Genomic DNA, 70,852 nt, shown 5'->3' on the forward strand with positions numbered 1-70,852 from the left:
AATCGCCAAGGTAAGATTGAGAGATGGTAAAGGCAATAAGAAACAAAAGCACAACAAAGGATGAGGTTACAAACTCGCAAGCCAAAGAAGAGGATACGACCAAGAGAAGGAAGGTATGAGACGGAAGAGGGGCGATTTTAAAGGGCAGGTATGAGACAAACATCAATGTAGGATATAGAGGTATCAAGGGTGCATATGATAATAATTAAAAGCATGACAAAGGATATAGTTAAGGCAAGACTCGCGAAACGACAAGGTGGAGAAATAATCAAGGGTAAGATAGGTAAGGTTCCAACAGAAGGGTTGAAGTAACAAAAATTATTACCGAGGGAAGTTATGAGGAAACGGTGAGATCATCAAGGATGTGTGAAATAGAATGGTCGCTCATGGACCATCAAGAATCAAGGGTGATCAAGGGCATATTAACCGAAAGGTTTTGAACAATCATTGGGATATGAAGGTAAGCATATATAAAAATATTAGTATGCAAGATTCCAATGGTACGAGCGTACCAAGACCAAGGGAATAGGAAAAGCTAAAAGATAACGACTTCACAATGGAATAGAAAGGGGGTCTCAGGAGACAAGAAGTTCACGGACATATAAACTGAAATGTCTAAGTAGGCAGTAGAAATTCAGATGTAAGTATTTGAAACAAGAGTATTGAAGAATCTATGAGTACGAGCATGTTAATATTAAGAGAACAAAGATAGTCAAAGGGTAGCAATTTAATGACGGAAGAGGGAAGAATCCCAACAGACAAAAAGGTTATGGTCAGGGGGCATCTACAAAGATGTCGCAAGCACAAGAGTGAGACCAGATCTAATAGATTGAGAGAAGTATATACCATACTAGAATAAAATACTTTTGGCAAGGGGGCATATAGGAGCACAACATAGAATTAGTCGATATGACTGAAATTTTGAAGCAGAATCAAGGATGAGGTGAAGTAACAGTCAAGAAGTCCTTAAAATGGCCAATGCTACTCTAGGTCAGCGGTCCTACAGTCAGCACGGCTTTGATACCACTTATGTCACACCCGGTTTTGAAGGTAAACCGAATGTGAACTATGTACGTGCCAGATCAGTAATTCACGTACACATCGATTACATAAATGACTCATCATAGCACAATGCTTCGAATTATAGTAAAGAGTGAGTAATAATATTATAGACTAGAGCCATTTACATAATATAAATCAAAGTACACAGAATCGAAACGTAGCCAACGTAAACAACCCACCACATGCAGCTGACTGGGGGAAGTCGCTAGCCTAATCCTCGAACTCGTCGAAGTCCTAGAACTCCTGGAGATCTGCCTCGACGCCTTCTTCTTTACTTGAGCATAGATTGCACCAAAGGCAAACTGGTGTTTTGTGAAAGCAAGGGTTGAAAGGGAAATGTGCCCTTGGGCCATTTCTAAGTATTTTGGTGGTTTAGTGTCCAACACAAGTGTCTAAGTGTAAAATGGTGGACAAAGTACAAATCAAGGATAAAGGTATGTTTCTCAGACTTAGTACATTGTTTTAGAGACTAATGTATTGTGTCTAAGTGCTGGAAACAGGAAAAGACCAACTGGAAATGCCTTGGCTCGAGCAGCCAAGACTTTGCTCAGTCTGGAGCACCGGACTGTCCGGTGGTGCACCGGACAGTGTCCGGTGCGCCAGGATGACTCGAGCAAAGTGGCTGGTCTCGGGACTTCGACGGCGGTGTACGGCTATAATTCACCGGACTGTCCGGTGGTGCACCGGACTGTCCGGTGGGCCGTTCACAGGCGAACTCGTCGCTCTCGGAATTCATCGTCGACGTACGGCTATAATTCACCGGACTGTCCGGTGTGCACCGGACTGTCCGGTGAGCCAACGGTCGGCCGCGCGATCTGCGCGGGACACGTGGCCGGGCCAACGGCTAGTAGGATGCACCGGACTGTCCGGTGTGCACCGGACATGTCCGGTGCGCCAACGGCTCTCAGGCTGTCAACGGTCGACTGCACCATTTATGGAAGGAAATCGGGCACCGGACAGTGTCCGGTGTGCACCGGACTGTCCGGTGCACCAGTCGACAGAAGGCAAGATCAGCCTTCCTTGATTGCTCTCAACGGCTCCTAGCTGCCTTGGGGCTATAAAAGGGACCCCTAGGCGCATGGAGGAGCACACCAAGCATTCCTACAACATTTCTAAGCACCAAGACATCGATTTCGCGCATTCGTTTCATTGTGATAGCATATAGAGCTCTAGTGGAGTTGTGAACTCATTGAGTTGTGTTGCGAGCTCTTGTTGCGACTTGTGTGCGTGTTGACACTCTGATTCTTGTGTCTTGTGTGCGTTGCTAATCCCTCCCTTGCTCCGTGTTCTTTGTGAATTTCAAGTGTAAGGGCGAGAGGCTCCAAGTTGTGGAGATTCCTCGCAAACGGGATTGAGAAAAAGTAAGCAAAACACAGTGGTATTCAAGTGGGTCTTTGGACCGCTTGAGAGGGGTTGATTGCAACCCTCATCCGTTGGGACGCCACAACGTGGAGTAGGCAAGCATTGGTCTTGGCCGAACCACGGGATAACCACCATGCCATCTCTGTGATTGATCCTTGTTGGTTATTGTGTTTTGTTGAGAATTCCTCTCTAGCCACTTGGCAATTATTGTGCTAACGATTAACCAAGTTTTGTGGCTTAAGTTTTCAAGTTTAACAGGATCACCTATTCACCCCCCCTCTAGGTGCTCTCAATTGGTATCAGAGCCATTCTCTTCACAAAGGGACTAACCGCCCAGTGGCGGATCCAGGATTGATTCAAGAGGGGGGCTGCAAGCATAGGTCCTAATTATTTTAGAAATAGAAGCATCTTTTTTCTAGTTCTTGATGAGAAATTTATCATCTTATTTCTATAATTAAACATGAGATTACTATCAAATAAATAATCAAATTCAAATTAAAACTTCAAATCAAACTCGGACAGAAACAGAAGGGCTCACCGCTCTGTTCGCCTGCTCGGGCTATCGGGCACTCGGTCGGCGGCTGTCCGGCTCAGCCTCGGCGGGCGTGCCGCGTGCGGCAGCGGCAGCCAAGCCAGCAGCGGGCAGCGGGCAGCGCCGCAGTGGGTGGCGGCGTGGCGCAGAAGACTCGCGCCTGGCGGCCTGGGCGCTGGCCTGGGTGCTGGCCACGGCTTGGGTGCCCAACTGCCCAAAAGACTTGCGCCTGGGCTGGGCGGTGGCCGGTGGCGGCGTGGCGCAGTCGCGCACCGCGCGGCGTGCAGCGTGCCGCGGAGGCGTGGACCGCGGTGGCCGGTAGCGGTAGGCGGTGGCCCGTGGCCGTGTGCGCCCAGCGGCCAGTGCCCGTGCGTGCCTGCTGGCTGCTGCGGCTGCGGCTCTGGCGTCTCCGCGTCTGGATGTCCTCGGCGCGGCAGCGGCTGGACGCCTGGACTAGGGTAGCGCCGTAGCGACTAGGGAAGCTGCTGGGCTGGCGGCTGAAAACCTGCTCCTCTTGTTATTGGGCCGCGACCGGGGCTGCAGCCCAGGCAGCCCCGTTCGTAAATCCGCCCCTGTAACCGCCCGAAGAGATGGATCCTAAGGGGAAGGGTATCGTGATCAACGATAAAGAGAAGGAATCTTTCGTCAACGAGCCGAAGGATGACAAGCCTACCGACTCGGGCTCGGGCCATAGACAGAAAGATGGGAAGAAAAAGAAGACGAGGCGCATCAAGGAGATCGTCTACTACGACGACAGCGATGAGTCTACTTCTTCCCAAAAGGACGACGACCACAACGACTACGAGAGAAGGAAACCGGTCAATTCGAACTTTTCTTTTGATTACTCTCGTATTCCTCAAAGTACAAATGCTCATCTATTATCTATTCCACTTGGTAAACCTCCTCATTTTGATGGAGATGACTACGGATTTTGGAGTCACAAAATGCGTAGTCACTTGTTCTCTCTCCATCCTAGTATATGAGAGATTGTAGAGAGTGGAATGCACTTTGATAGTTCGGATAGTCCCATGTTCATTAATGAGCAAATTCATAAGAATGCACAAGCTACTACTGTTCTTCTAGCTTCATTGTGCAGGGAAGAATACCACAAAGTGAGCGGCTTGGATAACGCCAAGCAGATCTGGGACACCCTCAAGATTTCACATGAGGGGAACGACGTCACCTTACTCACCAAGATGGAGCTAGTGGAGGGCGAGCTTGGACGATTCGCGATGATAAGGGGCGAGGAGCCGACACAAATATACAACCGGCTCAAGACCCTTATCAACAAAATAAGGAGCTACGGAAGCACGCGATGGACGGACCACGACGTCGTCCGACTGATGCTAAGGTCCTTTACCGTTCTTGATCCTCATTTGGTAAATAATATTCGTGAGAATCCCAGGTACACCAAAATGTCGCCCGAAGAAGTCCTTGGAAAATTCGTAAGCGGGCGAATGATGATCAAGGAGGCGAGGTACGTGGACGACGCATTGAATGGTCCAATCAACGAGCCTCAACCCCTTGCTCTCAAGGCAACAAGAAGCAAGGAGGCGCTACCTAGCAAGGTGGCACAAATTGAGGCGGCCGGACTTAATGATGAAGAGATGGCCCTCATCATCAAGAGATTCAAGACGGCACTTAAGGGTCGCAAGGGACAGCCAAGCAAGACCAAAGCCAAGGGGAAGCGCTCATGCTTCAAATGCGGTAAGATTGGTCATTTTATTGCTAACTGTCCCGACAATGATAGTGATCAGGATCAAGGGAACAAGAGGGAGAAGAAGAAGAACTATAAGAAGGCAAAGGGTGAGGCACATCTTGGCAAAGAGTGGGATTCAGATTGCTCCTCATCCGACTCCGACAATGAAGGACTCACCGCCACCGCCTTCAACAAGTCATCCCTCTTCCCCAATGAGCGTCACACATGCCTTATGGCAAGGGAGAAGAAGGTATGTACTCGAAACTCTACTTATGCTTCTTCAAGTGAGGACAAATCTAGTGATGAGGATGAAATAGATTATTCATGTTTATTTAAGGGCCTAGATAGAACCAAGGTAGATAAAATTAATGAATTGATTGATGCCTTGAATGATAAGAATAGGCTTTTAGAAAAGCAAGAGGATTTGTTGTATGATGAACATGATAAATTTGTAGAGGCACAAAAATCCTATGCTTTAGAAGTTAAAAGAAATGAAATGCTTTCTTATGAACTATCTACTTGTCATGAAACCATTTCTACTTTACAAGGTGTTAACAATGATTTAAATGCTAAATTAGAAGTAGCAAATAAATCTAATTCTTGTGTAGAACATGTTATGATTTGCACTAGGTGTAAGGATTTTGATATTGATGCTTGTAGTGAGCACCTAGTTTCAATTTCTAGATTAAATGATGAAATAGCTAGTCTTAATGACCAACTTAAGACTAGCAAAAGCGATTTCGATAAGCTAAAATTTGCAAGGGATGCCTACACGATTGGTAGACACCCCTCAATCAAGGATGGACTTGGCTTCAAGAGGGAAGCCAAGGACTTAACAAGCCATAAGGCTCCCATCTCCACCAAGGAGAAAGGGAAGGCCCCTATGGCTAGTAGTGCTAAAAGGAAACATGCCTTTATGTATCATGACAAGAGACAATATAGAAATGCTTATAGGAGTTATAATGCATATAATGCTTTTGATTCTCATACCATGTTTGCTTCTAGTTCTTCCTATGTGCATGATAGAAATGTTGGTAGGAAAAATGTTGTTCATAATATGCCTAGGAGAAATGTTGCTAATGTTCCTAGGAAAGTTAATGAACCATCTACAATTTATCATGCTTTAAATGCTTCCTTTACTATTTGTAGAAAAGATAGGAAGATAGTTGCTAGGAAATTAGGGGCAAAATGCAAGGGTGATAAAACTTGCATTTGGGTCCCTAAGACAATTGTGACTAACCTTGTAGGACCCAACAAGAGTTGGGTACCTAAGACCCAAGCCTAAATTTGCCTTGCAGGTTTATGCATCCGGGGTTTCAAGCTGGATTATCGACAGCGGATGCACAAACCATATGACGGGGGAGAAGAAGATGTTCACCTCCTACGTCAAGAATAAGGATTCCCAAGATTCAATCATATTCGGTGATGGGAACCAAGGCAAGGTGAAAGGTTTAGGCAAGATTGCAATATCAAATGAGCATTCTATCTCTAATGTGTTTTTAGTTAAGAGTCTTGGATATAATTTACTATCTGTTAGTCAATTATGTAATATGGGATATAATTGTTTATTTACAAATGTAGATGTGTCTGTCTTTAGAAGAAGTGATGGTTCACTAGCTTTTAAGGGTGTACTAGACGGCAAACTTTACTTAGTTGATTTTGCAAAAGAAGAGGCCGGTCTAGATGCATGCTTAATGGCTAAGACTTGCATGGGCTGGTTGTGGCATCGCCGCTTAGCACATGTGGGGATGAAGAACCTCCACAAGCTTCTAAAGGGAGAACACGTGATAGGTCTAACCAATGTTCATTTCGAAAAAGATAGACCTTGTGCAGCTTGTCAAGCAGGTAAACAAGTGGGAGGAGCACATCACAGCAAGAATGTGATGACCACGTCAAGACCTCTGGAGCTGCTGCATATGGACCTCTTCGGACCCGTCACCTATCTGAGCATAGGAGGAAGTAAGTATGGTCTAGTTATTGTTGATGACTTTTCCCGCTTCACTTGGGTGTTCTTTTTGCAGGATAAGTCTGAAACCCAAGGGACCCTCAAGCGCTTCCTCAGGAGAGCTCAAAATGAGTTTGAGCTCAAAGTGAAGAAGATAAGGAGCGACAACAGGTCCGAATTCAAGAATCTTCAAGTGGAGGAGTTCCTTGAGGAGGAGGGGATCAAGCACGAGTTCTTCGCTCCCTACACACCTCAGCAAAATGGTGTGGTAGAGAGGAAGAACAGGACACTCATAGATATGGCGAGGACTATGCTTGGAGAGTTTAAGACCCCCGAGTGCTTTTGGTCGGAAGCCGTGAACACGGCTTGCCACGCCATCAACAGGGTCTACCTTCACCGCCTCCTCAAGAAGACTTCATATGAGCTGCTGACTGGTAACAAACCCAATGTATCGTACTTTCGTGTATTTGGGAGTAAATGCTACATTCTAGTGAAGAAGGGTAGGAATTCCAAATTTGCTCCCAAAGCCGTAGAAGGGTTTTTATTAGGTTATGATTCAAATACAAAGGCGTATAGGGTCTTCAACAAATCATCGGGTTTGGTTGAAGTCTCTAGCGACGTTGTATTTGATGAGACTAATGGCTCTCCAAGAGAGCAAGTTGTTGATCTTGATGATGTAGAAGACGTTCCAACGGCCGCGATACGCACCATGGCGTTTGGAGATGTACGGCCTCAGGAACAATTGGAGCAAGATCAACCATCTTCCTCAACTATGGTGCATCCCCCAACTCAAGATGACGAACAGGTACCTCAAGTGGAGGCGCATGATCAAGGGGGAGCACAGGATGATCAAGTTGAAGAGGAAGAAGCACATCAGGCACCTCCAACCCAAGTTCGAGCAACGATCCAAAGGGATCATCCCGTCGACCAAATATTGGGTGATATTAGCAAGGGAGTAACTACTCGTTCAAGATTAGTTAATTTTTGTGAGCATTACTCTTTTGTCTCTTCTATTGAGCCTTTCAGGGTAGAAGAGGCCTTGCTAGATCCGGACTGGGTGTTGGCCATGCAGGAGGAACTCAACAACTTCAAGCGCAATGAAGTTTGGACGCTGGTGCCTCGTCCCAAGCAAAATGTTGTGGGAACCAAGTGGGTGTTCCGCAACAAACAGGACGAGCACGGGGTGGTGACAAGGAACAAGGCTCGACTTGTGGCAAAAGGTTATGCCCAAGTCGCAGGTTTGGACTTTGAGGAGACTTTTGCTCCTGTGGCTAGGCTAGAATCAATTCGTATCTTGCTAGCATATGCCGCTCACCATTCTTTCAGATTGTACCAAATGGATGTGAAGAGCGCTTTCCTCAATGGGCCAATCAAGGAGGAGGTGTACGTGGAGCAACCCCCTGGCTTCGAGGATGAACGGTACCCCGACCACGTGTGTAAGCTCTCTAAGGCGCTCTATGGACTTAAGCAAGCCCCAAGAGCATGGTATGAATGCCTTAGAGACTTTTTAATTGCTAATGCTTTCAAGGTCGGGAAAGCCGATCCAACTCTTTTTACTAAGACTTGCGATGGTGATCTTTTCGTATGCCAAATTTATGTCGATGACATAATATTTGGTTCTACTAATCAAAAGTCTTGTGAAGAATTTAGCAGGGTGATGACGCAGAAATTCGAGATGTCGATGATGGGCGAGTTGAACTACTTCCTTGGGTTCCAAGTGAAGCAACTCAAGGACGGCACTTTCATCTCCCAAACGAAGTACACGCAAGACTTGCTAAAGCGGTTTGGGATGAAGGACGCCAAGCCCGCAAAGACGCCGATGGGAACTGACGGACACACCGACCTCAACAAAGGAGGTAAGTCCGTTGATCAAAAAGCATACCGGTCCATGATAGGTTCTTTGCTTTATTTATGTGCTAGTAGACCGGATATTATGCCTAGCGTATGCATGTGTGCTAGATTTCAATCTGATCCTAAGGAGTGTCACTTAGTGGCTGTGAAGCGAATTCTTCGATATTTAGTCGCTACGCCTTGCTTCGGGATCTGGTATCCAAAGGGGTCTAACTTTGACTTGATTGGGTACTCAGATTCCGACTATGCTAGATGTAAGGTCGATAGGAAGAGTACATCGGGGACGTGCCAATTCTTAGGAAGGTCCCTGGTGTCATGGAATTCTAAGAAACAAACTTCGGTTGCCCTATCCACCGCTGAGGCCGAGTACGTTGCCGCAGGACAGTGTTGCGCGCAACTACTTTGGATGAGGCAAACCCTCCGGGACTTTGGCTACAATCTGAGCAAAGTCCCACTCCTATGTGATAATGAGAGTGCTATCCGAATAGCGGAAAATCCTGTTGAGCACAGCCGCACAAAGCACATTGACATCCGACATCACTTTTTGAGAGACCACCAGCAAAAGGGAGATATCGAAGTGTTTCATGTTAGCACCGAGAACCAGCTAGTCGATATCTTCACTAAGCCTTTAGATGAAAAGACCTTTTGCAGGCTGCGTAGTGAGCTAAATGTCCTAGATTCGCAGAACTTGGATTGAATTGTAGCATACATGTGTTTATGCCTTTGATCATGTTCATTCTGCATTATGTTGCTTATTGTGGTGCTCAAGTTGTACAAACACTCCCTGGACCTCACAAGTTCGTGTTGCAAGTGATGCACATATTTAGGGGGAGCTGTGCTACAACTTGACCCTTTGAGACTAACCATGTACTTGAGTTTGGTTGTTTTAGTCTCCAAGGAGAATTGAAAGGGAAAAGGTGGACTTGGACCATGCAAGACTTCCACTGCACTCCGATTGAAAAGAGTAACTTTTCAAGTTCATCTTTATACTCTTATTGCCTTTGTGTTCTCATTTGAAGATTTTAGTGAAGCAATGGGGTTAAAGGGCTAAGATTGATCTCGTTTTGGTGCTTGATGCCAAAGGGGGAGAAAATAAAGGCCAAAGTGATAGATGGATCAACTACCACTTGAGAAATTTTGAAAATCTAGTAGATTAGAGCTTTTGGTTTTGTCAAAACTCTGTTATTGTCTCCTGTGTCAAAAGTTGGCCCCTTGTGGGGAGAAGTGTTGATTATGGGAAAAAGGGGGAGTTTTTGAAATCCTTGATCAAATTTCTTTGGAAAACCTCTCTTTATGTCTCTACAAGTGGATTTGACTTAGAGATAGGAATTTGAGTTTGATTTGCAAAAACAAACCAAGTGGTGGCATAGAATGATCCATATATGTCAAATTTGAATCAAAACAATTTGAGTTTTTATTTGAAGTGATTTTGTACTTGTTCTACTTGCTTTATGTTGTGTTGGCATAAATCACCAAAAAGGGGGAGATTGAAAGAGAAATGTGCCCTTGGGCCATTTCTAAGTATTTTGGTGGTTTAGTGTCCAACACAAGTGTCTAAGTGTAAAATGGTGGACAAAGTACAAATCAAGGATAAAGGTATGTTTCTCAGACTTAGTACATTGTTTTAGAGACTAATGTATTGTGTCTAAGTGCTGGAAACAGGAAAAGACCAACTGGAAATGCCTTGGCTCGAGCAGCCAAGACTTTGCTCAGTCTGGAGCACCGGACTGTCCGGTGGTGCACCGGACAGTGTCCGGTGCGCCAGGCTGACTCGAGCAAAGTGGCTGGTCTCAGGACTTCGACGGCGGTGTACGGCTATAATTCACCGGACTGTCCGGTGATGCACCGGACTGTCCGGTGGGCCGTTCACAGGCAAACTCGTCGCTCTCGGGAATTCATCGTCGACGTACGACTATAATTCACCGGACTGTCTGGTGTGCACCGGACTGTCCGGTGAGCCAACGGTCGGCAGGGCCAACGGTCGGCCGCGCGATCTGCGCGAGACACGTGGCCGGGCCAACGGCTAGCAGGAGGCACCGGACTGTCCGGTGGGCACCGGACATGTCCGGTGCGCCAACGGCTCTCAGGCTGTCAACGGTCGACTGCGCCATTTATGGAAGGAAATCGGGCACCGGACAGTGTCCGGTGTGCACCGGACTGTCCGGTGCACCAGTCGACAGAAGGCAAGATCAGCCTTCCTTGATTGCTCTCAACGGCTCCTAGCTGCCTTGGGGCTATAAAAGGGACCCCTAGGCGCATGGAGGAGCATACCAAGCATTCCTACAACATTTCTAAGCACCAAGACATCGATTTCGCGCATTCGTTTCATTGTGATAGCATATAGAGCTCTAGTGGAGTTGTGAACTTATTGAGTTGTGTTGCGAGCTCTTGTTGCGACTTGTGTGCGTGTTGACACTCTGATTCTTGTGTCTTGTGTGCGTTGCTAATCCCTCCCTTGCTCCGTGTTCTTTGTGAATTTCAAGTGTAAGGGCGAGAGGCTCCAAGTTGTGGAGATTCCTCGCAAACGGGATTGAGAAAAAGTAAGCAAAACACTGTGGTATTCAAGTGGGTCTTTGGACCGCTTGAGAGGGGTTGATTGCAACCCTCGTCCGTTGGGACGCCACAACGTGGAGTAGGCAAGCGTTGGTCTTGGCCTAACCACGGGATAACCACCGTGCCATCTCTGTGATTGATCCTTGTTGGTTATTGTGTTTTGTTGAGAATTCCTCTCTAGCCACTTGGCAATTATTGTGCTAACGATTAACCAAGTTTTGTGGCTTAAGTTTTCAAGTTTAACAGGATCACCTATTCACCCCCCCCCCTCTAGGTGCTCTCAAGGGTGAGTACACATCAACGTACTCAGCAAATGTCTTATTTGGCTGAGGTGGACTAGCTTTATGTGGAGTTAAGTCAAGCATTTGCTTTTAGTTGGTCAGGTTATTATTACAAGTAGAAATCCAGGTTTTAGGATTAACCCAAGTTATTAACCCAAAGTACCCTTTCCAAACGGAAAGAATATCACTTACCATTACCATAGTCAAAACCATCATCCTTGTCACCACCTGTAAACCAACCATCTCTGATCAAGTATCTCTAACCAATGAAGCTCCCTTGGCCGCTCATAACCGCGAGCACGGCTGATATATCAGTTTCATAACACTCTGCAGAGGTTGCGCACTTTACCCACAAGCCGTGATTCCCTCTTGCCTCGGGCCGATCAAACCCTTAAACACTACCAAGGTGAATAGGTAGGGTCTCACTACGTAACCTTTACAAAGATTCCCTGGGGCTGTAGTCGCCCGTTAGGTTTCCTAAATGCACCGCACTCCTCCCCAAGGGGTAAACCAACCTTGGCAGAGCGAGACGCATACACCAAGCCCATTAACGGCGCAACGACAAAGCGAACTACACCCCAGTTCCTCTAATTATTCAGCTAAGGGCGTCCCATTCCACCCTTATGGTTGCACTGTTTTCCCGGACGGTCATCCAACGAACAGGTCCTTACGGAGAGGCACTCGAGAAACCGCTCGAGCCCCCTAAAGTATCACCAGTCCAACATCATAATCATAATGACAACATCGTATCATAAGTGTTCACATCATTTTCATTGATTAAAGTAAAGCAATAGCATGAATCTAACCATAGTAGCCCAAAAGGTAATCAAGGACCAGGTAAATAGAAAGTTAGTCAATCCTTAGGTTGTTCATAGTATGTGGGACAATGAATTGTAAAGTAAATGAGATATAATGGGTCAGAGGACACTTGCCTTCACCAAACAGATGCTCAGGGTCTTTGATCTCATAGAACTCGAAGAACTTGATCACATGGTCGTCGAAGCTTGATCTTCAATTCCTCGAGCTCGGAAACGGATCGCATTCTATTCGCGTCACACAGCGAATACCAACAGGCACAAATAAACAGAGATATGTATATGCATAAGGACATTACACCATTCAAATAAAAACATAATAAAATATACAAAACGAAATAGAGTGTGTTACTACAGTCACACAAGGAAAAAGAAATGCGATAGTCGAAGCTACGGTCGAGAAGTTAACGGGTTTAGGCTAAACAAATATTAACTATCACATTTAATTCGACATTATCAAATATAAATAGTATCTATCATTTAGTTCAATTAATCCGCTATACTAACAATTGTCTGTTAAGTAAGTAATTTAATTAAAACGAGAGAGTCTAAGCGAGACGAATTTACAACGCGCGCAACAGCACGACAGCGTGCGAACGACACACGGACACGCGTGACACTCGCGAACGACACGCGAGGCAGCACACGCGACACGCGCGAACGACACGCGGCAACGCGTGTGAACGGCACGCGCGACACATGCAAAACAACGTGCACGACAGTGCGCGACACACGAGCCAACGCGACTACGCGAACGACGTCGCGCGAATAGCTTGACAACGCGCAAACGATGCCGCACGCGAACAATAGAACTACGAACACAACAAACAATTAATTAAACAAAAGTACTTAAACTAGTATTAAATAAGTTAATTAACATTTATATTTATAAAAGCACGAGTTAAAATTATAGACCCGTTCTAATTAAATTGTCATTATAAATAATCCCGATAACTAAACAAGAATGGATCAGTTAGCGCGAGCGACTATAACGAAAATAATTGAATAACGTGTGGACAACACAAAAAAAATAACGCACGAGGGCGACAGCTACAACGGCGCGCGACAGCTCGCTCGACCGAGCGAGGGCACCCGGCAAACACAGCACGACGACATAGCGCGCGCAGAGCGGGCAACAGCGAGGCGAGCGACGCGAATGCGCGCACGCAGGGGGTAGACGAACGAGTTCTAGGGGTGTAGACGGGGTGGACGGAGGGGTAGATGGACGTCGTCAGAGTCCCGACGACGTGCCGCGCATAGGCGAAAGCGAGTGCGCGCTAGCTACGAGGATGCGTTTGGGGCTGCAACGCGCGTGGTTCGGCGAATCGCGTCGTGCAGGGGCCGTGCGTAGGGTAGACGCGTACTGTCCAACTCGACGAGCGAGGATACGTGTATGGCTAGACGACGAACAACAAACGATGTGCACAAGGGTTGGATCGAGGGCGCGCAGGTTGCGCAACGACCACTCAGAACCGACGACGACTCATGGAGCTTCGGCGATCGACGCGACGCGAGCTCCGGATGTGTCGGCGAGGGTCAACCGCGACGCTGCTGCGCTGGGCAGCGAGCCGCGCCGCGCAGGGGCTGCAGGTGGGCCTCGTGCGCGGCTGCTGGGCCGGGGAACGCTGGGCCGCCATGGAGGGTTGGGCCTTTTTTATTTTCCTTTTTATTTTGTTCTCCTCTTCTTTCATCTATTTCTATTCGAATTTAGATATAGCTTTTGAATCCAAAATTCAAATATACTCCCTGAGTTTGAATTGATGCACAACCACAACAATTCAACATACAATAAAATGTCTCGACATGCTATGCAATAATCAAGGACTCTTTTAGGGTTCTCTTTTTTTACTAGGTTTACATATATAAAACAAAATAACTCTCCACTATTTGGAAAAAGAGTAGAAAAGAAGGAAAGAAAGAGGGTAACACCTGAATTTGGTGGATATCAGAAAAGAAATTTTATACCCCCAGATTCAGGGTGTTACATAGGGGAGCTCAGCTTGTTGCCTCTGGATGGCGTAGTGAAACTTGGCCTCATGCCCCTCAACCAGACATTTACCCAGAACTTAGTGGATTTGCCATCCCCCACCGAGGTTGACGTGATCGCATCAAAATGCCGTGTGTCTATCACAATGCAAGATAGATCCTTCTTCATTCTCTCACTAGCTAACACCTTGGAATCCTGCCACAACCATATGAGGCCAAGGCCTATGAGAATTTTCCCAGATGTAGAATGAATATACCTCCAAGTTGCTTTGGCCTTGCTGTACAACACATATCTTAAATCTACATAACAACCTACACAGAAATGGCTCAGTGTTTTATTACTTTAAAATTGGTGGGTCGTGAATCCAAAGCACAACCACTTATCTACATTCGGTTCTAGGGATTTGTTCACTTAGGCAGACTTGTTTGGATGGGAGCCTCACAGGTAGCTGCCTGGTAGGCAAACGATCCTGGCTCTAGGCATTGGAAATCCAATGCCTGGCGTTGATGCCTAGACCAGGCAAGCTCTCGCCACCACCATCCAAACAACCCCCTAATGTCTCAGTACATGGTCCATGGTACATGGTACATGGTACATGGCCGAGTTATAGAGTACATCATTCATCAGTAATTTGTTGTAGTGGATGGGGGAAGTGATGGCACTATAGTCGGTAGTAGGGATGGCAACGAGAAATTGCTAGTCAGGGAACAACTCCCTATATCCATTCCTGCGACGATTTTTTCACAGAGATCCTCACGAACGCTCGTGGAAGACATTTCTTCCATATCTCCATTCCCCGCTGGGATAATCCTCGATGTAGATCCCCGTCTCGCTTAAATTATAATTAGAGCGTAGGACCTTTGTTATTAATACTAAATATTGTCACTAATACATATTTTCAAATGTAAGAAATTATTATATGTACATTAAAATGAACACATTTATACAATGACTGATCTCTTGACAAGGTAACTATTTATTTTTATCATTAACTATTGCACGAAAACATCGTCATGTGTAAATTTAATGGGTCCCTATGGGAAACGAGGATGAGGAATATTTCCCCGTATTAATGATATCTAGGGGGACTGTTAGTTGGTGCTCTTGCAGACTTCCTTCGGATTTGGGATATTGTTCCACGGGTTGAGTTTCAGCAGAACAAAGAAGACAACCATATCTTTTGGTTGTCTGCTAATGGCAAATACTCGGCTAAAGCTACGTATGAGGGGTTTTTTCTTGGATTTGTGCAATTTGAACCTTATGAGAGGATTTAGATAACTTGGACACCACTAAAATGTTGTTTCTTCATGTAGTTGGCTACCCTTAAGAAGTGTTGGACGATTGATAGGCTTAAAAAGCGTGGGCTTGATCATCCAGAAAGATGTCCTTTCTGTGACCAGTAAGGGGAGTCAATTGATCATCTTCTTGTGGCTTGTGTCTTCTCTAAACAATGTTGGTTCCACATGCTTAGACAATTTAAGTTCCAAGGTTGGGCTACACAACCAAACAATCAAACTTTCATGGACCGGTGGAAAGATGTCAGTGAAACTGTTGTTGGTCCTATCAGAGAAAGTCTCAATTCCCTGATTATTTTGAGAGCTTGGATGTTGTGGAACCATAGAAACAGATGTGTTTTTATGGCCAATCTCCTAATATAAATGCAGTTTTATCTCATGTTTGAGGAGAGGGTCGAGTGTGGGAATGTTCTGGAGCCAAGGGGCTGAGCTTTCTTGCAGCTGCCCCTGCCCCCAGGGGCGGATCTACACCCGGGCCACCCGGTCCGTGGTCCGGGGCTTGATCCATGTAACTCTATATAAGTCTCTATTTACACGGTATAAAATTGTTAAGATAAAATGAAGAGAAGGAAATTTAGTAGATTTGGCCGGGTCATAAAAAAATTCTGGATTCGGCCCTGCCTGCCCCTGCCCCTGCCACACCCTATGGTGGTTTATAATATTAGTTTGATAGATGGATCTTTTTATGTATAAAAGATCTTGGCCGCCGTAAGGCGGTTCTCTGTATCTCGGTCTATGTTAACACTATAATTTCTTCTTTTTATTAATATAATGATACAACTCTTCTGCGTGTTCGAAAAAAGAATATTTCCTCATCAGAAGAATTTTTTTCTCCGTTTACATTCCGGTGAAAAAAACTAACTTTTCCATCACTGTTCTCTAATAAAAGAATTCCCAATGGGGGATGCCATCTCTAGTTGGTTACGACTTGTGAGGCTCACCTGGTGGCGAGCCCATGCTGACTATGGAGAGGCGGCACCGGGCCGGTGAAGACGATGGAGGATATTGAGCATTCATCGTGGTCTGCCTTCAGCGTGAGGCTTTTGGGCAACCTCTCTTGCCACCAGGCAACAAGCCCCATTGCCCCATTGGCCTTGGATTCCAGTGGGCTACTTCAATTCTATCCGTAAAAGAAAATCCTGTCCAAGACGGGGTCAGCAATCTTACGTACCTACAGATGCAGAACTGAAATTGTCGGGGTCGATGTCAACGACAACGACAGTGCTGAAGTGCTGATGCTGGCTCCTCTGCTCATGATTCATCAGAACGGAGCAGAGTTCGACTGGTGCTCGCGAGCATGGAGAACAGGAGAAGTGGAGAACGGGATATTCGTTGGAGGGGTGGGCTAGCCTAATGATGGCCCAGTAAGAGCTAGGCGGCCTCGTGAGCATAAACAGGCCTGCGATGTCATGCCGTGCGTGAACTGTCCGTTTGATGTGGAACGTGTGCGGGCCAGAAAATCGTTCACCAGGCCCAAAGTAGTATGCCAGTGAGACCAGCGAAATTTACGAGTGGCCCATTGTTTGAGGCTGCAGTTGCAGAGCAGTTTCTGCTACTGACAAGGAAGTTTCTGTCTCTGAGAACACTGAGAAGTTTCAAATTTCAATTACCCTTCAATCTTCGTCGATGCAAGTTGTATGTCTACGTACAACAACCTTTTACCAGTTCAATAGCATCTTCAAGTAACTCTCTATTTTTTACTCTCTATTTACCTTTTCATAGAGATTACGCTTTATACGTAGCATCTCATTATAAGTTAGTTTGGCTAGTCAAAGCATCTCCAAGAGACTATCTAAATAGCTTGTCAAACTAAATTGTACTTACTTAATAGCAAATAGCTCTGCAACAGACTAACCATTTAACTTGCCAATAAATTAACTCCCTCACTAGCCAAATTTGGCTAGCAACTCTCGCTAGCCAAGCTAATTATATGTTGGAACAAGATGTTATATATAGAGTTTAATCTTTATGGAGAGACAAATAAATAGTTAAATCGAGAGTAAAAAATAAAGAGTCTCTTGGATCAGAGTGGCTAGCCAAATTTGACTACAGTTAGAGCATCTCCAAGAGATTAGTCAAATGGTTCAGCAAGCCAAATTTGGCTACTCAACAGCAAAATAACTCTCCAACAGACTAGTCATCCAACTCGTTAAGCTATCCGGCTATTCAAATTGGCCCCGCTCTAGTCAATTTTGGCTAGCCGCAAATTAGCCAAACTAAATAGATAATCTATTGGAGTGAGATGCTATATATAGAATGTAATCTATATGTAGAGTGTCATATAGAGAGTCAAAAATAGAGTGTCTCTAGAAGATGCTTAGGTCATGTTCCAAATCTCTAGAGCTAATTGTTAGTCAGCTAACAAGTTATTAGCTAGGATAGAGCAGCTAACAACTAATAGCTATTTGAGAGACATGACTAACAATTAGCTGGTTTATTAGCTAACCTGTTCTAAACTTGTCAACTAATTTTAGTTGACAACTATTAGTTTTAGAGATTTTTGAACATAGTCTTTTTTGCTATTAAGATTATCTCTAGCCGTCTATCTATCCCCATAACTATATTCAGGACTAACCGAATTTACTGATTTAGCCACTCTCTAGATTAGATTTTACAGAAAAAAGTGCAGTCTAATCTAACAGACTCGGTAAACCACAAACTAAGGTTACCCAAAAATAAAGAGCGAAGTTGGAGGGATAAAGTGCCACTAAATTTAAAGTCATTTAGAGAGTCTATTGAAGACGCTTTTTCTAACATTAGCTGAATTTACTTTGACCAAACATATTACTAATCTATTGGAGTTGCTCTAAGTAACTTAAAATTAGCTTTACAAGTCATTTTGCTGGTCTCTTTATTGTTAATAACCAACGGTAAAAGAAAGATACAAGGAAAGCAACGGCGAATCCAATCCACGTCCAAACGAACTTTGACAGAAGTGTTCAGGTTTACACGCGCGAGTTGACCGGAGCTTCCTTCCGCATTTGCTTCAGCGGCTAACTCGGCGTCATTACGACGCCGTTTCGCTATCGCGTTCCCATCTCCAGTTCGTTTCATAGCCGGCGAAGAATTTCTTCGTTACTTTACTTCCAAGCGGAGTCCAGGGCAAAATTTCACAGTAGTGCGCAGCTTCAGTTCAATATACCCTAGCGCCTCTCTTCCCCCACAGGGCTCTTTCCCGTATGAACGGGGCCCATATCGCCGCCGCCTCGCCGGAGGCCGGCGGGTCGTCCTCGTCGGCCTCGTCTTCCGGCGTCTCGGCGTCCGGGCGCTCCTGGCTGCTCAAGGGGGTGCACCTGCGGCGGCGGCGCCGGTGGCGGCGGCAGGTGGCCGTTAGGGGAGGGGTGAGAGCCGATGGCGGCGATGTGCAGGATCTTGCGCTGCCTCTCGGGATGTCCTTCGCGGCGGTGCTTGCCCAGGTGAGCGGGATGTATCTTGCCTCTTTCTCTTCTTGTCTACGCCGCGGTAACCCAAAAATTCAATCTTTACCCTTCGTGCGGTCTAGCTTCTATTGCCATGTTTGGATGGTTTTACACTTTTGTGCGAGATCATACCGTGTACATATGTTCTGATGGAATATGCAATAACCAAACATGAGGCGTTGCTCAAACCACTGAAGATTTCTATTTGATTCAGTGCAAAATCTTGAGTTCTGTCGAACTTGGGATAATGCTGTTTGATGTTAAAGCCTTACCTGGGGAAAGAAGGCCTCAATTCAAATTGACAGAATTTACAAGAATTTTGAAATATTCAGTTCCGACTGGGGGAAAAGAATCGGAACTGTATACTTTTATATACTTGCTATAAAAGCCGAGTTACATCTGTTCTTGCTTGGCTCATGTTTTTTTGGCTGTTCAGTTCAGAACTTGCCATATGAATGCACCACATTGTTAAAGGGCTGGGGACGAGGTACTTTGATTTTTAATGCTATCTTGATTATAGTTGTTTGACTTGTGTTCTGTTGTTAACACTTATTTTTTGTTTTTAAAATAAATTCCGAGTTTGAATATTAAGCACTGCATGCTTGTTTATATCAAAGTGTAAAGGTATGAGCATCTCATCCTAATATTCTAACTGATAGTGCATGTTGGAATGTTTGCTACTTATATTTTGGGCCTAATAGGAGGAAGTAAATTCTATCAGTAACTCAAATTGTACAATAAGTGAAATGATTTAGGTGGATGTACTTGGGGCAACACCAATCAGCTTCAGAAACTAACACCTCCTTCTCTTACAGGTTGTAAATAGATGCGCTGGTTCTGAAGGGGGATTACGACCTGATGTCCTCTCAAAGGTACAGATGCGGCTTCTCATAAATGATTAGGCCTGCAAATGGGGTGGTTATAAATGGGTATTTTGGGTGGGTTTTAGAAATAGGTTTGATTTAGATGGGCTGTGATGGGTTTTAATTAACTATGAAGTGGTTTGGTTGGGTTTATTTCATATTGTGGGTGGAAACGGTTTATACCCATGGGTGTATATGGGTTCTCCACAGGCCGTCGGCCCCATGGGTCCTCACCCACCCGACACAGACCATGTCACCGACTGCCCCCACCCCCGCGCTTGTCCGCTCGCCAGTCGACTTGACGCGAGCGCCTCCCCATCGTCCCCTGTCCATCTTCTTCAGTCTGGTTCGTCGCCGTCCTGCCCCCAGGCAGCTTGTGCCTGCGGCTGCGTGCTAGCTTTATCAATCTCTGTCAGGGACGGGGTGCTGATGTGATGAGGGTTTAGCGAAGTTGACGGGCGCCAAGAGCCGGTCTCCTGGATCCCAACTGGCCCGGGGTTTGCTCTGGGGAGACACACCGGTCACCGGTGTGTGGACGGACCAGACCCCATTGCTGGGTCGATCTTCCTTGGCACGGTTCAGCTTTGGAGTTTCAGCTCAGAGTCAGAGACGACTTGATCGAAGGAGTGCCAGACAACAGGTCGCCATCAGAGCTGAAGAAATCTGTCCTGGTTAAAAAAAACCCTACTACATATGAAGGAGAATCATGTTCATGAATGCGATCAAGCTAGTACCAATTGCTGTTGCAATTTGCAAACCCTGTTTTGCAGGAATGAGCAGCGAAGGTTGCGCAGCAGAGGGCATCTTTGTCAACGTCGCCTCTGCATGCACATGTTTAGGGCCAGTTTGCAAATATTTCTTTTCTGATTTATGAGCTTTACTTCTTGATCTTCCCTTCCAAGAGTGTTTCTGACGAGAGAGCCTATAAGAATTAATTTGTCAAATATATATATACACCATAAGTTAGTAGAGGTTGGCCGTTGGCGGCTTGGCGTAGTTGTAGATCTTTTTTTAAAAAAAATAAATATTTTTTATAGCTGTACGTTGTTGTAATCTGTATGAATTTTGATGATGGCTATGCTGTATGCGAAGAGCAATTCCTAGAAATTAGTGCTGTTGGGCATGTTCTTTAATCTTTCATCCCTGGAAAGGATGAAACCCTAAACAATAGTGCTGCTGCAGATGTAGCATCAGCATCGAATCTTGATGCTTTAATGGAACCATAAAAATCTGGAGTAGATGCTGGTGGCAGCAGGGTTAAGTAACTCTGATAATGGACGGAGTAAACCCTCTACTCGAAGTATCTGAGTGACAGTGCAGCAGTCTTGGTTGCTGTTATGGTTAAGCAAGCTCTACGACTGTACCCATGGGTTTTCCATGGTTTTCCACCCATTTGCGGTTTGGTTTGGGGTCAATAAAATTATTGGATGGATTGGGTTTAATTTACTTATGTTTTTCAGTGGGTGTGGAATGGATATCAAGGTTACTATATGTGGGTATGGATTGGGTGTGGTTTGGGTTTGTTGCCATTAGGCATTAGCAGGCCTAAAATGATTACTATTTGGAACAAACCATGGATGTCCTGACACCAATTCTGGATGCAGATGTGTACCTCGGCAGTGAAGGAGTCCTTAACAAATGTATGTGCTGGCCAGTTTCTTTTTCACTACTCTGTTTCTGCTTCTCATAAGCTTATTATATTCCTTTTTTGCGGTGTAGATTTATGGTGACAGATTTCATAGCTTCATGAGTAACTTTGAGAAAGCTTTTGGTAGTACATTGAGAACCATTCACCTTATCAATGAAACGCCTGTTTTTGAGCAAGATGTGGAGCAATGTTCTTACAAAGATGATGATTCTGTACCTCAAATCAAGTTGGGTGGTGCTGATTCATTACCTGAAATAAAGGTTGGTGGTGCTGATTCACAAAGTCAGATACATGATGTCCAGACTGACATGCCCTCGAGTTCAATGAATAGCCAGATTGTTCTTCATACAGGCATCAATGATCAGTTGGTTCATCTTACTTGTAGCAGGTCTAATCCAGAAATTGGTCAGCACATCCTTAGTGTATTTGAGAGATCGCTGAATGAGCAAGCTCGTTCAAATGAGCTCAAAGAGCTTGAAATAGGACTTACTATGAGAAAATTGCAATTGAGTCGATCTCAGTTAGCTCTGAGCTCTGAATCACAAATGTTAGAGAAGATCAAAGTTCATATGGGATTTCAGAAAGCCTCATTCAAAGAGAAGAAATTCAAGACTGAAATGGAGGATACAAAGCATGCAGAACTTTTCAGGAAACTTATAGATATGCTCCTTACTGCAGTGGTACTCATGTCTGTCTGTTTTGGATATGGAACATATATTTATTCGTACCAGCGGATAACTGCTGCTACTTCAGCTTGTGCAGCAATTTCAAGGGTATGTACCAGATTTTTCCAATGCAAATTAGTTGTTTCCAGTGCCATGAAAAGCTCATATCATGTGCTCCCTTTTGTTGCAGGAGTATACATCTTGGTGGATGCCAAGTTCAGTGTCAGCAATCAACTCCGGTTTGCTGCTTTTCAAATGCCATGTGATAGCCGCAACAAGGATATTCTTTGGAATTTTGATGCTCCTACTAATCGGTTGGTTGATATTCCAGCGTTCTGCAATGACTGGACCAAACATGCCAGTAACATTCAATGTTATGATATTGGGAGTTCTTTGTGGTTATTTTGGAAGCTGCTGTGTTGACACACTGGGCGGGGATGGAAATGTATGGCTTATATACTGGGAGGCCCTTTGCTCCATCCATTTACTTGGAAATATTTGGCCATCTCTTTTACATCACATGCTGTATGGTCCTATTTCTGTGACTCACAGGACCAAGGCTGGTCATTTGCCATATTGGGCCCGCCGATACACATTTTACATTTTGGTGTCACTTATTCTGCCATGCTTGGCTGGTTTGCTGCCATTTGCATCTCTGTCAGACTGGAAAGAGCTTGCTGTTCAATATTTGAAGTCCAGATTCAGTGGAATTAATATTGAGGATTGATTATTGAGAGATTGGTTGTGGTTACCGGTGTAATCTCAATCCCATTTTGCGAAGGTGTAAAGGTTTTTTCTGTTTGTCACATATGAATTGTATATCATTGTAGCGAAGGAGGGAAGATTTTTTTGTTTGGCTTCCTTTCATCCTCGGACTGAAGATATGTAAACAAAGTTGTTGGAATGACAACAAAATATCTCCTTTCCTTGGTAGTGGAATATCAGATGGGCTAGGTTCTGATAGTTGTGCTCCTATGCGCACTGCTACAGATATCAAGAGCAAGGCACTTCATATCGGGAAGCTTAGAAATATAATACAGTGTGCAATTTCATTGCAGATTTTTTGTGACCCTTTTTGTGCAAGGACATTGTCCACAGTGATTGTTATCTGATGATTTCTCTTCCCCTCTCTTCTCAATCATCTAGGTTGCAGTTCTTCTCTTCAGTGGGAATCCACTCTACATTGAAAGTTTTGCTTGCATATAGTCCTTCAGATGCATGTATGTTGTAAAAGGATGCTCAGAAGCGCAATGTATCATTTCTATTTAGTTGTACACATTATTTAGTTCCTGCAGCATCGATTATGTGTATCAGTTCTTCAACAGAACTTGCTTATGTTTGTCCAATGCTTTCGTTCAGAATAAGTGGAGTTAAAAACGAGTGGTCAAATTATTTCTACTGTGGCCTAAATAGTTTTATAGATGCTTAAACCACCCATGTGAAATGGCACGTGCAAGTTTCTGTTGAATTTTGAAGATATTTTGTCGAAATGCAAGTTTGTCGAGGCACGAGAGGATGAGGATGTCATGGAAGCTAGGAGCCTGGAGGCGGCGGGGACCCGGACAGACAGAACTGAAGGAGACAGGCGGCGAAGCGAGCGCATCAGTAAGCACTTTCGTGGAGAGATAAAACTACCCCGGTGTTATGGCTGCGGCCGCTCCTCCGTCTCTCGCCCACCCCGCACCTCCGCGCTCCACGAAAGAATTCCAACGCGCACCGCGCCATGCGCCGCGGGACGTCGTCTCCTGGACGTCTACCATCTCGCGCGCGGCGCGACAGGGTGACCTGCATGCGGCGGCAGCATCTCTCTGCGCTATGGTCTCCTCCCCCGCCGCGCCCGCCCCCAACGACGTCACGCTACTTACCGTTCTCTCCGCCTGCGCCGACTCCCCATCCTCGCCGCTAGCCAGCCCCCTCGCCCTCACCCTCCACGCCCGCGCGCTCAAGCTATTCCCCTCCCACCTCCTCCTCTCCACCTGCCTCGCGCGGTTCTACCTCGCGTCCCGCCTCCCGCATCTGGCGCTCCAGCTGTTCGACTCAATGCCGGTCCGCTCCGTCGTCACCTACAACACCATGATCTCCGGGCTTATGCGCAACGGCCTCGTCGACGCCGCGTTCGAGGTGTTCGACGGGATGCCCGGCCCGGACAAGGTCTCATGGACGGCGCTCATCGACGGGTTCGTCAAGAACGGGCGCCACGACGAGGCCATCGACTGCTTCCGCGCCATGCTGCTGGACGGCGTCGAGACGGACTACATCACGTTGGTCGCCGTCGTGTCTGCGTGCGCGGAGGTAGGCGCGCTCGGGCTCGGGATGTGGGTGCACCGGCTCGTGCTCAGGCAGCGGCTGGAGCGCAATGTCCGCGTCGCCAACTCGCTGATCGACATGTATGCGCGGTGCGGACAGGTGAACCTCGCGGCGCAGGTGTTCCGCTCCATTAGGAAGCGGACGGTGGTCTCTTGGAACTCGATGATCGTCGGGTTCGCAGCCAATGGCCGGTGCACAGACGCGATCGAGCTCTTCGAGGAGATGCGGAGGCAGGGGTTCAAGCCGGACGCGGTGACGCTCACCGGCGTCCTCACGGCTTGCAGCCACGCCGGTCTCACGGAGCACGGCCTGAGGTACTACGACCTCATGACGACAGAGTACGGTGTCGCCGCGCGGATGGAGCACTACGGGTGCGTGGTCGACCTGCTCGGCCGGGCCGGGCGCCTGGACGAGGCGATGCACGTGGTGGAGACGATGCCGATGCGGCCCAACGAAGTGGTGCTCGGGGCACTCCTCGCAGGCTGCCGGACGCACGGGAACCTGGACATGGCCGAGCAGATGATGCAGCACCTCTTCGAGCTGGATCCCCAGGGCGACGCCAACTACGTGCTGCTTTCCAACATCTACGCAGCCGTCGGGAAGTGGGACGGCGCGGGGAAGGTCCGAAGCCTGATGAAAGCGCGCGGGGTGAAGAAACGGCCGGGGCACAGCACCGTGGAGATCGACGGCGACGTGCACGAGTTCGTGTCGGGAGATCAGTCCCATCCGCTGGCCGGGGAGATCGGACAGATGCTTGGGCTGCTCTGGCACGAGATGACGAGGTATGGTTGTGATGTGCATGGAGGCAGCAGCTTTGATGGGGATTGAGTTGCTGATACTGCGTTAACGTAGAAGATGCCATGCCTGCAGGCTGCAATCTGGGTTCAGCGTTTTGCCTTTGCCTATGGATTTAGGAATGGTGATGGAATAAGTCTTGAGCATCTAGATGACAGCCTGCTTTTGACTGTCCTCTGTAGTCCTTTAGCATTTAGAGGACAGCTTGACTGTCCTCTGTAGTCTCTTTAGCATCTAGAGGACATCAGTCATTTTTTGACTGTCCTCTGTAGTCGCTTTAGCATCTAGAGGACAATCCTGTTGTGTAGTGTGTGTGAGAAGGTGTGGTAGTGCAGCCCCTAGGGCTATAAATATGTGTTCCCAACCCCTCTAAGGGTATGACATTGTGTAGTGTTTGAGGAAATAAACAGAAAATTGCCCCAACTCATAGTGTCATCCTCTTGATGAGAGTTAGAGTCCCTCTACTTACAATTGGTATCAGAGCCAAACTATCCTGCAGTCTAAACATCTCGTGCTCATCTCATTCCCGCGCCTCTCCCCACACTCAGTCGGCAGCAAGAGCTCCAACTGTTCCTTCCTCCCTTGCTCAGACGAGCAGCCTTTCGTCTGAGACAGCCTCTTCCACACGCAGCGACCCCTCACTAGCCCACCATGTCCCTACGCTCGGCCACTTCGAATGCGCGGCGCCAGCAGGAGGCCGAGGTCGCCGCGACACAAGAACGCGAGCGAGCAGCAGCAGCGGCTGCAGCGACACCGGCGAGGGCAGCACAGTTGGCGGCGGCGGAACTGGCAGCGGCAAGAGCGGAAGTAGAAGCAGCGGAGGCGGCGGATGCTGCACGTGCGGTGGCAACAGAGCTCGAGGTTCTGCGCGGCAGTAGAGCTGGCAGCTCTGCTTCTGTCGACGACAACACCGACGAAGAGCTCAGGCTGGCGAGGGAAGCAGCGCGAGAGCAGGCGGCACAGTGGGCAGCCGCGCATCCCCGTGGGGGCGCGCGTGGTGGCAGCCCGGATAGGCGTCGACGCGCTGATGGCGCTCCAGGCGGGGGCGCACGCGGCGGTAGCCCAGACGGGCGTAGACGCGCCGGCGGTGCTCCCGGCGGCTGCGACCGAGTCGATGGAGATCGCGGCCTCTACAGGCGGCGCGGTTCTCCCTCCCCAGATCGGTACCATGGTCGCCGCATGGCCCAGGCCATTGTCAGGGACATCGGTCCCGGCGGTGGGTGGCCTACCCTCACCAAGACCAACTACGTCGAGTGGGCCGCGGTGATGAGGGTACGGCTCCAGGTTCGCCACATGTGGGAAGCAGTTCGTTACGACGACGTCGACTACCACGAGGATCGGCGGGCGCTGGATGCCCTCATTGCTGCAGTCCCGCCCGAGATGCAGTTTTTGCTTTCCCAGAAGCGGACTGCCAAGGAGGCCTGAGACGCCATCGCTGCGACCCGCATCGGCAGCGATCATGCCCGCAAGACCACACTGCAGGCACTTCGCAAGGAGTGGGAGAACCTGACCTTCAAGCCAGGTGAGGATGTTGATGACTTTGCTCTCCGCCTCAACACTCTGTTGCAGAAGATGGTGCAGTTCGGCGATGACACCTACGATGAGGAGAGAGCTGTTGAGAAGCTCTTCCGTTGCATCCCCGAGAAGTACAGGCAGATTGCTCGCTCGATCGAGTCTCTGCTAGACCTCTCCACGATGATGATCGAAGAGGCGATTGGTCGCCTCAAGGTGGTCGACGGCGACGAACCACAGGCTCTCTCTGGGCCTATCACTATCGGCGGGAAGCTACATCTCACTCGGGAGCAGTGGGAGGCCTGCCAGGGTGACAAGAAGAAGGGGAAGTCCTCCTCGACATGAGGCCGCAAACGCGGCAAGCCGCGCAAGGCGCGTGGAGGCGCCCAGGCCGGGGCGCGAGGACATGCTGAGGGTGGTGCACGTGGAGGTGCCCAAGGCGGCGCTGTCGGCAACAAGAAGCCGGCACGAGACGACGACTGCCACAACTGCGGCAAGCTTGGCCACTGGGCCAGGGATTGTCGGCAGCCACGACGTGGTCAGGCCAACGTCGCACAGGCGGAGGCGGAGGAGGAGGCCCTGCTCCTGGCACATGCAAGCATCGAGCCATCTCCAGCGGCACCGGCCGCAGTGGCACTCCTCCACCTTGATGAGTCGAAAGCACGCGCTTTCCTCGGCGACGGCTCCAACAAGGACATGATCGAAGGATGGTGCCTCGACACCGACGCCACTCATCACATGACCGGCCGACGGGAGTTCTTCACCGAGCTTGACTCTAGCGTCCGAGGCTCCGTCAAGTTTGGGGATGCCTCCGGCGTAGAGATCAAGGGCGCCGGCTCAGTCGTCTTCACCACCGCGTCTGGTGAGCACAGGCTGCTCACCGGAGTCTACTACATCCCCGCGTTGAGGAACTCTATCATCAGCTTGGGACAGCTGGATGAGAACGGTTCGCGCGTGGAGGTCGAGCATGGAGTCATGAGGATCTGGGATCCCTCTCGTCGCCTTCTTGCCAAGGTACGCAGGAGTCCAAATCGGTTATACATCCTCAATGTGAAGGTGGCACAACCTTGCTGCCTTGCTGCTCGTCGAGACGACGGGGCGTGGCAGTGGCACGAGCGCTTCGGGCACCTTAACTTCGAGGCCCTGAAGCGGCTCAGTGCCAAGGAAATGGTACGAGGCCTGCCGTGCCTTGACCATGTGGAGCAATTCTGCGATGTCTGCGTGCTGACAAAGCAGAGACGACTCTCCTTTCCCCAGCAGTCGAGCTTCCGAGCCAAGGAGAGGCTCGAGCTCGTGCATGGGGACTTGTGTGGCCTGGTGACACCAGCCACACCGGGAGGACGACGCTACTTCTTGCTGCTCGTCGACGATCTCTCCCGCTACATGTGGGTGATGATCCTTGGCAGCAAGGGAGAGGCTGCGAACGCCATCAGGCGTGTGCAGGTCGCTGCGGAGGCGGAGTGCGGCCGCAAGCTGCGCGTGCTGCGCACCAACAACGGCGGCGAATTCACGGCGGCTGAGTTCGCGTCGTACTGCGCGGATGAGGGCGTTCAGCGCCACTACTCCGCGCTGTACAACCCGCAGCAGAACGGCGTCGTCGAGCGGCGCAACCAGACGGTTGTGGGGATGGCTCGGGCTCTCCTCAAGCAGAGAGGAATGCCAGCTGTCTTCTGGAGAGAGGCGGTGGTGACAGCGGTTTACATCCTTAACCGCTCGCCCACCAAGGCTCTCAACGGGATGACACCGTACGAGGCTTGGCATGGGCGCAAGCCGGCGGTCTCTCACCTACGGGTCTTCGGCTGCCTCGCGTTCACCAAGGAGCTTGGCCACATCAGCAAGCTCGACGATAGGAGCACCCCGGAGTGTTCATTGGCTACGCGGAGGGCTCGAAGGCCTACCACATCCTTGACCCAAGAACACAGCGTGTGCGCACGACGCGCGACGTAGTGTTCGACGAAGGGCGAGGATGGGCGTGGGACAAGGCGGTGGACGACGACACGACTTCGACGTACGACTTCACCATCGAGTACGTCCACTTTGAGGTAGCTGGGGGAGTAGGCAACTCTTCTCCGAGCAGATCTACCCCAGCCCTCAAGTCTCCACCGACTCCAGCGCCAAACTCTCCAGCTCCTGCTACAACGAGCTCTTCACCACCACGCACTCCAGCCACGACTCCGGCTACAGCGAGCTCTTCGCCACCACGTACTCCAGCACCGACGGTACCCTCTCCGGGAACGTCCTCTCCGACACCAGCTCGTGTCGAGCACGACTCAGTGGAGCTCGTGACCCATCTGTCCCGCGACGAGGAGCGCGTCGACGCGTGCTACGACGGAGAGCCGTTGCGGTATCGAAGGGTGGAGGGCCTTCTCATCGACCCGTTGGTGCCGGGCCCTGCGTCTCGCATTCTGGCAGGAGAGTTGCACCTTGCATGCGACGATGGTGAGCCTCGGTCTTTCGCGGAGGCCGAGAAACATGCGGCTTGGCGTGCCGCGATGCAGTCGGAGATGGACGCAGTTGAGACGAACCGCACTTGGGAGCTCGCTGATCTCCCTCATGGTCATCGCGCGATCACCCTTAAGTGGGTGTTCAAACTAAAGAGGGATGAAGCCGGCGCCATCGTCAAGCATAAGGCTCGCTTGGTGGCACGCGGTTTCTTGCAGCAAGAGGGGATCGACTTCGACGATGCCTTCGCCCCTGTAGCACGGATGGAATCCGTGCGACTTCTCCTCGCGCTGGCAGCCCTAAAGGGCTGGCATGTTCATCACATGGATGTCAAGTCGGCGTTTCTTAACGGCGACTTAAAGGAGGAGGTCTATGTACACCAGCCACCAGGTTTTGCGATCCCTGGCAAGGAGGGCGAGGTGTTGCGCCTGCGCAAGGCTCTCTACGGCTTGCGACAGGCACCAAGGGCGTGGAATGCCAAGCTGGATTCCACGCTCAAGAGGATGGGCTTCATGCCAAGCCCGCACGAGGCGGCCATCTATCGGCGGGGCAATGGAGAAATGCCCTGCTGGTGGGTGTCTACGTCGACGACTTGGTGATCACCGGCGCCAAGGATGTAGAGGTGGCAGCGTTCAAGGAAGAGATGAAGGCCACCTTCCAAATGAGTGACCTGGGGCATCTCTCCTTCTACCTGGGGATTGAGGTGCACCAGGGAGACTCCGGGATCACACTTCGCCAGACCGCCTATGTCAGGCGCATTGTTGAGCTGGCTGGGCTCACCGACTGCAACCCAGCTCTCACTCCGATGGAGGAGAGGCTGAAGCTGAGTCGCGACATCACGACGGAGGAGGTGGATGCTATTCAGTATCGGCGTCTTGTGGGGAGCCTTCGCTACCTCGTCCACACACGGTCTGACTTGGCATACTCCGTCGGCAACGTTAGTCGGTTCTTGCAGCGACCGACGACGGAGCATGAGCAGGCTGTGAAGAGGATCATCTGCTATGTTGCGGGGACTCTCGACCACGGTCTCTACTACCCGAGGTGCCCTGGGGAGGCACACCTTGTCGGGTACAGCGATAGCGACCACGCCGACGACATCGACACCAGCAAGAGCACAAGCGGGATCCTCTTCTTCCTCGGCAAGTGCCCCATCAGCTGGCAGTCGGTCAAGCAGCAGGTGGTGGCCATGTCCAGCTGCGAGGCCGAGTACATAGCGGCGTCCACTGCTTCGACTCAGGCTCTTTGGCTGGCTCGACTGCTCAGTGATCTCCTCGGGAGAGACACTGGAGCGGTGGAACTCAGGGTGGACAGCCAGTCCGCTCTGGCATTGGCCAAGAACCTCGTGTTCCATGAACGGAGCAAGCACATCTGGCTGAGATACCACTTCATCCGAGACTGCTTGGCAGAAGGGAGCATCAAGGCGCGCTACATCAACACCAAGGATCAGCTTGCAGACCTGCTCACCAAGCCCCTTGGGAAGATCAAGTTTGTTGAGCTTTGCTCCAGGTCCGGGATGGCCCAACTTTCTCACAAGACGATGCCCAAGACTTAGGGGGAGAATGATGGAATAAGTCTTGAGCATCTAGAGGACAGCCTGCTTTTGACTGTCCTCTGTAGTCCTTTAGCATCTAGAGGACAGCTTGACTGTCCTCTGTAGTCTCTTTAGCATCTAGAGGACATCAGTCGCTTTTTGACTGTCCTCTGTAGTCGCTTTAGCATCTAGAGGACAATCCTGTTGTGTAGTGTGTGTGAGAAGGTGTGGTAGTGCAGCCCCTAGGGCTATAAATATGTGTTCCCAACCCCTCTAAGGGTATGACATTGTGTAGTGTTTGAGGAAATAAACAGAAAATTGCCCCAACTCATAGTGTCATCCTCTTGATGAGAGTTAGAGTCCCTCTACTTACAAATGGTTTTTTGCCGGTCCAACGGTGTCCGTGTCTGTATTGTCTTTTTGTAGCTTTGCTAGTGCATACAGCTGTTACTACTTACTACTGCTAGGACATGATTATTGACCATCGTCACTTGAGTCATAAATTAGGGATTCTAACATATACAGCAGATGTGTAGACGATTTCAGCATGTTTCATCAGAATTTGATGAAGTCGAGCAACATAGACAATCCATGTTGCTTTTATGTGGCGATTAGGCATATTACTAATATCATGTTCATCCACTACGACGACATACAAGAATAAATATTACAATTTATCTTAGCCAAAAAATTTAGAAAAGTATGAGTTCAAAAGAAGCCCGATCTCTTTTTAATAGCTCACTTGGTGGCTTGTCCTCTTTAGTTAAATGAGCGTGCGGCTTTCTCTGGTGTTAGACTTGGGCGGTCGCGACTCATCTCTAGGGTAATGACCCACAATAGAGGTCTAGGTGGTTTTCACGACATATCTATAAATAACAGCCCATTGCTAGAGGAGGAAAATAAACTTGTATGTTTGGCACTTGACATAGGATAACTATTAAAATTGTTGCTTTATAGTACTACCACTGTTTTCGAATATTTATCATTTCGAATATTTATCGTCCGTTAGTTTATTTTTGAACTAAAATGCGACAAATAAAAAAGAACCGAGAGAATAATAGAGAAGAGATATATGATCAGATATAGAGTACATACACTAGAATTTTGGCCCCACGGTTAACATCAACAAAAATGGAATTTGGCTTGTACAGGTACGGAGACACCAGGTCACAGTGGTGAGAAGTCCGTGATTAAAAGTCATGGGTTCAAAGCACTCTAAGGGCTAGTTTGACAACCCTATTTTTTCTAAGGAATTTTTATTTTTTAAAGAAAAATTAGTTCATTTTCTCTTGTGAAAATGGAAATCCCTTAAAAAAATAAAGTTACTAAATTAGCCTTAAAAGTTGGTTTGATGACCACAAAATTAGAGTGGATTAAGAGACGAGAAATCCCTTGCTAATGATTGAGGGGGAGAGAATTCGTAACTATCCATTTTAAATAAAAGGATTTCGGGCCTTATTTAGTTACTCCTGAGGTGAATAGTCATAGCTAGTTTGAGAGAAGGGAATTGAAGAAGATTAAGGAGACTAAAATTTCCTTCTCAATTTTGAATAGAAAAGAGATTTTAGTTTCCTCAATTCTTTTCACTTTTTTTCTTCCAAACTAGCTCTCAATCCGCTCTAATTCCCTAGTCACTCATTTAGCCCTAAGGGCTGGTTTGATGACCAGAGAATTAGAGTGGATCTATGGAGGAAGAATCTCCTTCATATTCAATCCCCATGAATCCTTTTCATTTCTGTCGTCACCAAGTTAGCCTTAAAGCAATCCCTTTATCCGGGTTCAAAGGAGTCTCTTTATCCTTCTTCAGACCTCTCATGTAGTGTAGAGCCTTCGGCATTCAGGCCTCGCATATGGAAGTCTTTGGTATTGGGTCGCCCACAGACGTAGAAATATTAGAACATCGACCAGTACTGCCAGTATACGTATCTTTCATCATGCAACATTTCGGGCAAAATGTCAAACACTAGTAAACACTGGATCAGCCAGGCACACATAAGAGCCACTCTGTTGACATATGGTATTTCAAAAGGTGCCAATAGTCATCGTTTTAAACATGTGGTATTTCAAAAGGCGCCAATAAACATCATTTTAAACCATTTCCCTTGTTTATCATTATGCATATCATGCTGAGACAGTCGTTAGAGCATGGTGTAAAAAGTGGACAAGCTCGAAAAGAACCACTTATACAAGTCATCCCACATCAAAGCAAACATTGTTGCTTCTAAGTGTCTGGGTGTGCTTACCAGATTGAAAGCAATTTTAGACCCCATAAACTACAAATCATGAAAATGGTACAGTGAGCAAGGGATGACCTACCCCTAAACCTAAACTACAAAGCATGAAAATGGAACATTGAGCAACGGATGCCTTCAGATTGAGGGTTCACTCTCGGAACTCGGGCCAAGGGATCATTCTCATAATATCAACAGCTTAGGCATGTAAGTTAAATCTATAAAATAATAAAAAAGATCATTAGTAATGGCAACATTCAGCTAAATAATTCCTTTAGTAATAAAATGGAGGTGATCAAAGCAGCTGTTTGTTTAATAAGAGTCTTACCAGCTTATGTACAATCAAATGTGTTAGCAGCCAAGGAGAACATCACACGCCATATTGTTGCAGTGGCCGCTGCACAAATGGGTGCTCGAATAACTGAGCAGCACATGGCCGGTCATTTGGATTTGCTTGGACACACTTCTTTATGAAATCACGCGCATCTTCTGATAATGTATTAGGAATTTCTGGTGGTATTCCCCTACCAATTTTGAGCAAAGCCTGCGTCTACAAAACAGGAGAAATATGATATCATTCATCATGAAAGTATAGCCTTGTATCAAGAGAATACCAGATGATAACAAAATATGAAAATTCTAAAACACAGAATAGAGAGTGCTACCTGTGTGCGCGCGCGCATCTATGATATTTCTCGTGAAAATAACGGAATCATCTTGACCAAGACTACTGCTATTTTAGGTCCACTATACTATATGACATTTGCACACACAAACATAGATAAACAGCAAATCTATCAGTCAGGAAATGACACAGATCTTCTTTCTGTCTAAATTTATTCACATTCATGATTCTTGTATTCAAAGTTTAAACTTTAAATTGCATTGTATATATACATTATAGAAATGTTACTGTTACAGAAGATATCAAGGAGGCACAGTCACTTACCCATTCCATATCAGGATACGGCACTTCGCCTGTCAGCATCTCCAAAACTGTGCAGCCAAGACTCCATATGTCCGCTGGAGGTCCATGTGGCTTAGCCTTAGCAACCTAACAAAAATATGCCATCAGGAAATGCCCACAACATGGGCCACACCTTGCCAGACCAAATTTTATCAACTCCTTTTTTGTGGAAAAGTAAAGTAACAGCTTGAGGTCATATCACACTTTTGTTTGCAACAATGCTTACTATTTAGATTGTTTTCAGTTACAACTAGTTGGCTTGATTTCAAAAGCTGCCTCATTAAGTATCAAACTTGCCATTGTCAAGTAACTAAATTACCAAAAGGCATATCATTAAAGTTGAAACTGCAAGGATATTTTTAGGCGATCTCCACTTGAGATACTTAGAACTATATCCTGGATTATTTTAAGAATTCAACATAGTACTGTAAGATCACTGAGATAGAAACAGCACAGACTAACCTCAGGGGCCATCCAGTAGACAGTTCCCTTGCTAGATTTTGCCTGGCTCAAAATTGACATCTGCAAATGCAAATTAGAAAGAGTCAGCACGCCATGTAAATGTAGAACCTAAGATGAATCTTACAGTGTTTAGAATGTCGCAGTGACTACCTCCTTTGCAAGTCCAAAATCTGCCAATTTGACCAGTCCGCTTGCATCAACTAGGATATTGGCACATTTTATATCTCTAGTAACACAGGGAATGAGCATGTTCAATATACAGATAAAACAAACATGACGAAATACTTGAGAATGGAAAAGAATCTGATGTAGAAAATCAAATTGATATATCATTATTGTTGGCACCCGGAGAAGGCCATATTCCCGGCTGTCGCCAAGACACATTGTCATGTACGGCCACACATACGCCAGGCGTAGGAGAGCCCGCGATGTGCGCCGAGCTGAGCAGGCAGCAAAGGCACATGCGCAGCAGGTGAGTGGCTAGGATGGAAAGTAGCCATCTAATTGATTGCGCATGCAGCAAACATAGAAGGCGACCGCCTGATTGATTGTGCATGCAGCAAACATAGAAGGAGATTGGCTAGGAGAGAAAGTAGCTAGCTGATTAGTATCCTTCCTATTTTGATTAGATCTTCAATCAAGGAGAACCTTCTCCATTTGTGTAAGCCACCAGCTATATATAGCCATGTATGGTGGCACTTGGGAATCAATCAAGAATTACCTATCAAGTCTCTTCCTCTCTTCTCTAAACCGGCGACCAGGAGAACTTCTCCTGTCGACGGGTAGCTCGGCGTGGGGGCATAACCCTGCCGGCAACCACGAGTCAAGGCTACGATCTACGTAGCCGAGGTCCTCCTACCTTGGGCAATACCGCCCTTGACAACCTGGTATCACGAAGCCGACGATCCTCGTCTTCACAACCATCAACTTCCACCACCGCAGCCACTAGACAGATTGCAACCCCACCCTCGCCCTCAGCCTCCACCACTTCCACCGGTCACTCCAACACCATGTCGGAGCCCTTCATGGCCGACCTCATGGAGATGATGAAATCCTGGCATTCGGAGCTCAAGATGGAGATCAAGGAGATGAAGATCGAGATGGCTTCCTTGAAGGACAAGGCATCCTCGTCATCTGGCGTTGGTGGCGGCAATCGCATGGAGCCTCCTCGTGAACCAGATCGGCCCCCCAGGTTCCAGAAGTGGGATTTTCCCCGTTTTGACGGGAAGTCGGACCCGCGCCTCTTCCTCAACAAATGTGAGTCATATTTTCGTCAGCAGCGTACCATGGCCGAGGAGCGCGTCGGGATGGCGTCATACAACCTCGACGACGTCGCCCAGGAATGGTTCATGCAACTTCAGGAGGACGAAGGCACGCCGTCGTGGGGGACGTTTCAAAGATCTCATTGATCTGCGATTCGGACCAGCGCTGCGCTCGGCGCCCCTCTTCGAGCTGACGGAGTGCCGACGCACCGGGACGGTGGAGGAATACTCCAACCGCTTCCAGAGCCTGCTCTTCCGCGTTGGGCGGCTCGATGAAGCCCAGCGAGTCCAGCTCTTCACAGGAGGTCTGCTTCCACCCCTCAGCCACGCCGTCCGGCTTCACAACCCGGAGACGCTGACTGCGGCCATGAGCCTCGCTCGGCAAGTGGAGCTGATGGAGCTCGACAAGATGGCAGCAGCCCCGGCCAAGCCGGCGCATCGCGCTCTACCGGCCGCCATTAAACCTCAGCAGGCGCCCCCACTCCTTGCGCTACCGGCACCACCGGCGGGTGCTGCGCCAGCCGCACGCGAGCGACAACCGGGCCGTCGTCTCTCCGTAGAAGAACAGCAGGAACGCCGTCGGCTCGGGTTGTGCTTCAACTGCGATGAGCAGTACTCCCGCGGCCACAACCGCACCTGTCGCCGCCTCTTCTACATTGAAGGCATTGAACTGGAGATGGCAGTCGACGCCGCGGGCGATGTTGTCCCCGCGGAGGAGGGCCCCATCTACTCCCTACATGCTGTGGCCGGAGTGCCAACCTTCGACACGCTACAGGTCCGAGCGTTCCTCGGGACCGCAGTGCTGGTCGCCCTCCTCGACACGGGATCCACGCACAACTTCATCGGCGAGCGTGCAGCGTACCGCTCCGGGATGCACATCCAACCGCGCCCAAGGCTCACCGCCACCGTGGCTAACGGCGAGCGCGTCACTTGCCCGGGGGTCATCCGCGACGCGCCGATCAGGGTGCATGGCGACACGTTCCACGTCGACCTCTTCGTCATGCCCTTGGCAGGTTTCGACCTCGTCCTCGGCACACAGTGGTTGGGAACCCTCGGGCCCATCGTCTGGGACGTCGCCGCGCGGACTATGCAGTTCCAGCACGAGGGACGCGCTGTCTGCTGGACCGGCCTCGCATCCTCGGACAAGCCGGCCGTCCGCGCAGTCACGGCGCCACCAACGCCGACACTACAGCTCCAGCCAGCCCAGGAGCCCCTCCTCGACGCCCTCCTTCACTCCCTCAACCACGTCTTCACCGAGCCACGCGGTCTTCCACCCAAGCGCTCCCGTGACCACCGCATCATCCTCAAACCGGGAGCGCTGCCTGTGGCGGTCCGCCCGTACCGATACCCGGCGGCACACAAAGACGAGCTCGAGCGGCAGTGCGCCGCCATGATCGAGCAAGGCATTGTCCGACGCAGCGACTCGGCGTTCTCCTCACCAGTACTTCTCGTCAAGAAGCCGGACGGCTCCTGGCGGTTCTGCGTCGACTACAGGGCGCTGAACGCGCTCACCGTCAAGGATGCGTTTCCGATTCCGGTGGTGGACGAGTTGCTGGACGAACTCCACGGCGCGAAGTTCTTCACCAAGCTCGACCTACGCTCGGGCTACCACCAGGTCCGGATGCGCCCGGGGGACGTCCACATGACGGCCTTCCGCACCCACGACGGCCTCTACGAGTTCCTGGTGATGCCGTTCGGGCTGTGCAACGCCCCAGCGACGTTCCAGGCTTCGATGAATGACGTGTTGCGACCGTTTCTTCGTTGGTTTGTTCTGGTGTTCTTTGACGACATTTTGATCTACAGTAAGAGCTGGGGAGAACACCTTCGACACCTCCGCGCCGTCCTCGAGGAGCTCCAACGCCACCAGCTGTTCCTAAAACGCACCAAGTGTGCGTTCGGCGCGGCGAAGGTCGGCTACCTTGGCCACGTCATCTCCGAGGCGGGCGTCGCCATGGATTCGGCCAAAGTCCAGGCCATCCGGGACTGGCCCACGCCGCGATCAGCACGGGCGGTACGGGGTTTCCTCGGACTGACGGGCTATTACCGGAAGTTCGTCCACCACTACGGTACCGTGGCAGCACCATTGACGGCCTTGTTGAAGAAGGATGGATTCTCTTGGAGCGCAGGAGCCGCGGAGGCGTTTGTCGCCCTCAAGGACGCGGTCACCTCGGCCCCCGTCCTCACCATGCCGGACTTCTCCAAGCCATTCGTCGTTGAGTGCGACGCATCGTCCCATGGTTTCGGCGCGGTGATGGTCCAGGGGGGCCATCCCATCGCGTTCTTTAGTCGGGCTGTCGCACCCCGTCATCAAGCGCTGGCGGCTTACGAACGTGAGCTCATCGGCCTCGTCCTAGCGGTCCGACATTGGAGGCTGTACCTTTGGGGACGCCGGTTCATCGTCAAAACCGACCACTACAGCCTCAAGTACCTGCTGGACCAGCGGCTCGCGACGCTTCCGCAGCATCATTGGGTCGGCAAGCTCCTGGGCTTCGATTTCTCCGTCGAATATAAGCCGGAGTCAACCAATGTGGTGGCGGATGCCCTCTCCCGCCGCGACACGCCAGACGATGGGGCGCTGCTGGCCCTCTCGGCACCGCGTTTCGACGTCCTGGACCGTCTTCGTCAGGCACAACTCACCGATCCAGCACTCACTGCCATTCGTGACGAGGTGCAGGCCGGCACCAAGCGCGCGCCGTGGGAGGTGGTTGACGGGATGGTCCAGTACGCGGGCCGGCTCTACCTACCCCCTTCTTCACCCCTGCTCCGTGAACTGCTCGCAGCTGTGCATGCCGAGGGCCACGAAGGGGTCCAGCGCACGCTACACCGCCTTCGACATGACTTCCATTTCCCTAACATGAAGCAGGTGGTCCAAGATTATGTCCGGGAGTGCCCTACCTGCCAGCGCCACAAGTCAGAGCACCTACACCCGGCCGGACTCCTCCTTCCCCTACCAATTCCGCAGGGAGTCTGGACGGATGTGGCGCTGGACTTCGTCGAAGCCCTGCCCCGAGTGCGCGGCAAGTCCGTCATCTTGACGGTGGTGGACAGATTCAGCAAGTACTGCCACTTTATTCCACTGGCACACCCCTACTCAGCAGAGTCCGTGGCTCAGGCATTCTTCACAGAGATTGTATGCCTTCATGGGGTGCCGCAGTCCTTGGTGTCGGACCGCGACGTCGTATTCACCTCCAAGTTCTGGAAGGAGATCATGCGGTTGATGGGGACCAGTCTCCACATGACGTCGGCTTTCCATCCCCAGTCGGACGGCCAGTCCGAGTCGGCGAACAGGGTAATCATCATGTACCTGCGGTGCCTAACGAGCGATCGGCCTCGCCAGTGGCTCCAATGGCTCCCATGGGCGGAGTACGTCTTCAACACCGCCTACCAGAGCTCTCTCTGCGACACGCCTTTCAAGATCGTCTACGAGCGTGAGCCTCGGTCCATCCGGTCCTATGAACCGGGGGACACACGTGTTGCGGCAGTGGCTCGAACCATGGAGGAGCGCGAAGAGTTCCTCGCTGATGTCCGCCATCGGCTGGAACAGGCACAGGCTGTCCAGAAGAAGTATTATGACCAGGGCCACCGCGCCGTCACGTATCAGGTGGGCGAATGGGTGCTGCTCCGTCTCCGACACCGCTCCCCTGCCTCCCTCGCCACTGACTCCACCGGCAAGCTGAAGCCCCGGTTCTATGGGCCCTACCGTGTGCTGGAACTCATCAACGAGGTCGCTGTCCGCCTCGAGCTTCCAGCCCGCGCTTGCATCCACGACGTGTTTCATGTGGGCGTCCTCAAAAAGTATCACGACACACCACCGCAGGTTACACCGCCACTACCCCCACTTCACCATGGGGCAGTCACCTTGGAGCCAGCTAGGGCCATCCGAACCCGGCTCAACCGCGGTGTACGCCAGGTGCTGGTGCAGTGGAAAGATCAGTCGCCTGCATCTGCGACTTGGGAGGACATGGACACTTTCACCGACAAATTCCCAACCTTTCAGCTCGAGGACGAGCTGCTTCTCGAGGAGCGGAGAGATGTCATGTACGGCCACACATACGCCAGGCGTAGGAGAGCCCGCGATGTGCGCCGAGCTGAGCAGGCAGCAAAGGCACATGCGCAGCAGGTGAGTGGCTAGGATGGAAAGTAGCCATCTGATTGATTGTGCATGCAGCAAAAATAGAAGGCGACCGCCTGATTGATTGTGCATGCAGCAAACATAGAAGGAGATTGGCTAGGAGAGAAAGTAGCTAGCTGATTAGTATCCTTCCTATTTTGATTAGATCTTCAATCAAGGAGAACCTTCTCCATTTGTGTAAGCCGCCGGCTATATATAGCCATGTATGGTGGCACTTGGGAATCAATCAAGAATTACCTATCAAGTCTCTTCCTCTCTTCTCTAAACCGGCGACCAGGAGAACTTCTCCTGTCGACGGGTAGCTCGGCGTGGGGGCATAACCCTGCCGGCAACCACGGGTCAAGGCTACGATCTACGTAGCCAAGGTCCTCCTACCTTGGGCAATACCGCCCTTGACACACATTCAAGGATCTAGCTCAGGAGACTGACGACGGGGTCGACTATAACGAGACCACTGCTCCTGGGGCCTCGACACCTAGGAACCTCCCCTGGCCCTAGCCAAGGAAGAGGTCCGACACTAGATATTATAGAAGTGTCTAGATGGAATGACTCCTCAGCTGCCATAAGGCTCAAGCCTTTCAGGCCACCTAGGTGCTATGAGGCCCGAGCCTCTAGCGTCTTAGAACCTCCAAGGGTAAATTATTCTAAGTCCCTGAGACACCGTGTGTCGCAGGGCACTGATCAGAGATTAAGTCATTAAGCCATCTCCAGCAGATTATGCATATGGTCGTGTGAAACACTGTTTTGCAATGTAGAGCACACTGGTTACAGATTAGAGTTTAAAACTGAAGATGGGATGGGAAAGCTGCTGGAGACAGCATTAGGCTCGTCATATCCCCAGGAACTTATAGGCCCAAGTCATCAGACTCTTCGTTTCTCGGGCCACTGATAGGCTTAAGTCCCTAGGGCCCGCTATGTCCTAGGATAATATGGTAACGTTTGTTCGGGGCAGTCCGTCCCCCGAGCACTAGATCAGGCTCTCCATTAGGCCTAGGATCCCCAAAGAGTCCTCGACCTCGTACTCCGAGGACGGTCGGGCCTCCGGCACTCTAAAGTCCTAGGTCCCGAGGGAGCTAAGGACTTAGAAAAGCTAAGTGTAATCCTATCAAAAATATAAAATGTGATCAAGGCCCATCGAGGATGGCACAACCCCAGGAAAAGGGTACCACATCTAAGGGCCTGCATACTACTCCTCAGAGATAGCTTAATGGATAAGTCTTGGGTACAACACATTAAATGTGTGATAAGTGACATTACAAGCCCGATAAGCATGATGTAGCACGAGTTAGGCTGCAGGATAATCAAGACCACTATATGGTATGTGTGTTGATCCAGTAGCCACGCGTGCGCACACAAAGTATACCATGAAGTACAAAAGGCTACAACGACTACCAACCACATCATACTAAACGGCCCAGGGCACGGGGCCCGTAGACATGACATACCTGTCGCAGGTATGACAACCGAAAAAAAGGATATCTCTATTACGTCTACACCACGACCAAAAGATGGGCACTAAATAAGATAAGAGTAGGGTAGTTGTGTCTTAGCTGATGGGGTACAAGGTTCATGTAATCTCTTCCTCCCCTTGGAGGCCTAGACTATAAAAGAGAGGGGTGGGCAACATTTAAGGGGATTAGATTCCAACCAGGGGCATTCAATTAGATCCGACCATAGAAGTTCCAATTAGAGGTAACCAAGCTAACTATGGCCACTCTTCATCTAGAAGGCACGTATAAAGGTGGATTGAGACCATGAGGCCATGCTCAGCAGACCGTGCATATGGTCATGCAAATTATTGTTTTGCACTGTAGACCGCACTGTTTATAGAGTAGGGTTTGAAATAGGAGGTGAGATAGATGGTGGAATAGGGAGACTGCTGGAGACAGCCTTAGGCTAGAACTCCCACCATAGCCATGAGATGAGGGAGTTAGGTCTTGATGCTCTCTGTTGTTTGAGCTTGTAATATTTTCCTCCTTTGTACTCATCAATACCACACTGCAACCCAAACCTCTCTACCTGCTTGTGTGCTTGCTATCAATCATGCTCAAGTCCAACACGACCACTGATCTATGCCATGCTCCCTCCAACCCCCCCCCTTCTGGTATTCTGTGTATTCTAATTCTCCCAACTGACCTGTGCAGAACATTCCGGCGATGTAGATAGTGCAAACCGTTCAGAATCTGTCGTGTATATGCTGAGACTTGTGAATCTTGCAAATGATATTTTTGATATAAAGCTGCCAAAGATCCTTGACTAACAAGTTCAAGAAAAATATATAGTTTCCCACCTTCCTGCAAAGAATTCATCCCACAAATTTAACATTAAAAAGATGTTCATGGTGGACAGCAGCTGGCATATACTTGGAGATAACATGTAATATGAACAAAAGGAGAGCGTAAAACAGAATACAACAAATCAATCACCACATGGAGCAAATTTTATTATGGAAAATGAATGTATGCTTATCACTGTTTTATTCTGAAAATGAAGTTCATGACTATAGAAATGAGCTCAGTACCTTATGTGTTCCAAAATATTGAACTATATTTTCATGCTCCAAACGACTCAAGAGAGATATCTCCTGAAACAATGAAACAAAATATTTACCTATTATCAGTGAAACTCAAGAAAAATAATTGGATGATTGAGAAACATGTTGTTCGAAGCAGCATAATCAGCATAATTCTCAAGCATGCATAATTCATTACTCACATGTTCAAGCTGCAGAATGCGTTGTTTTCCATTGAGTCCTTGATCCACTAATGATACTTCCTTGACAGCAAAGAAAAATCCATCACTGTAAAAGACATGTTAGAAGTCAGTCTTTGAAATATTGTGTTGCAGAAGATGTATGTGTTCATCGAAACTGCCTGAATGTTTTCCCACCAAATAGCCAGTTGACTGCATTTGATAATAGCAAATTTGTGAACCCTGGAGTTCCTATGAAAATGATAAATTGATCTCATATAATGCTAGCCAACATCAAGAAATTACATCACACATGCATTCAATCTTATAATTATTATATATAACTAAACATTCTTTCTGGCTAGCACAAAGAATCCTAATGAAGTGAAAGCTCAGATGGGACATTCCCTCAAACAAAAAATCCAGGATAGACTAAAATCCAGAGAATAAGACTTGACTTTGGGTCAACTGAAAACTGATGTCCAATATATTCTTTTGAAAGTCAGGCAATAGTTAAGAGCGCCAAAATGAGAAGGATTACATCGATTGCAATATATGTAAAAACTGCTAGTAGCACCATAAGATCTCAATTAAACACACTAAGATCAGTGAACTCGATAGCTGGTCATAAACACAGTTTCAGCAATACTATGTATATTCTGCAGAGCAAAACTATAGCTGTGCTTCCGTTGTCCTCTCCGTCCTAGTTAATTATGACGCAAACAAATAAACAATAATGTGAATATGATAATTATCATGAAGTAGGAAGATCCAAACTTACTCGCTGATCGCCTCGTACACAGAACCAAAAGATCCACTGCCGAGATGGTGTCCCTTGGTCCAAGACGTGATAGTTCTCTTAAACCGCCTATTTGGCGACGGCGAGATCAAATACTCGGTGCTCTGAGAAGGGGACTCCGCTACAGCTTGAACCACGGCAGCGGTAGTCTCTCTTGGCGCCTCGACAACCACCGCTTTTGTTCTTTCCACTCGTAGCTGATCCACCTTGACCACATCGCCCTTTCCCTTCACTCCGTGTGCAGTCCCCTCCTTCACCGCGGCAGCAATCACTCGTCTAGAAGATTCCCCTGTCTCCAATTGGACTGCTCTGTTGCTCGATTCGGTTCCAGACCCCTTGTATGATCGTGCAGAAACTTGAGCGACCTCCGGTTCCGGTTGGACTACTTTGGCGGCCAACACAGCTTGCTCTTCACCTTGGACGGCTGCATCCAGCCTCGCTGCGAGTGCAGCGTCCCGTGCAGAAACATCTGGAGGTCCCTGTGGTGCTGGTGCCATCCCGTCAGCGCCCGCAGCCGGCAGCAGCGGTGCCTGCAGCGACTGGCGGCGGCTGCGGGAAGGGTTGGGGATGTGCGCCATGCCGGCGGCGTAGATGGCCGGGGGGATGGTGAAGTCCTCGGGGCCCTTGAGGCCGAGCTTCCGGAAGAGGTCGGCGACCTCCGCGCCCCCGCGGCGGATGCGGAAGCTGGTCTGCGACGCGAACTCGGAGCCGAGGTCGACCGGCGCGAGGTCGTCGTCGCCTTCGTCCTCGGCGGGGTACGAGGAGTGCTTCATCGCGTTGATGCGCGCGAGCTGCGGCCGCTGGCGCGGCCTGGGCCGCTGCGGCGCCTCCATGGGATGGGATGGGCTCCGGCGCGCGGTGGCCCTTGCGTGGGGAGCAGGGCAGAGCAGAGCAGAAGGAGGGAGGGGCACAGGCGCGAGGCGGAACGCGTCCGCGCTTTGCGAGTGGGGTTTGACGAGGAGGGAGGATATGGTTTGCGTTTGCCTTCTGGGTGTGCAAGAGCGGAGCGGAGCCGCGACCTGGAGGCGCCGTGCGCGCGCGCTCTTGACTCGGCGCGGCTGTGGTCGCTGCTTTGGGGAATAGCGAGACCGAATGCGGCGGCCGGGTCGGCGCCTTGCGCGCGTGTTCTTGTCACGGCGTATCGCGTCGCGTCGCGAGCGGCGGAACGGGGCAAGAGGACGACCGGGCTGCGGCCGCCGAGCGGAGCAGGCAGAGGGTCGCGGTCACATCACACGTTGACGTGGCCTACGCCCTACGCGTCAGGGCTGAGGAGTACGCATCCAGCCAGCGCACCTGCCACCAGCTCATTTGAACTGGAGCCGACGGGCCGCTGGTCTCGCCGGTTAGCCTCCGTCTCGGGGTTCCACCACAACGGCGAAGCGACTGGTCGTCGAAGGACGAAGGCCGCGAATTGGGGATAAGTTGGAGCCTTGGAGGTCAGAGCGGTAGCATCGTTGATCGCTGCACCCAAGTCATGGTCAAACATGGATGTGTACGATGTACCGTCGAAGCCATCAAAAATAGTCAATGATGGATGCCCAGTCACGTGTGCCCGTCCGTATATATGTTAACAAACTAATATACACCTGGCTAAAAATGCTATATAAATAAAGCAAGGCATGTACAAAGTACTCATGTATTGGAACAATGGAACCTTTGGTTTTAATCTATACCGACTTCAGCAGTATAAATAACCAGTTTTAATCCGAAGCGAATAGCTCGGTAGCTTCTTTCACAGTCCATATACAACAAATGATCTGTATTTCCACTGTAATGACAAAGATATTACAAATCTATCTATGTATTTAACTTTCATCTATTCTTTGTATCATGTTGTCTGATAAGGGAAACAAAGACCATACCATGTTTGTTTACTATCGAGATTATATAATCAAGCTTAAATAAGTTAAGTAGCAAATAAACAACACATATTATTAGGTGAATTATATAATCTACTTCCTTCATCCCAAAATATATTTATCGTTCCCGCTTTCGAGGAGTCAACTATTTTTAACTTTGACCAAATAAAAATGTTAATATTTATAGTATATAATTAGTATTATTAGATAGATATTTAAATCTATTTTATGGTAAAATTATTTGAAGATACAAATGTTGCTAATATTTTCTATAAATTTATTCAAACTTGATAAAATTTGGTTGACACGAATACCATAGCAACACATTTTGGGACGGAGTGAGTAGATATCTAGATTATGATAATCCATAAACAGGTCATTATATGCTTATATAATCTATAAGCTAGATTATATAATCGGAAACAAACAGGAAAATCTCTATATTTTCTACCTTGACCGAAAGGAATGGTGCTAAATCAGAGATGTGATGTATAGCTATTTTTTAACATGGTATTAGTACGCTATGTCATCACTTAAATCTACTAGATGTCATCTCTTCGTTATGTCAACGGTTCATAGGTCTCGTCGAACAGTCTACTACATTAGACTTCATTTTTTTCTTAGATCATCTACAACAATCGACTATGGTATAGATTGATTGCAGATGACCTAAGGTCTATTTCATTTAGCTTTTTTGATGAGCTTTTCTAAAAACCTGGATTCTTAGAGGATCTAGTTGTGGGTAGAATCTAAATATCGTGACACTTATATGCTAATAAAGATGATGGAGTCCATAAGGTTTAGGATATAGAAAGTGATGAATTTCTCCCATCACGACGACTCAGCGGATTCTATGTTCACGTTGATTTGAACGATTTTTACCAAAGCGATTTCCATATAAGTGGAATGAGAAGCGAAACAATTGGCTACCAGAAGCTGATTCTGACAACCATAATTCGGTTTTAAGCTGAAACAAACACTCCCTAGTATAGTAGATGGTTTGCACTAGATTGATTTTATAACACGAAATATATATGTTATTTTTCTTGTATGATTATTGATACTATAATATTTAGATCTATTATGTTTATATGCGCTTGCTACAGTTACATTTTTTACTTTTGATATGCAAGATGTCGATATATCGTTGAACATTGTGTGCACTGCCGCTACAAGCTACCATTGTCACCGTGCGTCGAGGTCGCTATCACTATATGATGCCCCATCGCGGGCCAGAAGGCATCGTCGTCGCAAACCCTAAACATGTGCCCTACTGCTGGCACTCGCACCCCTATGGGCTACACCTTATTATGGGTTGAGGTGTGTTGCTTCCCTTCTATTCCTACCACTTAATCTTAATTTATTGTATCGGAGTTCCCTCTCCGGGTTAAATCGATCATCAGAAGAAGAATTATGCCAAAAATTAGGGGGGTTTTGGGGTTGATAGTGAAAAAGTCGACAGATAAGTCATCGTTGACGATATGTCTACGCTGGTTCAAATCCAGCTCGGCCAAAAATTTAGGGCTTCATGAATATGAACTAAATCTATTTTTTATGGAAGAAAAAAGAGAGATTTATACCACTTTAGACCGTTGTGCCCCCATCGCGAACCGCTGTAGGTCTCTATAATTCCATGATGTGTGTTATTTTTATATAATTTATCTCATTTTTTGGTTTCTTCTAGTATTTAATCTTCTATAATAATTAATTGTTTTCAGTAATAGAATTCATATATTGTGTTTTGAAATGTAGAGATATTTGTTTCTAGTAATAATGATTTTTTCATATATTATAATTAAATTTTAGGTATTGTTATTATGACCCATTTCTTAGTGCAATGAAACATAAAGTGTTTAACTAATCTGAAGTTAATTTTGTATGATAGATCATGAATATGGTTAACAAGATGGAGTTCAAACCCTTGCATTTAATGGCAATAATTACCATGAGTGAGCGGTGGACTATGAGTTTCATCTATAGCCCATGAAGTTTACCAATATCATTACTAGGTTTGGTGTTGTTTTTGTTGTCCTACTAGCTTTCAATAAGGCAAAGGCATGCATCTTCCTAAGGCACCATGTACATCCGGACCAAAAGATGGAGTATCTAGAGGTGAAAGACACATTAGCGATGTCGGGTACCGTAATTTGGGGTACCCCCAATGCTCCTTAACCTGGCTGGGAAACATCTTTAGAACAAACCGTAAAGACTGATAAGCACGGTTTAAGTCAAGGCCTCGTCTACCAAGGGACGCGATCTCGTCTCACCCGAGCCCGGCCTCGGGCGGGAACAGTAGTCCCAGACAGATTCACACCTCGCCCGAGGGCCTCCTCAGGCAGAGGGCGCACCCTCGGCTCGCCCGAAGCCAAGCTCGGGCAGACTTTGTCGTACAGCGACCTTAGCCAAATCGCCTCACCAACCGACCGTATCGATGCACATTTAATGCTGGGATCGTCTGACACCTTAAGCTGACACGCGCGCCTCAGTCGGCAAGGTCGAAGTGACCGCAGTCATTTCGCCCCTTTATTGACCGTTCTGATAGGAAAACAGCGCTATTCACCCCGTTCCGACTACTGTGCCAGCCACAAGGGTAAAACTGAGTCACGATCTCCCCCGAATTCAGCCTCGGCCTCGGGAGAAGGTCTCCGCCTCGCCCGACCTCAGCCTCGGCCGCGGGAGAAGGTCTCTGCCTCGCCCGACCCTAGGCCTCGGCCTCAGCCTCGGCCTCGGGAAAAGGTCTCCGCCTCGCTCGACCTCGGGCCTCGGCCTCGGGAGAAGTCTCCGCCTTTCCCGACTTCGGCCTCGGACCAACCGCGCCACTGGGGATACATCATTACCCTACCCCTAGCTAGCTGCCTCAAGCTACGAAGGAACAAGACCGGTGTCCCATCTAGATTACTCCGGTAACAGGTAATGATGGTTCCCCGCGTGCGTCCATGACGTTGATGGTTCTCAGCTCCCTACGGAAGCAAGGAAACGTCAGTAGGATCTATGCCGCACCGCCAGCTGCGCTTCTACAGGGCTCAAGCACTTCTTCGGCGACCACGTTAGCACCTACACAGGGCTCAGACACTTCTCCGCCGGCCACGTTAGCACATAGCTACACCCCCATTGTACAGTTGGGCCATCTCCTTATATCTATAAAAGGGTATGACCAGGGCCTTCCTAATGGGGGCAGAAGAGAAAAGGCGGAGAAGAGGAGAGGCAGGCAGAGTGGGAGAAACGCAGATGAGGCTAACTCAGACAGCTCACCTTAGGGCCAGGCTCTCTCTCTCACTCTCTCACTCTCTCTCTCTCGCGACGCTTGTAACCCCTACTACGAGCACCCCGGTGCAAGATAATATAAGCCTCATCCTCCCTCTTGTATTCCATCTTGCATCAACCCATCTAGGCAGGGGCACGCAGCGACAAATTCACTAGTCGGTTAAGCGTCCTTGCGGGTCCAAAACGCCGACAGTTGGCGCGCTAGGTAGGGGGGAGTTGTGTGTTGACAAACACTTTCCCGTTGAGTTCCAGATGGGTAGCCTTCAGCAACCTCTTCAGCCCAGGATGGTGCTCCGCTTCAGGAGTCTCCAATTCATGTCCCGCGACGGTAGCTACGACATGGTACTCCTCCCCTCGCAGCACGACAACAACGACGGTCGTTGGCTCGCCCGGTGGAGGCTAACTCGACGACGACTTCCCCCCGCAACGGAAGAGGAACACTCGGATTTGCCCCGCCACCCTCCTCGCCGGAGGAGGAGGAGATGGGGCAACCGTGGCCAGGCACGGGGCGGCAATTCGTCGGCTGTCAGACTAGAGCGAGTCGACGACGCCGGCACCCCTGCGAGGGACATGTCGGGTGTTGTCCTCGCACCTGAGACAACGCCGGGTGTCGCTTCCCAGCAACGTGCCAACCCCAAGCGGACTGATGACGTCGACACCCTTGCGAGGGACTTGTCGGACATTAGTCTCGCACCTGAGATGACGGCGCACTCCGTCCCCAATGCGACTTCACCACCGCCCATCGACCAGGAGGTACCATCAGTCTTCCACCCTGTTCCCTTTAGATTCAGCTTAGATCCACCAAGCGACCCCGCTTCGGTGAGTGCTTTCGCAAGGGCATATCCTGACCTTCCAGGGTACCATATGTGGTCAACCTAGGACCGACTGACGACCGTCTCAACCTACGGACCCGCGGGTTCCGAGGAAGAGAACGACCCCGACTTCGGTTGGGATTTCTCTGGACTCAGTGATCCCAGTGCCATGCGAGACTTCATGTCCGCATGTGACTACTGACTCTCCGGTTGCTCTGACGATGGCCGCAGCCTTGACGACGAGGGTTACGACCCAAGTCGCGAGTGTTTCCACATTGATCAGAGGGATCACGACGAAGACGACCGCCTCGGCATGCCAGAGAACGACGACGCCCCTGCGCCTACGTTTCGTGTTGAGATCCCACGGGAGCTAGCTGTGGTTCGAGTCCCTGCGGGGGGTCAGGACACACAGCTCGAGCAACTCCGTGAGATGCAGGCCAAGCTCGACGAAGAAGAGGGGCAACTTGTGCAGCTCCAACAAAACATCGAGCAGGAGTGGGCAGGCCGAGCACTCGCCGGAGGAGCGCGTCATCGGGCCCGGGACGTCCAGCGCCGTATCATTGACGATGCCAGGGCAGGGCTGCCCTCGACCTTCAGCGGGGCCGGCCAGAACCTAGCTGCAGCGGCGATGCTACTTCGAACAATGCCGGAGCCATCCACCACCGAGGGGCGACGCATCCAGGGCGAACTCAAGGCGAGAGTGCCCCTCGGGGCATCGCGCAACGTCCTCCCGACGCATGCGGGAGGCCTCGGTCCACACCGAGCGCACACGGGACGGGACGCCTGCAGCCCCGGACCGCAAAGGCAGCGAACAACACCGCCGCGACCGTCGAGCCCGCCTCGAGGAAAGGGTGCACCGGGGCTACCACCCCAGGCGCGGAGGATGCTACGACAGTGAGGAGGATCGGAGCCCCTCGCCCGAACCACCAGGTCTGCGAGTCTTCAGCCGGGCCATATGACGGGCGCCGTTCCCGGCCCAGTTCCGAGCCCCGACTACCATCACCAAGTACTCAGGGGAGACAAGGCCGAAGTTGTGGCTTGCGGACTACCGGCTGGCATGCTAGTTGGGAGGGACGGACGACGACAACCTCATCATCCGCAACCTCCCCCTTTTCCTCTCCGACGCTGCCCGGGCCTGGCTGGAGCATCTGCCTCCTGCGTAGATCTCCGACTGAGACGACCTGGTCAAGGCCTTCGCTGGAAATTTCCAAGGTACATATGTGTGCTCTGGGAACTCGTGGGATCTCCGGAGCTACCGCCAGCAGCCAGGGGAATCCCTGCGAGAGTACATCTGGCGGTTTTCAAAGCAGCGCACTGAGTTGCCCAACATCACCGACTCGGACGTCATCGGGGCATTCCTCGCCGACACCACTTGCCGAGACCTGGTGAGCAAACAGGGACGCAAGACTCCCACCAAGGCGAGCGAATTGATGGACATAGCCACCAAGTTCGCCTCTGGTCAGGAGGCGGTCAAAGCCATCTTCCGGAAGGATAGGCAGCCTCAAGGAAGACAGAAGGAAGAGGCCCCCGAGGCGTCCGTCCAGCGTGGCACGAAGAAGAAGGCCAGGAAGAAGGCGCAAGCAAAACATAACGCCGTTGACGCGGATCTCGTCGCTGCTGCCGAGCACATGAATCCTCGGAAGCCTCCCAGAGGGGCCAACATGTTTGACAAGATGCTCAAGGAGTCGTGCCCCTATCACAGAGGTCCCGTTAAACACACCCTTGAAGAATACGACATGCTCCGACGTTACTTTAACAATGTTGGACCCTCGGCAGAAGGTGGCAAGGACCAAGGCAACAACAAGAAGGGGGGCGACAAGGAAGAGGAGTTCTCGGAGGTCCACAACTGCTTCATGATCTACGTTGGGCAAGTGGCGAACGCCTCGGCTCGGCACCGCAAGCAGGAGCGCTGGGAGGTCTGCTCGGTGAAGGTAGCGGTGCCGGTCTACCTAGACTGGTCCGACAAGCCCATCACCTTCGACCAAGGCGACCACCCTGACTGCGTACCGAGCCCAGGAAGGTACCCGCTCGTCGTTGACCCTGTCATCGGCAACGCTAGGCTCACCAAGGTCCTCATGGATGGAGACATTAGCCTCAACATCATCTACGCCGAGACCCTAGGGCTCTTGGGGGTCGATCTGTCCACAATCCGGGCCGGTGCGGCGCCCTTTCACGGGATCGTCCCCGGTAAGCGCGTCCTGCCCCTTGGGCAACTCGATTTGCCCATCTGCTTCGGAAGTCCCTCCAACTTCCGAAAGGAAACCCTCACGTTCGAGGTGGTCGGGTTCCGAGGGACCTATCACGCGGTGCTGGGAAGATCGTGCTACGCCAAGTTCATGGTCGTCCCCAACTACACGTACCTCAAGCTCAAGATGTCAGGCCCCAACGGAACCATCACCGTCGGATCCATGTACCGCCACGTTTACGAGTGCGACGTGGAATGCATGGAGTATGCCGAGGCCATCGCCAAGTCTGAGGCCCTCATCGCCGACCTGGATTGCCTCTCCAAGGAGGCGCCAGATGCGAAGCGCCACGCCGGCAACTTTGAACCGGCCGAGGCGGTTAAGTCCGTCTCCCTCGACCCCAGCAACGACGCCGGCAAGAAAGTCAGGATCGGCTCCGAGCTCGACCCCAAATAGAAAGCAGTGCTCGTCGACTTTCTCCGCGCAAACGCCGAAATTTTTGCGTGGAGTCCCTCGGACATGCCCGGCATACCGAGGGATGTCGCCGACGCCGAGCACTCGCTGGACATCCGAGCCGGTGCCCGACCCGTGAAGAAGCATCTGCGCCGTTTTGATGAAGAAAAGCGCAGAGCCATAGGCGAGGAGGTCCACAAGCTAATGGCTGCAGAGTTCATCAAAGAGGTATTCCATCCAGAATGGTTAGCTAACCCTGTGCTTGTAAAGAAGAAAGGTGGGAAATGGAGGATGTGCGTAGACTACACTGGGTTGAATAAAGCATGTCCGAAGGTTCCCTACCCTCTGCCTCGCATCGACCAAATTGTGGACTCCACTGCTGGGTGCGAAACCCTGTCATTCCTCGACGCCTATTCAGTCTATCACCAAATCAAGATGAAAGAATCCGACCAGCTCGCGACTTCTTTTATCACACCTTTTGGCATGTATTCTTATACTACTATGCCATTTGGCTTGAGGAATGCAGGTGCAACCTACCAAAGGTGCATGAACCGTGTGTTCGGAGAGCACATCGGCAGAACGGTTGCGGCTTATGTCGATGACATCGTTGTCAAAACAAGGAAGGCCTCCGACCTCCTCTACGACCTCAAAGTAACTTTAGGGTGCCTGCGTGCAAAGGGTGTAAAACTCAATCTCGAGAAGTGTGTCTTCGGAGTCCCCTGAGGCATGCTCCTGGGGTTCATCGTCTCCGAACGAGGCATCGAGGCCAACCCGGAGAAAATCGCGGCCATCACCAACATGGGACCCATCAAAGATTCAAAAGGAGTACAAAGGGTCATGGGATGCCTTGCGGCTCTGAGCCGCTTCATCTCGCGCCTTGGCGAGAAAGGATTGCCCTTGTACCACCTCTTAAGGAAGGCCGAGCGCTTCACTTGGACCCTCGAGGCCGAAGAAGCCCTCGAAAACCTTAAAGCACTCCTTACCAATGCGCCCATCTTGGTGCCCCCTCTGCGGGAGAAGCCCTCTTGATTTATGTAGCCGCAACCACTCAGGTGGTCAGCGCCGCAGTCGTAGTCGAGAGACGAGAAGAAGGGCATGCACTGCTCATCCAGAGGCCGGTCTACTTCATCAACGAGGTGCTATCCGAGACAAAGATCTGCTACCCACAAATTCAGAAGTTACTGTACGCAGTGATTCTAACATAGCTAAAGTTGCGACACTACTTCGAGTCTCATTCGGTGACTGTGGTGTCATCCTTCCCCCTGGGAGAGATCATCCAGTGCCGAGAGGCCTCGGGTAGGATAGCAAAATGGGCAGTGGAACTCATGGGCGAAACACTTTCATTCGCTCCTCGGAAGGCCATAAAATCCCAAGTCTTGGCAGACTTCCTGGCTGAATGGGTCGACACCCAATTGCCGACAGCTCCAATCCAGGCCGAACTTTGGACCATGTACTTCGATGGGTCGCTTATGAAATCCGGAGTAGGTGCTGGCTTGCTCTTCATTTCACCCCTCGGAAAACATGTGCGCTACGTTATACGCCTCCATTTTCTGGCGTCAAACAACATGGCCGAGTACGAGGCTTTGGTTAATGGGTTGTGTATCGCCGTTGAGCTAGGGATTCGGAGCCTCGACGCTCGTGGTGACTCGTAGCTTGTTATTGACCAAGTCATGAAGAACTCCCACTGTCGTGATTGAAAAATGGAGGCCTACTGCGATGAAGTTCGGCGCTTGGAAGATAATTTCTACGGGCTGGAACTCAACCATGTTGCTCGACGATACAATGAGACTGCGGATGAGCTGGCTAAAATAGCCTCGGGGCAGACGACGGTTCCCTCAAACGTCTTCTCTAAGGACATATATCAACCATCTGTCAAACTCGACGACGCGCCCGAACCCGAGGAGACCTTGGCCCAGCCCGAGGTACCCTCGGTCGCCGAGGGTGAGGCCATGCGCGTCAAGGGAGAGCAGCATGGGGTTACACCAAACCTAAACTGGCTGACCCCGTACCTGGAATATCTCCTCCGAGGAGAGCTGCCCCTCGACAAGGCCGAAGCTCGGCGACTGGCTCGGCGCGCCAAGTCGTTCGTTTTACTGGGTGATGAAAAAGAGTTGTACCACTGCAGCCCCTCAGGCATTCTCCAACAATGCATATCCGTCGCCCAATGACAAGAGTTGTTACAAGAAATACACTCGGGGGCTTGCGGTCACCATGCAGCACCTCGGGCCCTCGTGGGAAACGCTTTCCGACAAGGTTTCTACTGACCGACCGCGGTGGCCGACGCCACTAGGATTGTGCGCTCCTGCCGAGGGTGTCAATTCTACGCAAGACAGACGCACCTGCCCGCTCAGGCCCTGCAGACAATACCCGTCACTTGGCTGTTTGCCGTATGGGGTTTGGACCTCGTCGGTCCCTTGCAGAAGGCACCCGGGGGCTTCACGCACCTGCTGGTCGCCATCGACAAATTCTCTAAGTGGATCGAAGTTTGACCCTTAACCAGCATCAGGTCCGAGCAGGCGGTGGCATTCTTCACAAATATCATCCATCGCTTTGGGGTCCCAAACTCCATCATCACCGACAATGGCACGCAGTTCACTGGGAAAAAGTTCCTGGACTTCTGCGAAGACCACCACATCCGTGTGGACTGGGCCGCCGTAGCTCACCCAATGACAAATGGGCAGGTGGAGCGCGTCAATGGTATGATTTTGTAGGGACTAAAATCGAGGATCTACAACGACCTCAACAAGTTTGGCAAGCGGTGGATAAAAGAACTACCCTCGGTGGTTTGGAGTCTGAGGATGACGCCGAGCCGGGCCACGGGCTTCTCGCCGTTTTTCCTAGTCTATGGGGCCGAGGCCATCTTACCCACGGACTTGGAATACGGTTCCCCGAGGACAAAGGCATACGAAGACCAAAACAACCAGACCAGCCGAGAAGATTCATTGGACCAGCTGGAAGAGGCTCGGGACGTAGCCTTACTACACCCGACGCGGTATCAGCAGTCTTTGTGACGCTACCACGCCCGAAGGGTTCGGCTTCGAGGCTTCCAAGTGGGAGACTTGGTACTTCGGCTGTGACAAGACGCTCGAGGGCGCCACAAGCTTACTCCTCCCTGGGAAGGGCCGTTCATCATCGCCAAGATTTTGAAGCTCGGAACATACGAGCTGGCCAACGATCGAGGCGAGGTCTACAACAACGCTTGGAACATCCAACAGCTACGTCGCTTCTACCCTTAAAATGTTTCAAGTCGTTCATGTATCTCGCATTCTTTACATATATAAATAAAGTCTAACCGTCAAGGAAGGATCAGCCTTGCCTCGGCAAAGCCCGACCCTCCCTCAGGGGCTAGAAGGGGGGAACCCCCTCCGCGTCAAAATTTTCCTCGGAAAAGTTTTCTGCCAGAACGGCTTTCGTGCTTTTCGACTATATCGATAACAGAATCCTAAAAACGACGAGAGGAACCTTAAACGGCAAGGCCGACCGAGCCGAGGGACTCCTACGCCTCCGGGATACAGATACCTCACTCATCACCTTCCGAGAAAAGTAACTCACGCTCGGATAAGTGATCCTGCTACCGACGAGCAAGTCCTAAACGCACGAAACAAGAGGAAAGAAAACGACTTTCGTGCTTTTCGACTATATCGATAACAAAATCCTAAAAATGACGAGAGTAACCTTAAACGGTAAGGCCGACCGAGCCGAGGGACTCCTACGCCTCCGGGATACGGATACCTCACTCATCACCTTCCGCGAAAAGTAACTCACGCTCGGACAAGTGATTCTGCTACCGACGAACAAGTCCTAACGCACGAAACGAGAGGAAAGAAAATACAGCTTTATAATTCGACAATAAAAATGTTTAGGCCTCAGCGGTCGCAAAAAAACATACGCATACTTAAAACAAATTGTCTCTGCAGGCTCAGACATCGATAGGGGGAGGAGCAGCACCCTCGGTGTCGTTTCCACCCTTGGCAGAATCTGGCTCGGCCTCAGACGGCGACACGGGCGGAAGGATCTCCACCTCAAAGGAGGAAGCCAGCGCCGCGCTTGGGCCCTCGACAGCCGCGTCAAGCCTCTGGACCTCGGCCAAGGCGGCCTCCTCTTCGTCGGGTAAGCAGTACCCCTCGCTGACCCGCTCCAGATCCACGTCGTAGTGGGAAGCGAGGACGGTGAAGGCCCGCCTAACGCTTGGTGCAGCGCCCCACGGAGTTTGCTGCGCACATGGACGCCCAAGGCTCGCAGGTGACTCTGGGGGGAGCTACCCGAGGGGACGTCGTCGAGGCCAAAGGTCCGGCAGAAAGCCGAGATGGCCTCGAACATGGCCACGCGGTCGGCCTCCTTCTGCTCAGCCGCCTGGGCAAGCGCCTTACAGTTCTTGACGGACTTGGTAAGAGCCGTCTCGAACCCTGCAGACAGCCGGTCAGTATTCTTCAGACATGAGGTGAAGAATGGAGACAAAAACAAAGTCACAAAGCGGGCAAAACATACCCTCGGCTCGGGCACGTTGCTGTGAGGCCATGGCTTAGGCAGACTTGGCAGACCCGACGGCCACGACCAGGCCCTCCGCAAGGGTCCCGGCCCGAGCGGATGCCTCAGCTAGCCGCTCCATAGCCTCAGCCAGCTGACCCCTAAGGGCCTCAGCCCGGCTCAAGGCCTCGGCAGCTTGGCTCCGAGATTGGTCCCGCTCGCCGATGACCTAGCCAAGCTCCAGCTGCCGCTGCTGCATCTCCTCGGCCTGGGAAGCCACCTGCTCCCGGGCCGACGCCACCTCTGCCCGCGCTGCCGCTACCTCCGACTTCAGCTCATCACAGAGCAGCCGAAGGTCCGCCACCTCGGCGCTTCGCTAGGAGAGGCGCTCATTGGCCTCGGTAAGCGCGGCCCACTGGGACCGCAACGAATCCCAGACGTCGCTCTCACGGCGGTTGAACAGCGACTTGGCGGTGCTCACGTCCGCAAGTTCCTGAGGAAGGAAAACAGGATATTACAAAGAATGCCCTGGTCACGCAAGGTGTATGTCTAAATCCTTACCTAGAAGACCTTGGGAACGTCCCTGGAAAGGATCTCCATGGTCGACCGAAGCGACCTCATCGCTGCCTCGGTATACTCACGGAAATTATCCCTAGACCTCTCCTCCAGCTCATCGTTGAGGGAGAGGAGGGGCTCCAAGTCCGAGGTGTCGCGGCTCCAGAACAGGAGCGGCTGCCCACACCACTCGTTGGGGTTGAGCTGCGCGGGGATGAGGCCGTTGTCCCCAAGGCAGGCCACGGTTTTGCGTGCCCCTCGACTAAGGCGTCGGGTCCCCCTGCAGTCGATGCACCGGGTACCACCGCAGTCGACGTACCGGGCCTCCGATCACCGACCTCGGTAGCGACGGTCGTCCTCTCCTCATGGTCGAGAGCGAGAAGGTCGGGGATGACCGCGGGCGGCGGCGCCTCAGCCATCCCGACGTCGGCAGCGACGGGCGGCTCCACGGGCGAATCAGCGATGGCCCCGGTAGGAGTCGATGCCGGCGCCGGCAACAAGACAGGTAGGCTCGGAGCCGCGGCCGTGTCAACAGCCTCCCCTGGCGTGATGGCCGCTCCAACAGGGGGTCAGCCTGGGAGGCTTGCCCCATGGCAACTCGTGCCGTCTGGGCCCCCCGCCGGAGGGCGCCTTGTGTGGAGGCCAGCCAACCGGCATGGCGCGCCGCAGCACCGGCTGCAGAAGCCGGCTTCGTCTTAAGGGCCTTCGTGGGGGCCAGACCAGCCGAGCCCTGCCTTCGCTTGCTGAAAGAGAGAGAAGGCAAGTTCAAGACACACAATGAAAAAACTAAAGCAGAGGTATCCTCAGATACTTACCCTCTCCGGGGCAAGGCCAATCGTGCCTGCGGGGAGGCCCCTCGGGCCTTGGTCTCCACAGACGCTGCCGAGGGTTGCCCCGCTGCCGGCTTCGGCGCCGCTTCCACCTCGGGCGCCCGAGGCGCCGAGGGGGCAACCTGCCCAGGCGTCGTCACGACGACCGAGGGACCGGCCTCCTGTACGGCCAGCGCGGACACCTGCTCTTGGGGGCATATGGTTCGGCCTGACCCCCTGGAGTCACCCCAATTATCTCGGCCAAGGGGTCAAGTACCCCCTCGGCCTGTCTCCGCTCCTCGGACCGGGACCTTGGTGTCCCGGCCCCAAACACTGGTGGTGCCAGCCCACCTGGAGGCTGGCTCGGCGACCCCTGGCCTAGCATCGGGTCCAGGCTAAGGCCAAGTCGGGCCGCCATGTCATCGTCTTCGTCATCATCATCATCATCGTCGTCGTCGTCAGGCGTCTCCGGCGACGGCTCCAATGGGAGTCCATCCCTCGCCTACCTCCGACGACGCTTCTCCAAGGCTTCCCGAGCTCGCATCCTCTCACGAGCTCGGGCCTTTTCCGCGTCCTTCTTCTCCTTTTCCTTCTCTGCGGCGAGCCTACGCGCGGTTCGGTCCGCCGCGTCCTCCGGGACCGGTGGAAGGGAGAGTTTAAAACTCCTCAACCCCTAGGGACGAACAAAAATCCCAACAGTAAGAATCAAAGGCGTAGAAAACTCGGCGCAAAATAGAAGGAGGATCGGACACTTAACAGGGACACATACCCACGGTCGGGACGCATCACGGGCTGGCTAAGGGCGCCAACATCCAGCCTCCCTACCATACCCGCTACCCGCTTGAGGAGGTCGTCGGTGGAGAGGGAGGTCGAGGACATCCACGAGCCCTCCAAATCGACCCTCGGCTTCATCTCCGAGAGCCGCAACTGCCGCTCTACCAAAGGGAGCACCCTCCAGCGATGGATAGCGGCGACGACCCCCGCAGCAGTAAGGCCCTCATCTCGTAACTTCTGCAAGACATGCAGAATAGGCTGGAGCTTCTCCTGGTTCTCGCGCATGGCCCCCCAGCGCCAGTTATTACCGGTGGCGATCACCACTCGTTGAGAAAACGACGGAAGCATCCCGTCGTCGTTCCGGAGATAAAACCACCAGTTCTGCCACCCCTTGTTCGAAAGACACAAGGGAGGCAGTGATGTACTATTGCACCCGCCCCGACCTCAGCTAGAGGGTGCAGCCACCGGCCCGCACCGCCATGCGGACCTTCTTCACATCCGTCGACACGGCGAAGAACTCCGCGGAGAAGAGATGGGTCCACAGGTCCTAGTGAGGGTCAATCCCCAAAAACCCCTCGCAAACCACCGCGTAGATGGATGCTTGCGCAATAGAGTTGGGGTTGAAGTTGTGCAGCTCCACCCCGTAGTAGTGCAGGAGCGCCCGCATGAAGCGGCTCGCTGGCACTCCAAACCCACGCTCATGGAAGGGGATGAAACTGACCACGTAACCCGGCGGCGGAGTCGGGTCGACCTCGCTCCGGGGGACCATCCACTCGGGCTACGGCTCGCCGGAGAGAGGACGGAGCGGACCGTCGGTAACAAGGGCCTCCAGATCCTTCACAATAACGGTGGAGAAAGGCCATGGGTCGCGCGGCGGAACGACGGTCACCTTGTCAGCCATCGCCGAACGAAGGTGGTGGAGGCGAAGGTTGCGGAAACAAAAGCAGAAGGCAAGCACAAATGGCAGGGTAAAGAACCACCACCGGCCCCTCTTCTGGGTATATAAAGGCCCGGGCGAGGTCCACCAAATACTTCGCCCGAACACGTCGCGAAATTCAAACTCGAGGGCGCACCCGTGTTCCATTCCTCGAACGACTCACGCACGCGCAACAAACGCCCCACGAATCGCCCATCCCGTCGCATTAACTCCCTGGCAGGATGAGAGCACCTAGAGGGGGGGTGAATAGGTGATCCTGTAAAACTTAAAAACTTAAGCCACAAAACTTGGTTAAACGTTAGCACAGTTAATGCCAAGTGGCTAGAGAGAAGATCTTGCACAATACGATAACCACAAAGAGTTCAACACAGAGAAGACACAGTGGTTTATCCCGTGGTTCGGCCAAGTACAAAACTTGCCTACTCCACGTTGTGGCGTCCCAACGGACGAGAGTTGCACTCAACTCCTCTCAAGTGATCCAATGATCAACTTGAATACCACAGTGTTATGCTTTTCTTTTCTTATCCCGTTTGCGAGGAATCTCCACAACTTGGAGCCTCTCGCCCTTACACTTTTGATGTTCACAAAGAATCACGGAGTAAGGAAGGGGAGTAACACACACAAATCCACAGCAAAATGCGCACACACACGGCCAAGAATCGAGCTCAAAAGACTATCTCAAAGTTCTCACTAGAACGGAGCTCGAATCACTGAGAATGACAAACGAATGCGCAAAGACTGAGTGTGGATGATCAAGAATGCTCTAAGGTTGCTTGGTGTTCTCCTCCATGCGCCTAGGGGTCCCTTTTATAGCCCCAAGGCAGCTAGGAGCCGTTGAGAGCAATTCTGGAAGGCTGATCTTGCCTTCTGTCATCGGGCGCACCGGACAGTCCGGTGCACACCGGACACTGTCCGGTGCCCGATCTCCTTCCTAAAATGGCGCAGCCGACCGTTGCAGATCTGGAGCCGTTGGCGCACCGGACATGTCCGGTGCCCCCTTCTAGCCGTTGGCTCGGCCACGTGTCCCGCGCAGATCGCGCGGCCGACCGTTGGCTCGGCCGACCGTTGGCTCACCGGACAGTCCGGTGCACACCGGACAGTCCGGTGAATTTTAGTCGTACGTCGTCGGCGAATTCCCGAGAGCGGCCACTTCGCTCGAGCCAGTCTGGCGCACCGGACACTGTCCGGTGCACCACCGGACAGTCCGGTGCCCCAGACCGAAACAGCCTCTTGGCTGTACACAGCCAACTCTTCTCTTTCCTTCTTCTTTCTGTTTCTGATACTTAGACATGTATATTAGTACACAAAACCAATGTACTAAGGCTTAGAACATACCTTTACTCTTGATTTGCACCTTGTTCATCCATGGGCATAGATTCACATTTAAGCACTTGTGTTGGCACTCAATCACCAAAATACTTAGAAATGGCCCAAGGGCACATTTCCCTTTCAATCTCCCCCTTTTTGGTGATTTATGCCAACACAACATAAAGCAACTAGAACAAGTGCAATATCACTTCAAATAAAACTCAAATTTATTTTGATTCATTTTTGGCATATATGGATCATCCTTTACCACCACTTGGTTTGTTTTTGCAAATCAAACTCAAAATCCTATCTCTAAGTCAAATCCACTTGTAGAGACATAAAGAGAGGTTTTCCAAAGAAATTTTGATTCAAGATTCCAAAAACTCCCCCTTTTTCCCATAATCAACACTTCTCCCCACAAGAAGCCAACTTTTGACAAGAGAGACAATAAAAGAGTTTTGTCAAAACAAAAAGCTCTATTCTACTATTTTCAAAATCTCTCAAGTGGTAGCTGATCCATTTATCGCTTTGGCCTTTATTTTCTCCCCCTTTGGCATCAAGCACCAAAACGGGATCAATCTTGGCCCTTTAACCCCATTGCCTCACCAAATTCTTCAATTAAGAGCAAAATAGGCAATAAGAGTTTAAAGATGAACTTGGAATAAGTTACCCTTTCATCGGAGTGCAGTGGAAGTCGTTCACGGTCCAAGTCCACCGTTCCCTTTCAAACCTTCTTTGAGACTAAAACAATCAAACTCAAGCATATGGTTAGTCTCAAAGGGTCAAGTTGTAACACATCTCCCCCTAGAACTGTGCATCACTTTGCAACGGACTTGTGAGGTCCAGGGAGTGTTTGTACAACTTGAGCACCATACTAAACAACAAAATGCAAAAAGGAACATGATCAAAGGCATAAACACATGTATGCTATAAATCAATCCAGGTTCCGCGAATCTAAGACATTTAGCTCACTACGCAACCTGCAAAAGGTCTTCTCATCTAGAGGCTTAGTGAAGATATCGGCTAGCTGGTTCTCGGTGCTAACATGAAACACTTCGATATCTCCCTTTTGCTGGTGGTCTCTCAAAAAGTGATGCCGGATGTCAATGTGCTTTGTGCGGCTGTGTTCAACAGGATTTTCCGCCATGCGGATAGCACTCTCATTGTCACATAGGAGTGGGACTTTGCTCAGATTGTAGCCAAAGTCCCTGAGGGTTTGCCTCATCCAAAGTAGTTGTGCGCAACATTGTCCTGCGGCAACATACTCGGCCTCAGCGGTGGATAGGGCAACGGAGGTTTGTTTCTTAGAGTTCCACGACACCAGGGACCTTCCTAAGAATTGGCACGTCCCCGATGTACTCTTCCTATCGACCTTACATCCAGCATAGTCGGAATCTGAGTATCCAACCAAGTCAAAGGTAGACCCCTTTGGATACCTGAGCCCGAAGCAAGGCGTAGCAACCAAATATCTAAGAATTCGCTTTACCGCCACTAAGTGACACTCCTTAGGATCGGATTGAAATCTAGCACACATGCATACACTAAGCATAATATCCGGTCTACTAGCACATAAATAAAGTAGAGACCCTATCATTGACCGGTATGCTTTTTGATCAACGGACTTACCTCCTTTGTTGAGGTCGGTGTGTCCGTCGGTCCCCATCGGAGTCTTTGCGGGCTTGGCATCCTTCATCCCAAACCGCTTTAGCAGATCTTGCGTGTACTTCGTTTGGGAGATGAAGGTGCCGTCCTTGAGTTGCTTCACTTGGAACCCAAGGAAGTAGTTCAACTCGCCCATCATCGACATCTCGAATTTCTGCGTCATCACCCTGCTAAACTCTTCACAAGACTTTTGGTTAGTAGAACCAAATATTATGTCATCGACATAAATTTGGCACACAAACAAATCACCATCACATGTCTTAGTAAAAAGAGTTGGATCGGCTTTCCCAACCTTGAAAGCATTAACAATTAGAAAGTCTCTAAGGCATTCATACCATGCTCTTGGGGCTTGCTTAAGTCCATAGAGCGCCTTAGAGAGCTTACACACGTGGTCGGGGTACCGTTCATCCTCGAAGCCAGGGGGTTGCTCTACGTACACCTCCTCGTTGATTGGCCCGTTGAGGAAAGCGCTCTTCACATCCATTTGGAACAACCTGAAGGAATGGTGAGCGGCATATGCTAGCAAGATACGAATTGATTCTAGCCTAGCCACAGGAGCAAAAGTCTCCTCAAAGTCCAAACCTGCGACTTGGGCATAACCTTTTGCCATAAGTCTAGCCTTGTTCCTTGTCACCACCCCGTGCTCGTCCTGTTTGTTGTGGAACACCCACTTGGTTCCCACAACATTTTGCTTGGGACGAGGCACCAGAGTCCAAACTTCATTTCTCTTGAAGTTGTTGAGCTCCTCCTGCATGGCTAACACCCAGTCCGGATCTAGCAAGGCCTCTTCTACCCTGAAAGGCTCAATAGAAGAGACAAAGGAGTAATGCTCACAAAAATTAACTAATCGAGATCGAGTAGTTACTCCCTTGCTAATATCACCTAGAATTTGGTCGACAGGATGATCTCTTTGAATCATTGCTCGAACTTGGGTTGGAGGTGCCGGTTGTGCTTCTTCCTCCATCACATGATCATCTTGTGCTCCCCCTTGATCACACTCCTCTTGATGAACCTGTTCATCGTTTTGAGTTGGGGAATGCACCATTGTTGAGGAAGAAGGTTGATCTTGCTCCAATTGTTCCTATGGTCGCACATCACCAATCGCCATGGTGCGCATAGCGGCCGTTGGAACGTCTTCTTCATCTACATTATCAAGATCAACAACTTGCTCTCTTGGGGAGCCATTAGTCTCATCAAATACAATGTCGCTAGAGACTTCAACCAAACCTGATGTTTTGTTGAAGACTCTATACGCCTTTGTATTTGAGTCATAACCTAACAAAAACCCTTCTACAGCTTTGGGAGCAAACTTAGAATTTCTACCCTTCTTTACTAGAATGTAGCACTTGCTCCCAAATACACGAAAGTAAGATACATTGGGTTTGTTACCGGTTAGTAGCTCATACGAAGTCTTCTTGAGGAGGCGATGAAGGTAGACCCTGTTGATGGCGTGGCAAGCCGTGTTCACGGCTTCCGACCAGAAACACTCGGGGGTCTTGAATTCTCCAAGCATCGTCCTCGCCATATCGATTAGTGTCCTGTTCTTCCTCTCTACCACACCATTTTGCTGTGGTGTGTAGGGAGCGGAGAACTCGTGCTTGATCCCTTCCTCCTCAAGGAACTCCTCCACTTGAAGGTTCTTGAACTCGGACCCGTTATCGCTCCTTATCTTCTTCACCTTGAGCTCAAACTCATTTTGAGCTCTCCTGAGGAAGCGCTTGAGGATCCCTTGGGTTTCAGACTTATTCTGCAAAAAGAACACCCAAGTGAAGCGGGAAAAGTCATCAACGATAACTAGACCATACTTACTTCCTCCTATGCTCAGATAGGCGATGGGTCCGAGGAGGTCCATATGTAGCAGCTCCAGGGGTCTTGATGTTGTCATCACATTTTTGGTATGATGAGAGCCTCCCACCTGTTTCCCTGCTTGACAAGCTGCACAAGGTCTATCTTTTTCGAAATGAACATTGGTTAGACCTATCACGTGTTCTCCCTTTAGAAGCTTGTGGAGGTTCTTCATCCCCACATGTGCTAAGCGACGATGCCACAGCCAGCCCATACAAGTCTTAGCCATTAAGCATGCATCTAGACCGGCCTCTTCTTTTGCAAAATCAACTAAGTAAAGCTTGCCGTCTAGAATACCCTTAAAAGCTAGTGAACCATCACATCTTCTAAAGACAGACACATCTACATTTGTAAACAAACAGTTATATCCCATATTGCATAATTGACTAACAAATAGCAAATTATATCCAAGAGACTCTACTAAAAACACATTAGAGATAGAGTGCTCATTTGAGATTGCAATTTTACCTAACCCTTTTACCTTGCCTTGATTCCCATCACCGAATATTATTGAATCTTGGGAATCCTTATTCTTGACGTAGGAGGTGAACATCTTCTTCTCCCCCGTCATGTGGTTTGTGCATCCGCTGTCAATAATCCAGCTTGAACCCCCGGATGCATAAACCTGCAAGGCAAATTTAGGCTTGGGTCTTAGGTACCCAACTCATGTTGGGTCCTACAAGGTTAGTGCAAATATTCTTAGGGACCCAAATGCAGGTTTTGTCTCCCTTGCATTTTGCCCCTAACTTCCTAGCAACTATTTTCCTATCCTTTCTACAAATAGCAAAGGAAGCATTTAAAGCACGATAAATTGTAGAAGGTTCATTCATTACTTTCCTAGGAGCATGAATAATATTCTTTCTAGGCACATGATGAATAGCACTTCTCCTAGACATATTTCTACCATGCATATAGGAAGAACTAGAAGCAGACATGGCATGAGAATCAAAATCATAAGCATTATAACTCCTATAAGCATTTCTAGTTTGTCTCCTATCATGGTACATAAAAGCATGGTTCCTTTTAGCACTACTAGCCATAGGAGCCTTCCCTTTCTCCTTGGCGGAGATAGGAGCCTTATGGCTTGTCAAGTCCTTGGCTTCCCTCTTGTAGCCAAGTCCATCCTTAATTGAGGGGTGTCTACCAATTGTGTAGGCATCCCTTGCAAATTTTAGTTTATCAAAATTACTCTTGCTAGTCTTAAGTTGAACATTAAGACTAGCCAATTCATCATTAAGTTTGGAAATTGAAACTAGGTGTTCACTACAAGCATCAATGTCAAAATCTTTACACCTATTACAAGTTTCAACAATTTCTACACAAGAATTAGATTTACTAGCTACTTCTAGTCTAGCATTTAAATCATCATTAAAACTCTTTAACTTAGCAATAGTTTCATGACAAGAAGATAGTTCACTAGAGAGCATTTCATTTCTCTTAATTTCTAGAGCAAGAGATTTATGAGCTTCTACAAATTTATCATGTTCTTCATACAACAAATCCTCTTGCTTTTCTAAAAGTATATTCCTATCATTCAAGGCATCAATCAATTCATTAATTTTGTCTACCTTGGTTCTATCTAATCCCTTGAATAAGCATGAGTAATCTATCTCATCATCATCACTAGACTCATCCTCACTTGAAGAAGCATAAGTACTAGTATTATGAGTGCTTACTTTCTTCTCCCTTGCCATGAGGCAAGTGTGTCGCTCGTTGGAGAAGAGGGATGACTTGTTGAAAGCAGTGGCGGCGAGTCCTTCATTGTCGGAGTCGGACGAAGAGCAGTCCGAATCCCACTCCTTGCCAAGATGAGCCTCGCCCTTTGCCTTCTTATAGTTCTTCTTTTTCTCCCTCTTGTTCCCTTGGTCCTGATCACTATCATTGTCGGGACAGTTAGCAATAAAATGACCAAGCTTACCACATTTGAAGCATGAGCGCTTCCCCTTGGCTTTGGTCTTGCTTGGCTGTCCCTTGCGACCTTTAAGCACCGTCTTGAATCTTTTGATGATGAGAGCCATCTCTTCATCATTAAGTCCGGCCGCCTCAATCTGTGCTACCTTGCTAGGTAGCGCCTCCTTGCTTCGTGTTGCCTTGAGAGCAAGGGGTTGCGGCTCGTTAATCGGACCATTCAAGGCGTCGTCCACGTATCTTGCCTCCTTGATCATCATTCGCCCGCTAACGAATTTCCCAAGAACTTCTTCGGGTGACATCTTGGTGTACCTGGGATTTTCACGAATATTGTTCACCAAATGAGGATCAAGAACGGTAAATGACCTTAGCATTAGGCGGACGACGTCGTGGTCCGTCCATCGCGTGCTTCCGTAGCTCCTTATTTTGTTGATAAGGGTCTTGAGCCGGTTGTATGTTTGTGTTGGCTCCTCGCCCCTTATCATTGCGAACCGTCCAAGCTCGCCCTCCACCAACTCCATCTTGGTGAGTAAGGTGACATCATTCCCCTCATGAGAGATCTTGAGGGTGTCCCAGATCTGCTTGGCATTGTCCAAGCCGCTCACCTTGTGATACTCGTCTCTGCACAAAGAGGCTAGCAACACAGTAGTAGCTTGTGCATTTTTATGAATCTGTTCATTAATAAACACAGGGCTATCCGAGCTATCAAATTTCATTCCACTTTCCACAATCTCCCAAATGCTTGGATGGAGAGAAAACAGGTGAGTACGCATTTTGTGGCTCCAAAATCCGTAGTCCTCTCCATCAAAGTGAGGGGGCTTGCCAAGTGGAATGGGGAGCAATTGAGCATTTGAACTATGCGGGATTCGCGAATAATCGAAAGAAAAGTTTGAGTTAACCGTCTTTCGTCTATCGTAGTCGTCGTCGTCTTTTTGGGAGGAGGAAGATTCGTCGCTATCGTAGTAGACAATTTCCTTGATGCGCCTTGTCTTCTTCTTCCTCCCATCTTTTCTTTTGTGGCCCGAGCCCGAGTCGTTGGACTTGTCATCCCTTGGCTCGTTGACGAAGGACTCCTTCTCCTTGTCGTTGATCACGATTCCCTTCCCTTTAGGATCCATCTCTTCGGGCGGTTAGTCCCTTTGTGAAGAGAACGGCTCCGATACCAATTGAGAGCACCTAGAGGGGGGGTGAATAGGTGATCCTGTAAAACTTAAAAACTTAAGCCACAAAACTTGGTTAAACGTTAGCACAGTTAATGCCAAGTGGCTAGAGAGAAGATCTTGCACAATACGATAACCACAAAGAGTTCAACACAGAGAAAACACAGTGGTTTATCCCGTGGTTCGGCCAAGTACAAAACTTGCCTACTCCACGTTGTGGCGTCCCAACGGACGAGAGTTGCACTCAACTCCTCTCAAGTGATCCAATGATCAACTTGAATACCACAGTGTTATGCTTTTCTTTTCTTATCCCGTTTGCGAGGAATCTCCACAACTTGGAGCCTCTCGCCCTTACACTTTTGATGTTCACAAAGAATCACGGAGTAAGGAAGGGGAGTAACACACACAAATCCACAGCAAAATGCGCACACACACGGCCAAGAATCGAGCTCAAAAGACTATCTCAAAGTTCTCACTAGAACGGAGCTCGAATCACTGAGAATGACAAACGAATGCGCAAAGACTGAGTGTGGATGATCAAGAATGCTCTAAGGTTGCTTGGTGTTCTCCTCCATGCGCCTAGGGGTCCCTTTTATAGCCCCAAGGCAGCTAGGAGCCGTTGAGAGCAATTCTGGAAGGCTGATCTTGCCTTCTGTCATCGGGCGCACCGGACAGTCCGGTGCACACCGGACACTGTCCGGTGCCCGATCTCCTTCCTAAAATGGCGCAGCCGACCGTTGCAGATCTGGAGCCGTTGGCGCACCGGACATGTCCGGTGCACACCGGACAGTCCGGTGCCCCCTTCTAGCCGTTGGCTCGGCCACGTGTCCCGCGCAGATCGCGCGGCCGACCGTTGGCTCGGCCGACCGTTGGCTCACCGGACAGTCCAGTGCACACCGGACAGTCCGGTGAATTTTAGCCGTACGTCGTCGGCGAATTCCCGAGAGCGGCCACTTCGCTCGAGCCAGTCTGGCGCACCGGACACTGTCCGGTGCACCACCGGACAGTCCGGTGCCCGAGACCGAAACAGCCTCTTGGCTGTACACAGCCAACTCTTCTCTTTCCTTCTTCTTTCTGTTTCTGATACTTAGACAAGTATATTAGTACACAAAACCAATGTACTAAGGCTTAGAACATACCTTTACTCTTGATTTGCACCTTGTTCATCCATGGGCATAGATTCACATTTAAGCACTTGTGTTGGCACTCAATCACCAAAATACTTAGAAATGGCCCAAGGGCACATTTCCCTTTCACAGGACAAGTGACACCTCTGGTAGGCGAAGCGGGCGCCGTTTCACCTCCGTCATGATGACCGCGTCAAAAAAGGTGCACCACATTATTTAAATTCATATCCTTTTTCTTTTCCTCTCTCCCTCTCTCTTGCCACAGGGATCGGGAAAGGGGATATTTCGAAAAAGGATCCTTCTCAGCGAAGGAAACGGGTCCCGAGCCCTCCTACTGATCAGGGGTTCGAAGGCTGGCCCCTTGAAAGGGTTCAACAGCCGCCCCAGAGCACGCAGAGTCAGGGATGACCCTAGGTACGTCTGTTACATGGCCGAGGCTCGGGCTATGCTCCTGAGGTACCCTAGGACATTTCTGAGACCAGCGGGAACGATTTGTAATGGAATCCCACTAGAGGGAGGCACCGAGCCCTCGGACCCTATCAAATGGGTCTGGGTCCAGCAAATCACCAGCAGGTACTTTTGGAGTGCGCCTCTGGGCCACTAGCCGACCCTTATCGAACGGGGCTCGGGCGTCCACTCGGATCACCTGTTAGCAACTCACTGGAAACGCCGTGTTCGGTGCCCTCCGAGGGTAACATGGTGCTTTCCCCCCTTCCTCCTTGCGGAAAGGCAACGAAGGGGCGTACAATAAAAGTCGAGACGATCCTTGATCGTCCTCTCGCTCTGTGCAGAGGCTCGGAGGCTACTCTCGCACTAGGCTACGGCCAAACTGTTGACCACCTCAACAAACCAGCTTAAAAACTCGGAGCCTGACCGTGCACCTGGGCTACGGCCAGGCCGCATGAGGGAACAACAAGGCCGACCGAGGCATCACAAAAAGAATTAAGACCTCAGAGGAGTCAAAACACTCCTCTAAGGCCTCGGGGGGCTACACCCGACGGGTGCGCTCGCGCGCACCCATCGGGACAAAATATAACCGAGAAAGGCTGGTCCCCTTGCAAAAAATCCGGGAGAACCTCCAAGCGAGTACCTACACTCCCTTTGAGGCTCGGTGGCTACTGTCGGGTACCGTAATTTGGGGTACCCCCAATGCTCCTTAACCTGACTGGAAAACATCTTCAAAACAAACCGTAAAGACTGATAAGCACGGTTCAAGTCAAGGCCTCGTCTACCAAGGGACACGATCTTGTCTCACCCGAGCCCGGCCTCGGGCGGAAACAGTAGTCCCAAAGCCAAGCTCGGGCAGACTTTGTCGTACAGCGACCTCGGCCAAATCGCCTCACCAACCGACCGTATCGCATGCGCATTTAATGCGGGGATCGTCTGACACCTTATCCTGACACGCGCGCCTCAGTCGGCAAGGTCGAAGTGACCGCACTCACTTTGCCCCTTTACTGACCGTTCTGACAGGAAAACAGCGCTATTCATCCCGTTCCAACTGTTGTGCCAACCACCAGGGTAAAACTGAGTCACGATCTCCCCCGAATTCAGCCTCGGCCTCGGGAGAAGGTCTCCGCCTCGCCCAACCTCGGGCCTCGGCCTCAGCCTCGGCCATGGGAGAAGGTCTCCGCCTCGCCCGACCCCAGGCCTCGGCCTCAGCCTCGGCCTCAGGAGAAGGTCTTCGCCTCGCCCGACCTCGGGCCTCAGCCTCGGGAGAAGTCTCCGCCTTGCCCGACCTCAGCCTCGGACCAACCACACCACTGGGGATACATCATTACCCTACCCCTAGCTAGCTGCCTCAGGCTACGAAGGAACAAGACCGATGTCCCATCTAGATTACTCCGGTAACAGGTAATGATGGTTCCCCGCGTGCGTCCATGACATCGATGGTTCTCAGCTCCCTACGGAAGCAAGGAAACGTCAGCAGGATCCATGCCGCACCGCCAGCTGCGCTTCTACAGGGCTCAAGCACTTCTCCGCCGGCCACGTTAGCACCTACACAGGGCTCAGGCACTTCTCCGCCGGCCACGTTAGCACATAGCTACACCCCCATTGTACAGCTGGGCCATCTCCTTGTATCTATAAAAGGGGATGACCAGGGCCTTCCTAAGGGGGCAGAAGAGAAAAGGCGAAGAAGAGGAGAGGCAGGCAGAGTGGGAGAAACGCAGAGGAGGCTAACTCAGACAGCTCACCTCAGGGCCAGTCTCTCTCTCTCTCTCGCTCACTCTCTCTCGCGACGCTTGTAACCCCTACTACGAGCACCCCGGTGCAAGATAATATAAGCCTCATCCTTCCTCTTGTATTTCATCTTGCATCAACCCATCTGGACAGGGACACGCAGCGACAAATTCACTAGTCGGTTGAGAGTCCTCGCTGGTCCAAAACGCCGACAAGTGATATGGGGAAAGCTCAAGGAGCGATTCAACGCACTAAAGTAAGTGTTGTTCCCATTGACGCGTTGTTACTCGACAAATCTTTGCTTCATTGACTTTAGAACTAAGAAGGCATACAATATAACTATCCACAATATTGTGGCTCAACTTTGCTTATGTGACCAGAATATCAAGGATGTAGAAATGACCAAAAGCACTCTTGAGACGTTTCATCCCAGCAACAAGGTA

General features: G+C 50.3%; 3 protein-coding genes across 6 annotated transcripts; 2 read left to right on the top strand and 1 right to left on the bottom strand.

Annotated features, from left to right (window-relative positions):
- Positions 1–18,323: 18,323 nt before the first annotated feature.
- Positions 18,324–23,274, top strand: LOC100502198 (uncharacterized). 2 transcript variants are annotated; one of them, XR_004857622.1, is made up of 6 exons: positions 18,324–18,798; positions 19,617–19,673; positions 21,269–21,304; positions 21,384–21,572; positions 21,701–22,085; positions 22,168–23,274. XR_004857622.1 is itself a non-coding variant. In NM_001363232.1 (5 exons), the coding sequence occupies exons 1-5, from the start codon at positions 18,562–18,564 to the stop codon at positions 22,702–22,704; spliced, it is 1,569 nt and encodes a 522-aa protein (NP_001350161.1). In that variant the 5' UTR covers positions 18,438–18,561; the 3' UTR covers positions 22,705–23,029. The 2 variants fall into 2 exon arrangements, 1 of the variants encoding a protein (NP_001350161.1); NM_001363232.1 differs by having other exon boundaries at positions 18,438–18,798; positions 21,384–22,085; positions 22,168–23,029.
- A 255-nt stretch (positions 23,275–23,529) lies between these two features.
- On the top strand, positions 23,530–25,512 carry LOC103654223 (pentatricopeptide repeat-containing protein, chloroplastic-like). 2 transcript variants are annotated; one of them, XM_008681053.4, is made up of 2 exons: positions 23,535–24,269; positions 24,384–25,512. In XM_008681053.4, the coding sequence occupies exons 1-2, from the start codon at positions 23,622–23,624 to the stop codon at positions 25,110–25,112; spliced, it is 1,377 nt and encodes a 458-aa protein (XP_008679275.1). In that variant the 5' UTR covers positions 23,535–23,621; the 3' UTR covers positions 25,113–25,512. The 2 variants fall into 2 exon arrangements, with proteins under 2 accessions (XP_008679274.1, XP_008679275.1); XM_008681052.4 differs by having other exon boundaries at positions 23,530–25,301.
- Positions 25,513–32,623: 7,111 nt separating this feature from the next.
- Positions 32,624–44,206, bottom strand: LOC100275358 (putative MAP kinase superfamily protein). Of its 2 annotated transcripts, XM_020551397.2 has the most exons (10): positions 43,091–44,206; positions 42,508–42,561; positions 42,334–42,418; positions 42,140–42,202; positions 41,755–41,912; positions 34,375–34,450; positions 34,225–34,284; positions 33,745–33,849; positions 33,124–33,345; positions 32,624–33,013 (listed from the first exon to the last, which is right to left on the bottom strand). In XM_020551397.2, exons 1-9 carry the CDS (start codon positions 43,939–43,941, stop codon positions 33,166–33,168), a joined length of 1,632 nt encoding a protein of 543 aa, XP_020406986.1. In that variant the 5' UTR covers positions 43,942–44,206; the 3' UTR covers positions 32,624–33,013; positions 33,124–33,165. The 2 variants fall into 2 exon arrangements, with proteins under 2 accessions (XP_020406986.1, NP_001142924.1); NM_001149452.1 differs by lacking the exon at positions 42,508–42,561 and having other exon boundaries at positions 32,648–33,013; positions 43,091–44,064.
- Between the last annotated feature and the right edge of the window lie 26,646 nt (positions 44,207–70,852).

This window comes from Zea mays, chromosome 4 (assembly GCF_902167145.1).
Source record: "Zea mays cultivar B73 chromosome 4, Zm-B73-REFERENCE-NAM-5.0, whole genome shotgun sequence".
NCBI classification, from domain to species: domain Eukaryota; kingdom Viridiplantae; phylum Streptophyta; class Magnoliopsida; order Poales; family Poaceae; genus Zea; species Zea mays.

Excerpts from the sequence above, each read along its gene's own strand:
- LOC100502198 (NM_001363232.1), top strand. The coding sequence starts at position 18,562 with ATGAACGGGGCCCATATCGCCGCCGCCTCGCCGGAGGCCGGCGGGTCG. Across the intron at positions 18,799-19,616 it reads TCGCGGCGGTGCTTGCCCAG|GTTGTAAATAGATGCGCTGG; the intron begins GTGAGCGGGATG and ends CTTCTCTTACAG. Across the intron at positions 21,305-21,383 it reads TGAAGGAGTCCTTAACAAAT|ATTTATGGTGACAGATTTCA; the intron begins GTATGTGCTGGC and ends TTTGCGGTGTAG.
- LOC103654223 (XM_008681052.4), top strand. The coding sequence starts at position 23,622 with ATGGCTGCGGCCGCTCCTCCGTCTCTCGCCCACCCCGCACCTCCGCGC.
- LOC100275358 (XM_020551397.2), bottom strand. The coding sequence starts at position 43,941 with ATGGAGGCGCCGCAGCGGCCCAGGCCGCGCCAGCGGCCGCAGCTCGCG. Across the intron at positions 41,913-42,139 it reads AATATTTTGGAACACATAAG|GAAGGTGGGAAACTATATAT; the intron begins GTACTGAGCTCA and ends AATTCTTTGCAG. Across the intron at positions 33,346-33,744 it reads CGTATCCTGATATGGAATGG|ACGCAGGCTTTGCTCAAAAT; the intron begins GTAAGTGACTGT and ends CCTGTTTTGTAG.